The following is a 72089-nucleotide window of genomic DNA, read 5'->3' as shown; positions in this document are numbered from 1 at the left end:
CGCAGAATCTCATTCTGCTGGGCCATCAGCTCCTGCACTGTGGGAGCTGGAGGAGGTGGCGGGGGAGCTTGCTCATTCTGCCCGCGACGCTGCCTCGCTGCCATCTGAAAACAGAGATTGTCGCCAATGTTATCCTAACTCATATTTTCGAACGACAAGATATCTTCTCATATGGAAGGAAAAGGCCATAATCATAATATTAGGTTCAAAAATGAAGATAACATGGTGACAAGGATCCCACAGATATCAAAAGTTTACAGGGTTACATTAATCAGGGGAAAGTACCCATAAGCCTAGTCCAAAATGTGATACTACTAAGCTCGCATAGGTTTCTATCCGCCTAAAAATGTCAAAGCGACTGCTTAACCCTGAGCGGTGGAAGCGACACTGGATACGGGTGAAGGAGGCATCGCGGAGGTAGTCCCATTGGCACCAGGGGCTGGTCCTAGCTCCTCGGGAGCCTCTTCTCCCTCGCTTCCTGCTTCATTGGCCTCCATCTCCAGGTGGTGCATGTCCAAGTGGTCATTGGCTTCCTCGAGTTCCCTCTGCACGTCGTGGAGCTGGTTCTCCAAGACATCAATAGTGTTGTCTCGGATCTCCACTTGCTGCTCCAGGGTGGTAATACGCTGGCTCAGCCTTTCCACCTGCAGATCCTTTTCCACCAACTCTGTGGATAGGTCGACCACAAAATCTTCCCGACTGTCAAGAGTGAGCTTGGCAGCCTGAGCGGTGTTAGCAAGAAGTGTCATAGCATCGCTCTGAAGGGCCTGAAGGCGGTACAGCGCACTCATGCACTGGACAGTGACCCTCCCAACCAAGTCAGGATACATTGCCCACACATCCTTCACATGGCTCACGCGGTTACACCACATGGGATCATCCTTCTTCTCAGCAGGGAAGAGTCCCAAGGGGTGCATCACCATCTCCAGGGGATGGTAGCCATAGAAAGTCGTCAGAGTCTTCATGGCTGCTGCCTCAACGGTGTCGTCCGTCCTGAGTCCAATCGTCTCAGAGTCAAGAGAACGCCAACCCGGCTGAAGGGGATGAGCCTCCAAAGTTAGCCAGACCCGACAACGAGGTACCCGATGCTCCTCATACAACTGCACCGTGTACAAAGGGGGCGTAGGGTAACCGGCGGAGTTAAGCACTTCCCACAAGATGGAAGGAAAGCCATCGCGAGAAAGGAAGTCAGAACTGAAACGAGAGTCTCCTCCACTGGCGGGGGTGGGTGAATTCATCTGCGGAAGGGAATCAAGATAAAGATTATGGTGGAAGGAAAAGAAAAAGAGAGCCCGGATGTTTTTAAAGAAAAGGGGTTAGCTCAAAATTTTAATTCCTCTTTGTGTTTTATAATGCATGCATGCGGAAAGAAACGTTGCCTCTCAAAAGGGAAATAGGGTGCCTTTTTAGGGCATCCTAAAGTATAAGTATTGGCCCACAGGGCCTAATAAATTAGCCACCTATTTCTCCCTCTATGCCTAAGGCCTTTCGTCCTAGGTCTAGCGGTCTAGTCCTGACGATCCGTAGTAGTTTCTAGGCAAGTTTTAGATTTTTGAAATTTGGTATTCATGGTTTATTGTCCTTCTCTGTGGTGGAACCTGGCTCCGATACCAGCTGTGGCGGAACCACCCGAATTATTCCAGCTTAAGTGCCTAAGTCACGCCTCAGGGGCCGTAACACACTTAAATCGGAATAACCCGTCAGTCCCTCAGATCTAGTCTGATAGAGCCACTTAACCAGGATCAAATTCCACAATCTCACTCGAAGGTGAGTCACAGAAGAAATACAATAAAACAGGAAACCTCAAATTAAGTACAGAGTTATTACATAAATCGGAGTTTTTGGAGTAGCAAATAAAGTTCTCAAATTAAGTGCAGCGGATAATCGATGTCGTCGGTAACGAGGAAATGGGCAAGGCCTAGCCCACTACTCCTCATGCTCCTCTCCTGCCGGAGCAATATCCCACTCGACCGTCCAACCCGGTGGCAGGGTGGTAGGCCAAGTCACACCATCAACTACATCCTGCATGGTACCTGCAAAAATGGTGCCACAAGCAAGGCTGAGTATACTAATACTCAGCTAGACTTAACCGGTGTGAGGAGTCTACTCCTCTACCTCTAGACTATGCAGCTGTTTGGCTGAGGGGTTTGGTTTGCCAAAAGCACTAGCTGTTTCTAAAATCAACTTTTAGCTTTTCAAATTCTACCATCATTATCTTAGCTAGATTTGCTCCTTCTAAGCATACATGGTAACAATCAATTAGTTCAATCAACAAGTTATCTCATATAATCCACATTCCACTTCTTACTCGATGCAGTACAAGGAATCAAGCAGTCTCATTAGCTGCGAGAAGCAGACGATTCGAATCGAGTTTTTTTAACCTTGCAAGGTAAACCTAAACACACGGCATGTCAGGGTACTCCGACCCCACACATGGCAACCGTCCCCATCGATTCCCCGTTCGCGTCCAGGCCTCACCGCCTTGGCATACAATGCTCCACTGACCCCGGCTGCCGCCGTGCAGTGACCGCACTTGTACCCACCATAGCTAGCATGGGAGATCCTGTCTCAGGTCGCATGAGGGATAAAGTCCGCGCCCGGCTTCACTCAGGTACTAGGTTTACCGGTTACCATTTTTCCCGGCATGTGCTTAGTACGTTCAAAAGCTTGACTCAGGTATCCACACATTAATCCTTAATTCATTTTTCCCGTCTCATGGACAAGGCATCCTCCCTGGATCCAAGTCCATAGACCAACATATATCCCATTATCAAGATGAATACAATCAATTCCTGACCTCGCGCGAGTGCTAGAAAAATCACTCGACTTCTACCGAGATCCTGATTAGCAAGCAGCTACTCGACCTAGCATACTAGTATTCATCTCAAAAAGGAGTCCTAAGTTCATGCAACTAGAGGTTTCAAGCAACTCCTACACTTAAGTGCACATTACAGTCCTACAAGCATTAAGTGTAGTAAAGTAGCATATAATAACATGGTTATGCATAAAACCGGGGCTTGCCTTCAATTGCTGGGGCTGCGGGGAGATCCTCAATAGCAGCCTCTGAAGCCTGCTCCTGGTCCTCCTCTTGGACAGGTCCTTGCTCGGGGATGAGCACGTACTCTCCGTCGGTAAGATTACAATCTAATGAATGCAATGCGTAAGATATATGCATGATACAATAGGTGCTTTAGAATTTACAACTTTTAAAGATGTAGGGTCCTTTGAATTTAAACAAGTTAACCTTACTTATGTAAAACCCTTTTAGTGGTATACTTAGTAAATTGGGTTAGTTTTAATGGGATGAGGTTTATTCCTTCTTCTCTTTTCTTTTATTCTCTTTAATGTTTTGGAGTAGGTTTGAACTACAAGTTGCTTTTATATAATTCCAAAAATTCTGCAAAAATTACAGTGGCTTGATACTGGTGTATGATTCTCTGTCTCAAAATTTGGGGTTCAGAAAGTGAATGGTTTTCTCTGGATAAAATTACCAAATTTTAGGGCAGAAGGGGTACTTTGAACTACAACTATTATTTAACAGTGGGTAATTCTTTAAAACTTATTTTTGCTGGCTTTTAGGTGTCATAACATGACTTGATACAAATTTCTAGTCATTAATACCTTTTAATTCTTTTCCTATGGTTTTCTTAAGGTTTCTAGCCAAAGGGGTGCTTTCTACTACCACTATGTTTGAAAAACATCAAACAACAGAGTTCTTATTTTTCTTAGCTAGTATTTTGTGCAAGAGCAATCATTCTGGAGTTTGGTTTCTTTTTGCTTAAGGGAAGGGGTGGTTTGCATTATTTAAGTCAAATGGCCTTTCTCACAAATTGCTAGCAAAAGGCATGGGTTCACTTCTTTTTCATGGGTTTGTATTTTTCTCTGGTGGTTTATCTCATCATGGACTTAGCTAATTTTTGGTTGCCCATTATCTCATTATTTGAGGTTGTTTATGATTTATTGGGAAAATGCCTTATAACCACTTTGTATTTATTTTCCTTACTTAAAAAGTTAGGCTGGGGTGCTCTGTATTTTTGTAGTGGGGCTCTGGTGGTTATAAGTTCACTGGATTTTTGTCAACCACTTTGGTTATGGTCTTGCAATTTTAATAATTGATTTTCAGTCTACATAAGGCTGATTAAAGCATCTTAATTAGAAACTGGTCCTAATTAATGGTCTCTGCATTTTTCCTAGGTTCTTGGTTACATAGGTAAACTAGGAAAAATATTACTAATCACTGTTCAACATTTTCTAATGCTTTTCTGATTTTCTCTAAGTTGTGGACAAAATGGCTTTAAATGAATAACTACACCATAATCTCTAATGCTGGGGGTCCTACTATTTTTAAACAATGTCTAATTAGGGTATAAGCATCTACAAATTTTCTTAAGCTCAGTACAGAAGAAAAACTAATTTTCCTTAATTAAACAAGGTTTAGGGGGTTTCTGTTTTAAAATTTAAACTCTAAATTTTAGAACAGAAAGCATATGGTTCAATAATTTTAAATGATAGATCATAATATTCCAGAGCTAGCAAAATTGGTTTGACAGCTTTTCATTAAGATTTCATCAAGTTATGAATTTTCTAAGTTCTCTGGTTATTTTAAAAGAATAACAGAATTGATTAAAGGGAAAAACACTTTGCACTGGGGTCCCTGGCGGTTTTTCTAGGTTTTCCTCGCGAATCAGTCCTTAGGTTACTATTCACATGAGTCGCTGACATTACAGAAAACCCCTCGGGTTTTACAAAACCTAACCCGAGGTCCTTCTTCTACCTCAAACAGTAGCCGCGGCAAAGAAAAGGGCGGAGGGGCTTACCGGCGGCGAGACTGTTCCGGTGAAGTGGTCGAGGGTGAAGGGGAGGTCGCGGGGATCACAACGGTGTGCGGAACGTCGACGGAGATGGCCGGAGTCGGTCGGTCCACGCGCGCAGGCGGGGATGCTCGTCGGCGGCGAGGAGACCGGCCTGGTCACGGTGAGGTAGTTCAATCAAATAGGTCAGAGAGGTCCACGGGATGCCAGAGAAGACATGAGCGAAAGGAATTGGGCGGAGACTCACTGGATAGCTGGGTCCACGCGCGGCGGCGGAAGACCGAAGTCCGGTGAGGTTGATCTCGGGCCTCCGGTGAAGTCCGGTCGGGTCCGAGGGCTTGGCGAGCTTCACGGGCTACTGGCGGAGCTAGCCGAAGCACTGGTTGGGCTGGAGGGCGGCTGGAGTGGGCTGGCCACGGCGGCCGTAGCTCTGGCGGCAATGGCGGGCGGAAATTCGCTCGCCGGAGCTAAGGAACGGTGGCTGGCCGATGAGGGTGAGTGCGGGGCAAAGTGGGGCGCGCCTGGAAAGGCTTTATAGGCGCGGCGCGGTGCACGGGCGGTCGTGGACCGGCGAGTGCGCGCGGGCGTGCACTGGGAAGGCGCGGTGCGCGAACGGGCGTGAACCAGGGGTGTCAGCCGCGGTCGAACACGTGTTCCCGTTGCCTCTGCCCCTGTTCAAGCGCCGATTGGGAGCAAATCTTCACGGATTTGGGCAAGATCACTGCAAGGGATTTGTTCACCAGACCAAGCTTTGTCTTTTGTGTATGGACGACGTGCGGTTTTAGGCTAGGGACAGGGAGTTGTAGCGTCACCAAGGTGCCAGTGTCAGAATGCCTGGTCCCGAGGTTGAGCTGCGCCAAAACCGTGTCAAAAGGATTTGGTTTGAGTTCAAACTTTCCCAGAATGTGTTCAAGGTAATTTGGCACGACTTTGATATTTGGATCTTCTGGCTTTGAGTTTGGAAAAGCAGAGAACACAGATGATCTTTGAGAAGAGGTCTGAAATTCAGAAATTCAGAAATCTGAATTTCTCTAAGGGTTCATTGATCAAGGGCTGATTTGGGGATTTATTTGAGTTATTTTGGCTAAGCCTTCTTAATCTTTCTTGTTACTTAGCAAATGTACTTTAACTTATATAATTGGCTCAACTCACAATTTTAAACTTTTCATCCTCTTTTCACATCTTCTTGAATTTTGTTCATGGGGGTCTACTTAGAGTTCTTAATTAGGGTTGCACATTCTTATCTTTTCAAGGACTCAATTGTTTTGATCATGACACTTTTAACCATATACTTGGTGAATTCTTTATCACTTGAGTTATTTTGATGCTCATGCTTACTTTGGTTCACATAAAATAATGGTTCTTGGTGTGGCTTTTTAAGAGAAACCCTAGGTGACACTAGGGTGTCACATGGGTCGCAACCCTCGTCGTCGAGGCTGTGGCCATCATCAGAGCAGCTGGAGAGGCAGTGGTCACATGCGGACATGAAGTCACACATGGCACCGGGATCACGGAGTCCGGAGAAATTCCAACTGACGTCGGGGTCATCCTCTTCCTCGGAACCCGCGGGTCCGGAGGTTGAGACGGCCGTCAGTCGGTCCCAAGTTGACCACATATGGTACCCCGGAAGGTCAGGATATGCCCTTACAAAAGCGCTTACCGAAGCGGGGTCGCTTGGTGGGTCGAAGCTGAACCTAAAGGGAACAGGATGGAAAACTGAAGGTACCTGCTGGCTGGTAGACGGCGGTGAAGTTGCATCGGAGATGGAATGCGTCGTTATCTCAGGCGCGAGACTGATGCCCGACAAGTCCCTCGCAAAGGTGCCGGCGTCATCGGTCCGCCTGGGGCTGGCGTTTTGCTGGGACGCGACACCCGTCGTTGTCTCAGGCGCGAGGATAACGCCCGACATGTCCCCCGCAGGGGTGCCAGCGTCATCGACTCGCTCTGGTCCGACAGCCGTCGAGGTGCTGCCCCTGCCTGGCCATGGTTGCCCCGTCTCCGTCTCCTCTGACGAGGAGGGTGGAAGGGTTGACTCGGGTGTTCCTCTTCCGCCACGTGGAGATGTCGTCGTCGAGTTCGTCTCCGCCGGACGAGCCGACGACCGTCGTTGTTGTCGTGCTGCGGGGGAAGGAGTACCATGTCATAGCCGCCGTCAGGGGACATTAACTCGAGGCTCCCAAAGCAGAGCACCGTCCCGGGCTGAAGAGTCTGCTGAAGATTGTTCATCTAGAACTCAACGGGAAAGTATTGTCAACACGCAGCGTGCCCCTACCTGGCGCGCCAACTGTCGGCGTTTCGGACCCGGGGACCCTCAACCGGACCGACTAGTGAATTTTGTGTCGCGTGCCCCTGTCCAGATGGGTTGATGCAAGATGGAACACAAGAGGAGGGATGAGGCTTATATTATCTTGCAACGGGGGTGCTTGCAGTAGGGGTTACAAGCTTCACGAGAGAGGGAACGGGCCCTAGGCCTCCTGCGGAGTGGAGCTCGATGTTTGGGTGAGTTCGTCTTCGTTGCTCTTGATGCCCGTGTTGCCCCCTTTCTCTCCCCCTTTCGAAGGCCCTGGGCATCCCCTTTTATAGACACAAGGGGATGGTCCAGCTGTACATATGGGGGTGTAGCAATGTGCTAACGTGTCCAGCGAAGAGGTGCTTGAGCCCTATATGAAGCGTAGCTGGTGGGGCGGCCCTGGGTCCTGCTGACGTTTCTTTGCTTTCGTAGAGAGCTTGTGGACTATTGACGTCATGGACGCATGCGGGGAACCATCATTACCTGTTGCTAGAGTAATCTAGATGTGACTCCGGTCTTGTTCCTTCGTAGCCTGAGGCAGCTAGCTAGAGGTAGGGTAATGATGTATCCCTTGTAGCGTAGTCGGTCCGAGGCCAAGGTCGGGCGAGGCAGTGACTCCTCCCAAGGCCGAGGCCAAGGTCAGGCGAGGCAGAGACCTTCTCCCGAGGCTGAGGCTGAGGTTGATACCTGGGGTCGGACGAGGCGGAGCTCCTTGTTGCGCCCGAGGCTGAACTCGGGAGAGGCCGTGACTTACTGTTGTTAGTCTTACCTTGGTGGTTGGCATAGTAGCCGGAGCGGGGCGAACAGTACTGTTTTCCTATCAGAACGGTCAGTGAAAGGGCGAAGTGACTGCGGTCACTTCGACCTTGCCAACTGAGGCACTCGTGTCAGGATAGGGTGTCAGGCGATCCCCGCATTAAATGCGCATACGATACGGTCGGTTGGTAAGGCGATTTGGCCGAGGTCGCTGCACGACAAGGTTTACCCGAGCTTGGCTTCGGGCGAGCCGAGGGTGCGCCCACTGCCTGTGGAGGCCCTCGGGCGAGGCGTGAATCCACCCGGGACTACTGTTCCTGCCCGAGGCCGGGCTCGGGCGAGGCGAGATCGCGTCCCTTGGCAGACGAGGCATTGACTTGAATTGTGCTTATCAGTCTTTGCGGTTTGTTCTGAAGACGTTTTCCAGCCGTGTTTAGGAGTGCTGGGGGTACCCCTAATTACGGTACCCGACAGGAGAAAATTGAAAGACTCGTGGAGAGTGAGAAAAGTTTAGATCAAAATCTAGTTTTTATTATATTTGGTCCCACCTACTATATAAAAATTTGTTTATTTTGTTGTATATCTAAATTGAGGTATAAGAGATTATAAAAATTAAGGTGGGGCCATTGCCCACCCCTTGGGTCCGCCTCTAATCGTGGCTACTTTTTTTGTTGGACTTTTCCTCTTAGAGTCTTAGATCATCTTAAAGAGACTCTTTATTTTTTGCTCTCTATTTAACTCCCTATTTACTTTTCCATAAAGATTAGACTCTATATGTAGCATCTCGCTCCAACAAACAAACAATCTATCTAGTTTGACTGGTTTGAATGGCTAGCCAATTTGGCTAGCGAGGAAGCCAAATTAGAGAGCCAGATAGCTTAGCGAGCTAGATGACTAGTTTATTGGAAGGTTATTTTGTTGTAGAGTAGCCAAAACTTAGCTTGACGAGCCATTTGGTTAATCTCTTGGAGATGCTCTTAGTTTTCAACTTTATATTTGACCGATAGTCTTGTACTAATTGTGTTATGTGTTGATTTAAATGCTACCTTGCTACGCTACATAAGATGCCTAATCTGACTATGACTTGCGATGCTATTGTTGAGGGGTTTCTGGGTGTTGCCTCACTCGTGGGCGGGAGTGGGTTGTTGTGTTGCTATTGCTATTGTCCCTATTGCTTGTGGTCTAGGCTTTTGATGCCAATGGCCCTCCTCCTGCTATCAAGTAGCATATTTTTGACTACTACCTATGAGCCTACTGTCATGCCACCTGTTGAAAGGGAAATGTGCCCTTGGGCCATTTCTAAGTATTTTGGTGATTGAGTGCCAACACAAGTGCTTTTGTGTTAATCTATGCAAAGTGGTGGACAAAGTGCAAATCAAGTCAAAAGGTATGTTTCTAGACTTAGTACATTGTTTTATGGACTAATGTATTGTGTCTAAGTGCTGGAAACAGGAGAAATGGAATTAGAAAAGAGATGGCCATGTTCAGCCAAAGTCTGCGCAGTCTGGGTGCACCGGACTGTCCGGTGGTGCACCAGACAGTGTCCGGTGCGCCAGGCTGGCTCTGGCGAACTTGCTGCTCTCGGGACTTCGACGGCGGTGTACGGTATAAATCACCGGACTGTCCGGTGGTGCACCGGACTGTCCGGTGAGCCGTTCACAGGCGAAGTCGTCGGTCTCGGGAAGCCATCAAAGGCGTACGACTATAATTCACCGAACTGTCCGGTGAGGCACTGGACTGTCCGGTGAGCCAACGGTCAGCCGGGGCAACGGTCGGCCGAGGATTCCGCGCGTGACGCGTGGCCGAGCCAACGGTCACAAGGGGGCACCAGACTGTCCGGTGTGCACCGGACAGTGTCCGGTGTGCCAACGGCTCTGGATCTGCAACGGTCGACTTCGCCACAGAAGGAAACAAATCCGCATCGGACAGTGTCCGGTGGTGCACCGGACTGTCCGGTGCGCCAGTCGACAGAAGGCAAGAATTGCCTTCCTACAATGCTCTCAACGGCTCCTAGCTGCCTTGGGGCTATAAAAGGGACCCCTTGGTGCATGGAGAAGACATCCAAGCATTCTTTGAGCATAGTTGATCACTCACACTTCGTTCTTGCGCACTTGTTCGACATTCTTAGTGATTTGAGCTCCGTTCTAGTGAGAAACTCGTGATAGTCTCTTGAGCTCAAGTCTAGGTCTTGTGTGTGAGTATTTGCTGTGATCTTTGTGTCTTGTGTGAGTTGCTCATCCCTCCCTTACTCCGTGCTTCTTTGTGAACTTCAAGTGTAAGGGCGAGAGGCTCCAAGTTGTGGAGATTCCTCGCGAACGGGATATAGTAAAGCAAAGCAAAACACAGTGGTATTCAAGTGGGTCTTTGGACCGCTTGAGAGGGGTTGATTGCAACCCTCGTCCGCTGGGACGCCACAACGTGGAGTAGGCAAGCGTTGGACTTGGCCGAACCACGGGATAAACCACTGTGTCTATCTGTGTTGATCTTCTTGTGGTTATCGTGTCTTGCTTGGACTCCTCTCTAGCCACTTGGCATTACTGTGCTAACTCCTAATCAAGTTTTTGTGGCTATAAGTTCTTAAGTTTTACAGGATCACCTATTCACCCCCCCTCTAGGTGTTCTCAATTGGTATCAGAGCCGTTCTCTTCACGAAGGGACTAATCGCCCGAAGAGATGGATCCTAAGGGGAAGGGAATTGTGATCAATGAAAAGGAGGAGTCCTTCGTCAACGAGCCGAAGGAAGACAAGCCTACCGACTCGGGCTCGGGCTACAAACGAAAAGATGGGAAGAAGAAGAAGACGAGGCGCATTAAGGAGATCGTCTACTACGACGACAACGATGAGTCCTCTTCTTCCCAAAAGGACGACTACGACTACGAGAAACGGAAAATGGTCAATTTGAATTTTTCTTTCGATTACTCTCGTATTCCACAAAGTACAAATGCTCATTTGCTCTCCATTCCACTTGGCAAACCTCCTCACTTTGATGGAGAGGACTACGGATTTTGGAGTCACAAAATGCGTAGTCACTTGTTCTCTCTCCATCCGAGCATATGGGAGATAGTAGAGAGTGGAATGAAATTTGATAGTACTGATAGTCCCATGTTCATTAACGAGCAAATCCACAAAAATGCACAAGCGACTACTGTTCTTCTAGCTTCATTGTGCAGGGACGAATACCATAAGGTGAACGGCTTGGACAATGCCAAGCAGATCTGGGACACTCTCAAGATCTCTCATGAGGGGAACGACGTCACCATGCTCACCAAAATGGAGTTGGTGGAAGGCGAACTTGGGAGATTCGTGATGATAAGGGGTGAGGAGCCAACCCAAACGTACAACCGGCTCAAGACCCTTGTCAACAAAATAAGGAGCTACAGAAGCACGCGATGGACGGACCACGACGTCGTTCGTCTAATGCTAAGGTCCTTTACTGTACTTGATCCACATCTGGTGAACAATATTTGTGAAAATCCTAGGTACATCAAGATGTCACCCGAAGAAGTTCTTGGGAAGTTCGTAAGCGGGCGAATGATGATCAAGGAGGCGAGATACGTCGACGATGCACTAAATGGACCAATCCAAGAGCCTCAAACTATTGCTCTCAAGGCAACAAGGAGCAAGGAGGCGCTATCTAGCAAGGTGGCGCAAGTAGAGGCGGCCGGGCTTAATGATGAAGAGATGGCCCTCATCATTAAGCGCTTCAAGAGGGCGCTCAAGGGACGCAAGGAGCATCCCAAAAATACCAAGACGAAGGGGAAGCGCTCATGCTTCAAATGTGGTAAGATTGGTCATTTTATCGCTAACTGTCCTGATAATGATAGTGACCACGAACAAGGGAACAAAAGGGAAAAGAAGAAGAATTACAAGAAGGCCAAGGGCGAGGCACATCTCGGAAAGGAGTGGGATTCGGATTGCTCCTCTTCCGACTCCGACAATGAAGGACTCGCCGCCACCGCCTTCAACAAGTCTTCCCTCTTCCCAAACGAGCATCACACATGCCTCATGGCGAAGGAGAAGAAGGTATGCACTCGGAATACCACTTATACTTCTTCAAGCGATGAGGAGTCTAGTGATGACGATGAAATAGACTATTCTAGTTTATTTAAAGGTTTAGATAGAAATAAAATTGATAAAATCAATGAATTGATTGATGCTTTAAATGATAAGAATAGGTTATTAGAAAAGCAAGAGGATCTTTTGTACGAAGAACATGATAAGTTTGTAGAGGCTCAAAAATCCCTTGCTTTAGAAATTAAAAGGAATGAAATGCTTTCTAGTGAATTGCCTACATGTCATGACTCTATTTCTAGCTTAAAGAGAATAAATGATGATTTGAATGCTAAGTTAGAAATAGCTAGTAAATCAACATCTTGTGTAGAAAATGTTGTAATTTGCAATAGGTGCAAAGATTTTAATATTGATGCTTGTAGCGAACACCTTGCTTCAATTTCTAAGTTGAATGATGAAGTGGCCAGTCTTAATGCCCAACTTAAGACTAGCAAAAGTGTATTTGATAAGCTAAAATTTGCAAGGGATGCCTACACGATTGGTAGACACCCCTCAATTAAGGATGGACTTGGCTTCAAGAGGGAAGCCAAGAACTTAACGAGCCATAAGGCTCCCATCTCCGCCAAGGATAAAGGGAAGGCCCCTATGGCTAGTAGTGCTAAAAAGAACTATGCCTTCATATATCATGATAGGAGACATTCTAGGAATGCCTATAGAAGTTATGATGCTTTTGATTCTCATGCCATGTTTGCTTCTAGTTCTTCCTATATGCATGGTAGAGATATGCCTAGGAGAAATGTTGTTAATGTTCCTAGGAAAATTAATGAACCTTCTACAATATATCATGCTTGCAATGCTTCATTTGCCATTTGTAGAAAGAATAAGAAGGTGATTGCTAGGAAGTTAGGGGCAAGATGCAAGGGAGATAAAACTTGCATTTGGGTCCCTAAGACCATTGTAACTAACCTTGTAGGACCTAACAAGAGTTGGGTACCTAAGACCCAAGCCTAAATTTGCCTTGCAGGTTTATGCATCCGGGGGCTCAAGCTGGATTATCGATAGCGGATGCACAAACCACATGACGGGGGAGAAGAGGATGTTCTCTTCCTACGTCAAGAACAAGGATCCCCAATCAATAATATTCGGTGATGGGAACCAAGGCAAGGTGAAAGGGTTAGGTAAAATTGCTATTTCGTCCGAGCACTCTATTTCTAATGTGTTCTTAGTTGAGTCGCTTGGATATAACTTGTTGTCTGTGAGTCAACTTTGCAATATGGGATATAATTGTTTATTCACAAATGTAGACGTGTCTGTCTTTAGAAGGTGTGATGGTTCACTAGCTTTTAAGGGTGTACTAGACGGCAAACTTTATTTAGTTGATTTTGCAAAAGAGGAGGCCGGTCTAGATGCATGCTTAATTGCTAAGACTTGCTTGGGCTGGCTGTGGCATCGCCGTTTAGCACATGTGGGGATGAAGAACCTTCACAAGCTTCTAAAGGGAGAACATGTGATAGGTCTAACTAATGTGCATTTCGAAAAAGATAGACCTTGTGCAGCTTGTCAAGCAGGCAAACAGGTGGGAAGCTCTCATCACACCAAAAATGTGATGACCGCATCAAGACCTTTGGAGATGCTTCATATGGACCTCTTCCGACCCGTCGCCTATCTAAGTACAGGAGGAAGTAAGTATGGTCTTGTTATAGTTGATGATTTTTCCCGCTTCACTTGGGTATTCTTTTTGCAGGATAAATCTGAAACCCAAGGGACCCTCAAGCGCTTTCTAAGGAGAGCTCAAAATGAGTTTGAGCTCCAGGTGAAAAAGATAAGGAGCGACAACGGGTCCGAGTTCAAGAACCTTCAAGTGGAGGAGTATCTTGAGGAGGAAGGGATCAAGCATGAATTCTCCGCTCCCTACACACCACAACAAAATGGTGTGGTAGAGAGGAAGAACAGGACGCTCATCGATATGGCGAGAACGATGCTTGGAGAGTTCAAGACCCACGAGCGCTTTTGGTCGGAAGACGTGAACACGGCTTGCCACGCCATCAACCAGGTCTACCTTCACCGCCTCCTCAAGAAGACTTCGTATGAGCTTCTAACCGGTAACAAACCCAATGTGTCTTACTTTCGTGTATTTGGGAGTAAATGCTACATTCTAGTGAAGAAGGGTAGGAATTCCAAATTTTCTCCCAAAGTTGTAGAAGGGTTTTTGTTAGGTTATGACTCAAATACAAAGGCGTATAGAGTCTTCAACAAATCATCGGGTTTGGTTGAAGTCTCTAGCAATGTTGTATTTGATGAGACTAATGGCTCTCCAAGAGAGCAAGTTGTTGATCTTGATGATGTAGATGAAGGAGACGTTCCGACGGCCGCAATACGCACCATGGCGATCGGCGATGTGCGACCACAGGAACTCGAGGAGCAAGATCAACCTTCTTCCTCAACAATGGTGCATCCTCCAACCCAAGATGACGAATAGGTACCTCAAGTGGAGGCGTGTGATCAAGGGGGAGCACAGGATGTCCAAGTTGAAGAGGAAGAAGCACCTCCGGCACCTCCAACCCAAGTTCGAGCGACGATTCAAAGGAATCATCCTGTCGACCAATTTTTGGGTGACATTAGCAAGGGAGTAACTACTCGTTCGAGATTAGTTAATTTTTGTGAGCATTACTCCTTTGTCTCTTCTATTGAGCCTTTTAGGGTAGAAGAGTCCTTGCTAGATCCGGACTGGGTGTTGGCCATGCAGGAGGAGCTCAATAATTTCAAGAGGAATGAAGTTTGGACACTGGTGCCTCGTCCCAAGCAAAATGTAGTGGGAACCAAGTGGGTGTTCCGCAACAAACAGGACGAGCACGGGGTGGTGACGAGGAACAAGGCTCGACTTGTGGCAAAAGGTTATGCCCAAGTCGCAGGTTTGGACTTTGAGGAGACTTTTGCTCCTGTGGCTAGGCTAGAGTCCATTCGTATTTTGCTAGCATATGCCGCTCACCATTCTTTCAGGTTGTTCCAAATGGATGTGAAGAGCGCCTTCCTCAACGGGCCAATCAAGGAGGAGGTATACGTAGAGCAACCCCCTGGCTTCAAGGATGAACGGTACCCCGACCACGTGTGTAAGCTCTCTAAGGCGCTCTATGGACTTAAGCAAGCCCCAAGAGCGTGGTATGAATGCCTTAGAGACTTTTTAATTGCTAATGCTTTCAAGGTTGGGAAAGCCGATCCGACCTTATTCACTAAGACTTGTGATGGTGATTTGTTTGTGTGCCAAATTTATATCGATGACATAATATTTGGTTCTACTAACCAAAAGTCTTGTGAAGAGTTTAGCAGGGTGATGACTCAGAAGTTCGAGATGTCGATGATGGGCGAGTTGAACTACTTCCTCGGGTTCCAAGTGAAGCAACTCAAGGACGGCACCTTCATCTCCCAAACGAAGTACACGCAAGACTTGCTAAAGCGGTTTGGGATGAAGGACGCCAAGCCCGCAAAGACTCCGATGGGAACCGACGGACACACTGACCTCAACAAAGGAGGTAAGTCCGTTGATCAAAAGGCATACCGATCTATGATAGGGTCTTTACTTTATTTATGTGCTAGTAGACCGGATATTATGCTTAGCGTATGCATGTGTGCTAGATTTCAATCTGATCCAAGGGAGTGTCACCTAGTGGCCGTGAAGCGAATTCTTAGATATTTAGTCGCTACGCCTTGCTTCGGGATCTGGTATCCAAAGGGGTCTAACTTTGACTTGATTGGATATTTAGATTCCGACTATGCTGGATGTAAGGTCGATAGGAAGAGTACATTGGGGACGTGCCAATTCTTAGGAAGGTCCATGGTGTCATGGAACTCTAAGAAACAAACTTCCGTTGCCCTATCCACCGCTGAGGCCGAGTACGTTGCCGCAGGACAGTGTTGCGCGCAACTACTTTGGATGAGGCAAACCCTCCGAGACTTTGGCTACAATCTGAGCAAAGTCCCACTCCTATGTGACAATGAGAGTGCTATCCGCATAGCGGAAAATCCTGTTGAGCACAGCCGCACAAAGCACATTGACATCCGGCATCACTTTTTGAGAGACCACCAGCAAAAGGGAGATATTGAAGTGTTTTATGTTAGCACCGAGAACCAGCTAGCCGATATCTTCACTAAGCCTTTAGATGAGAAGACCTTTTGCAGGCTGCGTAGTGAGCTAAATGTCTTAGATTCGCGGAACTTGGATTGATTTATAGCATACATGTGTTTATGCCTTGATCATGTTCCTTATGCATTTTGTTGCTTACTTGTGGTGCTCAAGTTGTACAAGCACTCCCCGGACCTCACAAGTCCATTTGCAAGTGATGCACACATTAAGGGGGAGATGTGCTACAACTTGACCCTTTGAGACTAACCGTGTGCTTGAGTTTGCTTGATTTAGTCTCAAAGGAGGTTTGAAAGGAAAAAGGTGGACTTGGACCATGAAAGACTTCCACTGCACTCCGATGAGAGGGTAACTTATTCCAAGTTCATCTCATGTACTCTCCTATTGCCTTTGTATTCTTATTTGAAGATTTTGGTGAGGCAATGGGGTTAAAGGGCCAAGATTGATCCCATTTTGGTGCTTGATGCCAAAGGGGGAGAAAATAAGGCCAAAGCAATAAATGGATCAGCTATCACTTGAGAATTTTGAAAATAATATAATAGAGCATTTGTTTTGTCAAAATACTCCTATTGGCTCTTTTTGTCAATAGTTGGTCTCTTGTGGGGAGAATGGTTGATTATGGGAAATAGGGGGAGTTTTTGATACTGTGATCAATTTCTATTGGAACAACTCTCTTTATGTCTCTACAAGTGTGTTTGACTTAGAGATAGGAAATTGAGGTTGATTTTCAAAAACAAACCAAGTGGTGGCAAAGAGTGATCCATATATGCCAAATTTGAATCAAAACAATTTTGAGTTTTCATTTGCATTGATATTGCACTTGTTCTAGTTGCTTTATGTTGTGTTGGCATAAATCACCAAAAAGGGGGAGACTGAAAGGGAAATGTGCCCTTGGGCCATTTCTAAGTATTTTGGTGATTGAGTGCCAACACAAGTGCTTTTGTGTTAATCTATGCAAAGTGGTGGACAAAGTGCAAATCAAGTCAAAAGGTATGTTTCTAGACTTAGTACATTGTTTTATGGACTAATGTATTGTGTCTAAGTGCTGGAAACAGGAGAAATGGAACTGGAAAAGAGATGGCCCTGTTCAGCCAAAGTCTGCGCAGTCTGGGTGCACCGGACTGTCCGGTGGTGCACCGGACAGTGTCCGGTGCGCCAGGCTGGCTCTGGCGAACTTGCTGCTCTCGGGACTTCGACGACGGTGTACGATATAAATCACCGGACTGTCCGGTGGTGCACCGGACTGTCCGGTGAGCCGTTCATAGGCGAAGTCGTCGGTCTCGGGAAGCCATCAATGGCGTACGGCTATAATTCACCGGACTGTCCGGTGAGGCACCGGACTGTCCGGTGAGCCAACGGTCAGCCGGGGCAACGGTCGGCCGAGGATTCCGCGCGTGACGCGTGGCCGAGCCAACGGTCACAAGGGGGCACCGGACTGTCCGGTGTGCACCGGACAGTGTCCGGTGCGCCAACGGCTCTGGATCTGCAACGATCGACTTCGCCACAGAAGGAAACAAATCCGCACTGGACAGTGTCCGGTGGTGCACCGGACTGTCCAGTGCGCCAGTCGACAGAAGGCAAGAATTGCCTTCCTACAATGCTCTCAACGGCTCCTAGCTGCCTTGGGGCTATAAAAGGGACCCCTTGGTGCATGGAGAAGACATCCAAGCATTCTTTGAGCATAGTTGATCACTCACACTTCGTTCTTGCGCACTTGTTCGACATTCTTAGTGATTTGAGCTCCGTTCTAGTGAGAAACTTGTGATAGTCTCTTGAGCTCAAGTCTGGGTCTTGTGTGTGCGTATTTGCTGTGATATTTGTGTCTTGTGTGAGTTGCTCATCCCTCCCTTACTCCGTGCTTCTTTGTGAACTTCAAGTGTAAGGGCGAGAGGCTCCAAGTTGTGGAGATTCCTCGCGAACGGGATATAGTAAAGCAAAGTAAAACACCGTGGTATTCAAGTGGGTCTTTGGACCGCTTGAGAGGGGTTGATTGCAACCCTCGTCCGTTGGGACGCCACAACGTGGAGTAGGCAAGCGTTGGACTTGGCCGAACCACGGGATAAACCACTTGAAAGGGAAATGTGCCCTTGGGCCATTTCTAAGTATTTTGGTGATTGAGTGCCAACACAAGTGCTTAAAAGTGAATTTATGCTTATGGATGGACAAAGTGCAAATCAAGAGTAAAGGTATGTTTCTAAGCCTTAGTACATTGGTTTTGTGTACTAATATACTTGTCTAAGTGTTAGAAATAGAAAGAAGAAGAAAAGAAAACAGGTGAAAAAGGCTTGGCTGTGTACAGCCAAGACTCAGCTCTGTCTGGCACACCGGACAGTGTCCGATGCGCCAGGTTGCCTCGAGCGAAGTGGCCGCTCTCGGGAATTCGCCGACGGCGTACGGCTAAAATTCACCGGACTGTCCGGTGTGCACCGGACTGTCCGGTGAGCCAACGGTCGGCCGCGCGATCTGCGCGGGACACGTGGCCGAGCCAACGGTCGGAAGGGGGCACCGGACTGTCCGGTGTGCACCGGACATGTCCGGTGCGCCAACGGCTCCCGCATCTGCAACGGTCGGCTTCGCCATTTAAGGAAGGAAATCAGGCACCGGACAGTGTCCGGTGTGCACCGGACTGTCCGGTGCGCCCGACGACAGAAGGCAAGGATGGCCTTCCAGATTTGTTCTCAACGGCTCCTAGCTGCCTTGGGGCTATAAAAGGGACCCCTAGGCGCATGGAGGAGAACACCAAGCAACCTTAGAGCATTCTTGATCATCCACACTCAGTCTTTGCGCATTCGTTTGTCATTCTCAGTGATACGAGCTCCGTTCTAGTGAGAACTTTGAGATAGTCTTTTGAGCTCGATTCTTGGCCGTGTGTGTGCGCATTTTGCTGTGGATTTGTGTGTGTTGCTTCCCTTCCTTACTCCGTGATTCTTGGTGAACATCAAAAGTGTAAGGGCGAGAGGCTCCAAGTTGTGGAGATTCCTCGCGAACGGGATAAGAAAAGAAAAGCATAACACTGTGGTATTCAAGTTGATCATTGGATCACTTGAGAGGAGTTGAGTGCAACTCTCGTCCGTTGGGACGCCACAACGTGGAGTAGGCAAGTTTTGTACTTGGCCGAACCACGGGATAAACCACTGTGTCTTCTCTGTGTTGAACTCTTTGTGGTTATCGTATTGTGCAAGATCTTCTCTCTAGCCACTTGGCATTAACTGTGCTAACGTTTAACCATGTTTTGTGGCTTAAGTTTTTAAGTTTTACAGGATCACCTATTCACCCCCCCTCTAGGTGCTCTCAATTGGTATCGGAGCCGTTCTCTTCAAGAAAGGGACTAACTGCCCGAAGAGATGGATCCTAAAGGGAAGGGAATCGTGATCAACGACAAGGAGAAGGAGTCCTTCGTCAACGAGCCAAAGGATGACAAGTCCAACAACTCGAGCTCGGGCCACAGACGCAAGGATGGGAAGAAGAAGAAGACAAGACGCATCAAGGAGATCGTATACTACGATAGCGATGAGTCTACTTCCTCCCAAAAGGACGACGACCACAACGACTACGAGAGAAAGAAACCGGTCAATTCGAACTTTTCTTTTGATTACTCTCGTATTCCTCAAAGTACTAATGCTCATTTATTATCTATTCCACTTGGTAAACCTCCTCATTTTGATGGAGAGGACTACGGATTTTGGAGTCACAAAATGCGTAGTCACTTGTTCTCTCTCCATCCTAGCATATGGGAGATTGTAGAGAGTGGAATGCACTTTGATAGTACGGATAGTCCCATATTTATTAATGAACAGATTCATAAAAATGCACAAGCTACTACTGTGTAGCTAGCCTCTTTGTGCAGGGACGAGTACCATAAGGTGAGTGGCTTGGACAATGCCAAGCAGATCTGGGACACCCTCAAGATCTCTCATGAGGGGAATGATGTCACCTTGCTCACCAAGATGGAGTTGGTGGAGGGCGAGCTTGGACGGTTCGCAATGATAAGGGGCGAGGAGCCAACTCAAACATACAACCGGCTCAAGACCCTTATCAACAAAATAAGGAGCTACGGAAGCACGCGATGGACGGACCACGACGTCGTCCGCCTAATGCTAAGGTCCTTTACCGTTCTTGATCCTCACTTGGTGAACAATATTCGTGAAAATCCTAGGTACACCAAGATGTCGCCCGAAGAAGTTCTAGGGAAGTTTGTAAGCGAGAGAATGATGATCAAGGAGGCGAGATACGTGGACGACGCGTTGAACGGTCCTACTCATGAGCCTCAACCCATTGCTCTCAAGGCAACGAGGAGTAAGGAGGCACTACCAAGCAAGGTGGCGCAAGTTGAGGCGGCCGGGCTCAATAATGAGGAGATGGCCCTCATCATTAAGCGCTTCAAGACGGCGCTTAAAGGTCGCAAGGGACAGCCAAGCAAGACCAAGACAAAGGAGAAGCGCTCGTGCTTCAAATGTGGTAAGATTGGTCATTTCATTGCTAACTGTCCCGATAATGAAAGTGACCAGGAAAAGGGGAACAAAAGGGAGAAGAAGAAGCATTACAAGAAGGCCAAGGGCGAGGCACATATAGGAAAGGAGTGGGATTCAGATTGCTCCTCCTCCGACTCCGACAATGAAGGACTCGCCGCCACCGCCTTCAACAAGTCATCCCTCTTCCCCAACGAGCATCACACTTGCCTCATGGCAAGGGAGAAGAAAGTAAGCACTCATGATACTAGTACTTATGCTTCTTCAAGTGAGGATGAGTCTAGTGATGATGATGAGATAGATTACTCATGCTTATTCAAGGGATTAGATAGATCTAAAATTAATAAGATTAATGAGTTGATTGATGCTTTGAATGACAAGAATAGATTACTAGAAAAACAAGAGGATCTTTTATATGAGGAGCATGATAAATTTGTTAGTGCACAAAATTCTCTTGCTCTAGAAATTAAAAGGAATGAGATGCTCTCTAGTGAATTATCCACTTGTCATGAATCCATCTCTAAATTAAAAAGTGTTAATACTAATTTGAATGCTAAGTTAGAAGTAGCTAGTAAATCAACATCTTGTGTGGAAATTGTTGAAACTTGTAATAGGTGTAAAGATTTTGACATTGATGCTTGTAGTGAACACCTAGTTTCAATTTCCAAACTTAATGATGAATTGGCTAGTCTTAATGCTCAACTTAAGACTAGCAAAAGTGATTTTGATAAACTAAAATTTGCTAGGGATGCCTACACGATTGGTAGACACCCCTCAATTAAGGATGGGCTTGGCTTCAAGAGGGAAGCCAAGAACTTAACAAGCCATAAGGCTCCCATCTCCGCAAAGGAGAAAGGGAAGGCCCCTATGGCAAGTAGTGCTAAAAAGAACCATGCTTTTATGTACCATGATAGGAGACAAACTAGAAAGGCTTATAGGAGTTATAATGATGATTTTGATTCTCATGCCATGTTTGCTTCTAGTTCTTCCTATATGCATGATAGAAATGTTGGTAGGAGAAATGTTGTTCATAATATGCCTAGAAGAAAGGTTGCTAATGTTCCTAGGAAAGTTAATGAACCTTCTACAATATATCATGCTTTGAATGCTTCCTTTGCAATTTGTAGAAAGGATAGAAAGGTGATTGCTAGGAAATTAGGGGCAAAATGCAAGGGTGATAAAACTTGCATTTGGGTCCCTAAGACAATTGTGACTAACCTTGTAGGACCCAACAAGAGTTGGGTACCTAAGTCCCAAGCCTAAATTTGCCTTGCAGGTTTATGCATCCGGGGGTTCAAGCTGGATTATTGACAGCGGATGCACAAACCATATGACGGGGGAGAAGAAGATGTTCACCTCCTACGTCAAGAATAAGGATTCCCAAGATTCAATTATATTCGGTGATGGGAATCAAGGCAAGGTAAAAGGGTTAGGTAAAATTGCAATTTCTAATGAGCACTCCATCTCTAATGTGTTTTTAGTTGAGTCTCTTGGTTACAATTTGCTATCCGTTAGTCAACTATGCAATATGGGATATAATTGTCTTTTTACAAATGTAGATGTGTCTGTCTTTAGAAGAAGTGATGGGTCACTAGCTTTTAAGGGTGTATTAGACGGCAAACTTTATTTAGTTGATTTTGCAAAAGAGGAGGCCGGTCTAGATGCATGCTTAATAGCTAAGACTAGCATGGGCTGGCTGTGGCATCGCCGCTTAGCACATGTAGGGATGAAGAACCTTCACAAGCTTCTAAAGGGAGAACATGTGGTAGGTTTGTCTAACGTGCAATTCGAAAAAGATAGACCTTGTGCAGCTTGTCAAGCAGGTAAACAAGTGGGAGGAGCGCATCACAACAAGAATGTGATGACCACGTCAAGACCTCAGGAGCTGCTGCACATGGACCTCTTCGGACCCGTCGCCTATCTGAGCATAGGAGGAAGTAAGTATGGTCTAGTTATTGTTGATGACTTTTCCCGCTTCACTTGGGTGTTCTTTTTGCAGGATAAGTCTGAAACCCAAGGGACCCTCAAGCGCTTCCTCAGGAGAGCTCAAAATGAGTTTGAACTCAAGGTGAAGAAGATAAGGAGCGACAACGGGTCCGAGTTCAAGAACCTTCAAGTGGAGGAGTTCCTTGAGGAAGATGGGATCAAGCACGAGTTCTCCGCTCCCTACACACCACAGCAAAATGGTGTGGTAGAGAGGAAGAACAGGACGCTCATCGATATGGCGAGGACGATGCTTGGAGAATTCAAGACCCCCGAGCGATTTTGGTCGGAAGCCGTGAACACGGCCTGCCACGCCATCAACAGGGTCTACCTTCACCGCCTCCTCAAGAAGACGTCGTATGAGCTACTAACCGGTAACAAACCCAATGTATCTTACTCTCGTGTATTTGGGAGCAGGTGCTACATTCTAGTGAAGAAGGGTAGAAATTCTAAATTTGCTCCCAAAGCTGTAGAAGGGTTTTTGTTAGGTTATGACTCAAATACAAAGGCGTATAGAGTCTTCAACAAATCATCGGGTTTGGTTGAAGTCTCTAGCGACGTTGTATTTGATGAGACTAATGGCTCTCCAAGAGAGCAAGTTGTTGATTGTGATGATGTAGATGAAGAAGATGTTCCGACGGCCGCTATACGAACCATGGCGATTGGAGAAGTGCGGCCATAGGAACAAGATGAACGAGATCAACCTTCTTCCTCAACGACGGTGCATCCCCCAACTCAAGACGATGAACAGGTTCATCAAAAGGAGGCGTGTGATCAAGGGGGAGCACAAGATGATCACGTGATGGAGGAAGAAGCGCAACCGGCACCTCCAACCCAAGTTCGAGCGGTGATTCAAAGGGATCATCCCGTCGACCAAATTTTAGGTGACATTAGCAAGGGAGTAACTACTCGATCTCGATTAGTTAATTTTTGTGAGCATTACTCCTTTGTCTCTTCTATTGAGCCTTTCAGGGTAGAGGAGGCCTTGCTGGATCCAGATTGGGTATTGGCCATGCAGGAGGAACTCAACAACTTCAAGCGCAATGAAGTTTGGACACTGGTGCCTCGTCCCAAGCAAAATGTTGTGGGAACCAAGTGGGTGTTCCGCAACAAACAGGACGAGCACGGGGTGGTGACGAGGAACAAGGCTTGACTTGTGGCGAAAGGTTATGCCCAAGTTGCAGGTTTGGACTTTGAGGAGACTTTTGCTCCTGTGGCTAGGCTAGAATCAATTCGTATCTTGCTAGCATATGCCGCTCACCATTCTTTCAGGTTGTACCAAATGGATGTGAAGAGCGCTTTCCTCAATGGGCCGATCAAGGAGGAGGTGTACGTAGAGCAACCCCCTGGCTTCAAGGATGAACGGTATCCCGACCACGTGTGTAAGCTCTCTAAGGCGCTCTATGGACTTAAGCAAGCCCCAAGAGCATGGTATGAATGCCTTAGAGACTTTCTAATTACTAATGCTTTCAAGGTTGGGAAAGCCGACCCAACTCTTTTCACTAAGACTTGCAATGGTGATCTTTTTGTGTGCCAAATTTATGTCGACGACATAATATTTGGTTCTACTAATAAAAAGTCTTGTGAAGAGTTTAGCAGGGTGATGACGCAGAAATTCGAGATGTCTATGATGGGCGAGTTGAACTACTTCCTTGGGTTCCAAGTGAAACAACTCAAGGATGGCACCTTCATCTCTCAAACGAAGTACACACAAGACTTGTTGAAGCGGTTTGGGATGAAGGACGCCAAGCCCGCAAAGACTCCGATGGGAACCGACGGACACACCGACCTCAACAAAGGAGGTAAGTCCGTTGATCAAAAAGCATACCGGTCAATGATAGGGTCTTTACTTTATTTATGTGCTAGTAGACCGGATATTATGCTTAGCGTATGCATGTGTGCTAGATTTCAATCCGATCCTAAGGAATGTCACTTAGCGGCAGTGAAGCGAATTCTTAGATATTTGGTTGCTACGCCTTGCTTCGGGCTCTGGTATCCAAAGGGGTCTACTTTTGACTTGGTTGGATACTCAGACTCCGACTATGCTGGATGTAAGGTCGATAGAAAGAGTACATCGGGGACGTGCCAATTCTTAGGAAGGTCCCTAGTGTCATGGAATTCTAAGAAACAAACCTCCGTTGCCCTATCCACCGCTGAGGCCGAATATGTTGCCGCAGGACAATGCTGCGCGCAACTACTTTGGATGAGGCAAACCCTCTGGGACTTTGGCTACAATCTGAGCAAAGTCCCACTCCTATGTGATAATGAGAGTGCTATCCGAATAGCGGAAAATCCTGTTGAGCACAGCCGCACAAAGCACATTGACATCCGGCATCACTTTTTGAGAGACCACCAGCAAAAGGGAGATATCGAAGTATTTCATGTTAGCACTGAGAACCAGCTAGCCGATATCTTTACAAAGCCTCTAGATGAGAAGACCTTTTGCAGGCTGCGTAGTGAGCTAAATGTCTTATATTCGCGGAACTTGGATTGAATTGTAGCATACATGTATTTATGCTTTTGATCATGTTCCTTTTTGCATTTTGTTGCTTAGTATGGTGCTCAAGTTGTACAAACACTCCCTGGACCTCACAAGTCCATTGCAAAGTGATGCACAGTTTTAGGGGGAGATGTGTTACAACTTGACCCTTTGAGACTAACCATATGCTTGAGTTTGCTTGATTTAGTCTCGAAGGAGAATTAAAAGGGAAAAGGTGGACTTGGACCATGCAAGACTTCCACTGCACTCCGATAAAAAGAGTAACTTCTCCAAGTTCATCTTTTAACTCTTATTGCCTATTTGCTCTTAATTGAAGATTTTGGTGAGGCAATGGGGTTAAAGGGCCAAGATTAATCCCGTTTTGGTGCTTGATGCCAAAGGGGGAGAAAATAAAGGCCAAAGCGATAAATGGATCAGCTACCACTTGAGAGATTTTGAAAATATAGAATAGAGTTTTTTGTTTTATCAGAACTCTTTTATTGTCTCTCTTGTCAAAAGTTGGCTTCTTGTGGGGAGAAGTGTTGAGTATGGGAAATAGGGGGAGTTTTTGAAATTTTTGATCAATCTCTTTTGAAATGACTCTCTTTATGCTTCAACATGTGTGTTTGACTTAGAGATAGAGATTTGAGTTTTATTTGCAAAAACAAACCAAGTGGTGGCAAAGGATGATCCATATATGCCAAAATTGAATCAAAATAAATTTGAGTTTTATTTGAAGTGATATTGCACTTGTTCTAGTTGCTTTATGGTGTGTTGGCATAAATCACCAAAAAGGGGGAGATTGAAAGGGAAATGTGCCCTTGGGCCATTTCTAAGTATTTTGGTGATTGAGTGCCAACACAAGTGCTTAAAAGTGAATTTATGCTTATGGATGGACAAAGTGCAAATCAAGAGTAAAGGTATGTTTCTAAGCCTTAGTACATTGGTTTTGTGTACTAATATACTTGTCTAAGTGTTAGAAACAGAAAGAAGAAGAAAAGAAAACAGGTGAAAAAGGCTTGGCTGTGTACAGCCAAGACTCAGCTCTGTCTGGCACACCGGACTGTCCGGTGGTGCACCGGACAGTGTCCGGTGCGCCAGGTTGCCTCGAGCGAAGTGGCCGCTCTTGGGAATTCGCCGACGGCGTACGGCTAAAATTCACCGGACTGTCCGGTGTGCACCGGACTGTCCGGTGAGCCAACGGTCGGCCGGGCCAACGGTCGGCCGCGCGATCTGCGCGGGACACGTGGCCGAGCCAACAGTCGGAAGGGGGCACCGGACTGTCCGGTGTGCACCGGACATGTCCGGTGCGCCAACGGCTCCCGCATCTGCAACGGTCGGCTTCGCCATTTAAGGAAGGAAATCGGGCACCGGACAGTGTCCGGTGTGCACCGGACTGTCCGGTGCGCCCGACGACAGAAGGCAAGGATGGCCTTCTAGATTTGTTCTCAACGGCTCCTAGCTGCCTTGGGGCTATAAAAGGGACCCCTAGGCGCATGGAGGAGAACACCAAGCAACCTTAGAGCATTCTTGATCATCCACACTCAGTCTTTGCGCATTCGTTTGTCATTCTCAGTGATACGAGCTCCGTTCTAGTGAGAACTTTGAGATAGTCTTTTGAGCTCGATTCTTGGCCGTGTGTGTGCGCATTTTGCTGTGGATTTGTGTGTGTTGCTTCCCTTCCTTACTTCTTGATTCTTGGTGAACATCAAAAGTGTAAGGGCGAGAGGCTCCAAGTTGTGGAGATTCCTCGCGAACGGGATAAGAAAAGAAAAGCATAACACTGTGGTATTCAAGTTGATCATTGGATCACTTGAGAGGAGTTGAGTGCAACTCTCGTCCGTTGGGACGCCACAACGTGGAGTAGGCAAGTTTTGTACTTGGCCGAACCACGGGATAAACCACTGTGTCTTCTCTGTGTTGAACTCTTTGTGGTTATCGTATTGTGCAAGATCTTCTCTCTTAGCCACTTGGCATTAACTGTGCTAACGTTTAACCAAGTTTTGTGGCTTAAGTTTTTAAGTTTTACAGGATCACCTATTCACCCCCCCTCTAGGTGCTCTCACCACTGTGTTTATCTGTGTTGATCTTCTTGTGGTTATCGTGTCTTGCTTGGACTCCTCTCTAGCCACTTGGCATTACTGTGCTAACTCCTAATCAAGTTTTTGTGGCTATAAGTTCTTAAGTTTTACAGGATCACCTATTCACCCCCCTCTAGGTGTTCTCACCTGTGAGGTGGACAAACAACATCAATGGTTATGTGATGTATAGGATTAGTCAACAAATTGATACTATGTCTACGGTTGACAAGAGTTTTAAGGAAAATAATGTTATATAGGTTTATGGGTCTTTGGTAGTACTCTGGTGAGGAGGGTCACTCCACCCAAGTGTACAACCACCTTATGAAGTGCAAAAGGAGGTATGATGCAAATTAGATATCTGATGTGGATGAGATATACCACCATATGTGGATATGTGTTCTCATTTAGAGGTGGCATTGCTTCATAGAAGTCTTGCAAGTAGACCATCTTAATGAGGTCGAATATGGAAGAACTCACAACATTAGATACTGCTTTTGTTGAGTCTGAGTGGCTTCATGAATTTTTTATGGATACCAATTGTTGAAAAACCTATACCAATTAATATTATAAACTATGGCAATCATACTTTGATAATAACGATGAATAGTTCTAATGATAACACGAAGAACAATGAGAGACGATAAAAATTTGTAAAAAAATAGAGAAACTCTAAAGTGATAGCTTTGAATTATATCCATATGTCTAAAATTATAGCAGATTATTTCATTAGGGGGTTATCACGTATTGTTATAGATAGTGCATTGATCGAAATGGGCTTGAGACCCATATGAAATCTATAACAATGGTAACATGTCCTAGGTGATTAGAGATCGTTTAAAGTAGGATAGTGAAACAATTAAGTTGGCCCTTACCAAGTGTATCTCGGGTGCATATCTTTTTTACTATCTAAGACAAGTTGGGTTTGACCACGACGTATTCCAAAGCGGCTTGTCAAAGTAAAAGATATTGTCCTACAAGGCACATTCTGAGGAACATACCTATAGGAGTTCAATTGTTAGTCACAATATATGATATTTGGATGATTTCTATATACTCATGAAATATGATAGAGTTTGACTTATATGCTCTAATTAGAGGGGATGCTTTTGACAATTTAGTGCCATTAAAGAGCTTTGTTGAAACCTGTTTCACGTAAAATTGTCGATTAAAGGCATAGTCTATTGTAAAACGTGAAGAAGTGTAACATATGTTCTAGATAGATGTTCAAGTAAAAATCTCTATCGAAATATTAGCACAACAAATCATTGGGATATGATAATATTTATTATATGACATAGTATCCCGTGAGAATTTTAAGATCTAACAAGGGCATGACTCATATTTTATTTTATTGAACTAAATAAATCTTAGATTCATCTTAAATGCATTGAGGCCCTATGGGGCATCAATGTCCTCTATGGCTATTTGCAAATGTTAATGTCCTCCGGAGTTGTCCGAGGGCGTCAGGGACGTATAGGGCTTTGGGACCATCAAGATCTTTATAGTTGTCGGGTGTGCCATGGTCGTAAACCCCGTATATTACTAATGGGTGGGTGACTATGCGAGCCATCTGAATCAGTTAATGAAGGAGGAAAAAGATGGATTGATAGAGGCATCATGGACCTGTAATGCACATTATAATGGATCTACGTTACCATAATTACTCTATCCTTCTATCTTCTCGAAACTCCTGTCACTATCCTCAGTTTTAACGCATGGGCAGTTACAAATCCCAGTGAAAAAATAATGATCACTTCTCGATTGCATAGCAAGAAAGAGTTTTAATATCTTAATCCCCTGCGCGCATATAAAGATGGGAGAGTAGTCCTCTAGAATCATCGTCCATATCAAATGCACATGTTCGTGTGTGTGGACGATCAAGTTTTTTGGGTGTTTTTTTGCGACCGCTCTCTAGTCTCTAACCATCCTCTCTTCGAACGACACTGCGAAGATCTGTCTACACCTACTGTGATCTATGACTTCGAGCAACACACGATGTCGACTTATGGGAATGGAGTCACAAGTGCTTTGGACATGTGCCACTCCATTGCATATACTTCATCTGACCCCAAAAAAATCATTTTATGAAAATAGTGGATTCATGCAGTAGTTAATGTATGTGTGTTACATACTTCGTCATTTTTTATCTGTCACATTTTAGTTTAAAAATAAACTAGCAGACAACAAATATTCAAGAACGAATGTAGTATTATTTATTTAAATATCGACATAAAAACTAAGAGCTAAAACAACTACTATTTTAAAACAGAGGAGTATTATTATATACTCTAAATTTGTGAAGTTTAGTGTATCCTTAATTACAATGAGTATATTACATATCTGATAAGATCGAGAGTTGTAATATCATATATATGTATATATATCGTGTAATTTTTAAACTAAACTAAACATAAAGTAGTGCTACTTCCATACCTTATAAAGAACTCTGTAGATATCTCATCATATTTATAATACCTGAAAGACATATATAAGAAACCACATTTGAAACAAGTACTACAGCCAAAAATATTCTGTTTTCATAGGTTACTAGGTCAGTGCCCGTGCGTTGCAACGGGAAAATATAATATCTCGATAACTTATATATACAAATATGTGTTATGCAGTTATGAGATAGAGGATGACATCCGCGAGCTGTCCGGGATGTCATCAAAGAGAAACTCGGTCCTGTGACGCACGGGCACTCACCTAGTAGTGCATTATATAAGATAGTCAGTGCTCGTGCATTGCATCTGGAACATATAATATCTCGATAACTTATATATACAAATATGTGTTATATGATTATGCAGTTATGCTATAGATCACGTGGAAGCAAGAGCGTGGCCTGCAGATCGACGCAGCGCAAATACGGCCTGCAACGCAAACGACAAGCGCGTGGCCTACAGATCGACGCAACGCAAACACGGCCTGCAACGCAAACGGCAAGCGCGGCCGCACGCACTGCCCATAGAAAACGTTACCATATCTATCCAAACAATTAGCGCTTTTCATTCCCATGGTAATAGATACCAATTTTATTTATTTACATTAATGTTACCATTACATGTGCTCAACCAAACGCCACCTGAGTTCGACGCGTTTCGTGGCTCACATCTACATGACAAAGTTTTCACTTACATCTGCATGACGAAATTTCGTGGCCCATGCGCAGTGACCAAGTGACCACCCTATCGTTAATTATGACATCAGCATAACAAAAAGCTTAGTGCCAGTATTAGTGGGAAGAACACAACAAATGCATTACTGAACGCGGATAAGTCTGTTCTCCAGTGAACTAACTTATGTAAAACTGTAGTCACACTTAGATTAGACCAATGACCTATCGTTTGATAGTGTCATTTTAGTTAAATACATAGCGCTATTTCCCCAAGTTTCTGAAAAGAAGATTAGTAGATTACTGGTTTACTGATCTTCCCATTTCTCTTAACCTCTTAATACATTAGCATTAGCGACACATTAGGTAGTGAGGATGTACATGAATTAAAGAAGAATAATTCCAACCTCAAATATCCCAACAGCAAGGCAAACACAATGATCGTCTTCGCCAAAAGCAAGAGCACAATGGACAACACTCGTTCGACCATCAATCGTGACATAGTTATCCGCAATAACTTTAAACGCACTCTCTTGAAGTTCAATGAAAAAAAATCAAATAGAGCAGTATATCTGTAACCAAAAAAGGTAGCAGTCCTAAGCAATTATAAGAACCAAAAAGCTACAGGTACATACTTCAGTAATTCTTTGCTTTAGATGATAAATCTGAGCCCTCAGCACCCCACAGGGCTACCAACAGCATATTATAAGTATAATTGCAGCTACAAAAAATGTAAAAATAAAAATAAACCATAACATAAACCGAATAGCACAGTAATTATTTGCTTTAGATGATAAATCTAAGCCCCCAACACCCCACATGGCTACCAACAACATATTATAAGTATAATTTCAGCTACAAAAAATGTAGCTTATAGAGTAGTAGAGATACATGACAGTTGACAGGCAGTGTTTTGTACATATCAATGGGGCAAAATCAATCCAATTTATTCCTCATCGAGATAGGTGGAGGATTGAGGATGTCTCGAGCTCCATCGGTACAGTATGTTCCCGAAAACGTCGTAAAAGATGAAGTGAGCCTGGTCTTGGTTCAGCTGGAGGGACATGAACCCTTGCCCGTTGTAGAAGAACCGGAGCTTGTCCTTGTTTGGATGGAAGACTCCTCTCCATGCCTTGGAACCGCCTCCGCTTGTGAAATACTGGAGTGGACTAAAAAAGAAGAAGCAATTTCACAAGGTTCAGTAGGTTGGAAACGGACTGAAAGTTACTTGAATTCATCTCTGTATCGTATGGTGCTTGTACCTGTCTCTGCTGCTAATGTGCTCCAGGTAGTGATCGTGTCCATTGATGTAGAAGTCGACGTCATTGTCCTGAATGGTGTGGATTTCCCCCCACAGAAACAATGTTATTATTATGGATCTTTCTTAAAGTTGAAACCGATTGAGATTGCTTCTGAAATGTAACCTTGAGGACTGAAAGTAGTAATTCCAGAAGCTCCTCGGTGTCCCCGTGCTCACTCACACTCCTCATGGTGTGATGCCCAACCACAATCTTCCACCTTGCAGTTGATCTCTTCATAGCCACATCCATATCCTGCAATGCAGAACAAAAAAAAGTTCTATAAAACGAGCTTCCTTTCACCCGCACTAATATGACTGTGTTCGGAGTGCGCACCTTCAGATAATTGGCTATGTACTTGCCTCGAGGCGCCACCCCTCTCCAGTCATAACGATGCTTGCCAGGGTGAGTCCAATACTCCAGTTGGAACGGAGTGGTGTCGACAAAGAAGAAGTCCACAAGTTCTGGCAAAGATTAGGAACGAAAATGCCACACACATTTCAGCCTTGCTTGCCTTGTTGCAGTTTTAATTAGGACATCAGTAATCCTCTCCAGGTTCAAATGAATTACGTTTTTCTGTTATACTTGCGTTAACGATGAACGATCTCATGCAAATGAATCGGTCGTCGATCTTCCTCAAGACTGGGCTAAGCTGTGCGAGCGCATTGCCCCTGTAATCATGATTTCCTAGAACTGAAAAAAGGATAGCTGCAGTTTTAGTTCGCACAGATTTCGTCACCGGCTGTTCATGCCAAATGGTAATAACCAAGGGCAAATGCGTGGTGGAAGAACGTGGGCGATTACACCTGAGTACCATGGTTTCTGTAAGCTTTGAGCTGTGTAGATATCCATGAATGATTCTTTAAATGCCTGGTCGTGCACGCCCTTGAGGCCGTTCTTGTAGAAGTTGTCCCCGGTGGATATAACAAAGTCGATATCGAGCTTCTCCCCGACCCTTCCCATCTACATAAAAATTGATTGCAAATTTCTCAGGCCAAACATATTAGTTAGATCCTAAGTCAAATATTCTGAACTTCAACATTATAGGTCAGTGCCCGTGCGTTGCAACGGGGACATATAATATCTCGATAACTTATATATGCACATATGAAGCATCTGCATTCCCAATTCGATAAATTGTGTCATGAGAATTCAGAAGAACTATATTAGTCAGAGAGAAGTGAACAGTGGTACCTGTAAAATGGACATATCATCACTAACTTCTCCGGGTCGAGAGTCATCAACTCCTCTACAAAAGGCCACATGAATTAAGTAATGCCCATAAACCACCAATTACAGATACAGACATTGAGAATAATTACTTCCAACGGATGTTGTTCTTAAGCTTCTTTTCTATCAGTCCTATCCCTTCAAGAACATTAGTGATGTCATATATACGCCTTTTCTGTACCTAAAAAAAAGCTATATATGCATATGTTTAACAAAAGAAACCATGACTGGATCAAGGTACCAAAAGGAAAGCACCAACCTCTAGTCAACATCAATATCATCTGAACAGCTGTGATCGACCAAGCCAGCCAGCAGACCAACCTGGATATATATATATCGTTGAGCTAAAACAACATGGTACGGTGGGGCTAACCTAGCTACAGCTAGCAACCAATACGAATTGAAATAAGCTACGAGCGAGCGAGAAGGGGCATAGCGTGGCGCCATGGACGACCCGCCTTGTGCTATAGGTCGCTTAGCTGTGTGGTAGTAGATGAACAGCTGTGATCAACATTTCAGCTGTGATCAGCTCTAGAGTTTCTGCAGCATTATTCAGATCAACAATGCCACCAGGTGCACCTTTTAGCAAGTTCAGGAACTTTGTCAAGAGCCCTAAAAGGCAACAATACCCCGCAATTAAAAAAAGGAAAACTCATCAAGATGCCATGGAGATGTGAACAAAAGAACAGGAAAACCATAGCTGATTCTTCTCACTGAGGGAGCTATCATAGCGGCAGCCACCAACAGGAGTAGAAGGATTGCCTGGAGAGCACAAATCAATATACATGATAAAAACGAATTCCACAAGCAGAAATTATATTACCTTGGAGCACCCAACAGTTTGCAACCAGTCAGCCAGCAGTGACCATCAAGCTGGAGATAAAATGCTTAGTCTGAAAAAGCAAATGCATAATAAGTTAATCACTTGGACAGAATTGCAGATGCTCAGCATTAAAAATCGGTTTCCCAAGATATTAGGATATACTGGGATACAATGCATTCGAACATGGAATTTTGACAATGTATTACTAACTGATGGATTGTCTGAGCCTAAAATCAACTTAGTTAAACTGCATCTTCCTGTTTTCTTCCTAAAATGTGGCCTAAAATCAACTTAGTTAAACTAACATTGCAATCTCACATCAAAACTTGATAACTTGATATATTGCAGCTGCACAAGACTCCACTCAATTAGTAATGATAATTAAGTTTAGTGGTTTCACGGAAACAAACAGTGGTAGGAGTATGCATACGAAGCAACTTCACTGAAGCAAAACATGTGGCCTAATGTAACTTGCTAAGATACGTAGTAGAGCATATGAGCACAGATATAAAGTGGTCTAGATATACAGGAGCAGTATAATTTAACACGTGAAGTCTGAAGCTATCTGAATATGGCTATGGCTAGAACCTAAAAACATGTGGATGTATAAACCAGATAGGTGCAGGCCCAAAATTCATCCCCACCCATACAGACAAAGAGATAAAAAGCATCCAAGTATTGATCTATAAGTCCAAATGGGAGCATTATGATGAGCATTCCTTATCTTGCTTGATCAGCAAAAACCGATGTATGTTATTTATTGTTGAGATAGATTAAAAATTGTTTAAATTAATATAGCAAGTGCATTGTAGATCGAATAGTGTGATATACATGGTAAAATGAATTCCACGAGCAGAAACTATATTACCTGATCAGGATTGAGAAGTTGCCTTATGTCTATCCAGTCCCACACTTTATAGACAAAACCTATTGCTACCTTGGAGCACCCAACAGTTTGCAACCAGTGAGCCAGTAGTGACCATCAAGCTGGAAATAAAAAGAATTGGGACATGAACTGTCAATGCAACAGAGATAAAAACAAAATGAATAAATTCGATAAACGGCATGAACATAATCATGTGTCATTAACTTTGTGCACAATAATTAAAACACTCTTCGACACCAAATTTCCAGTAACGGTCGATATACATGATTAATTGGTCAAAAAAGACGACATACAAGACGCCTCTGTTTCGTGCTCCGGATGCACACCAAATTAATGCCAAGCAGCTGATGTATTTCTTAGTGAGCAAGTGAGGAATTTCTTTAACGCAGTTTCTTTTTCCTGCTTGGTACGGTGGTTGCTCTCTTGCTGGCTGGCTTTGGCTAAAGCATGCTGAGTGAGACGTGCAACTATTACTGCGTAGTTGACAGAAGGAGGCCATTTCCCTTGCGCTGCTTGCATTGCCATTGGGTTCAGATCACAGTACGTAGCAGTAACCAATGAATTGCCCATGGTGGCAAACAGTTTGGCCCTTAATGTCCATTAAACCATCCGGCGTCCTTGCCTACGCTGTTCTTGTCGTAAACTGCACAGTCTGCGCTGCGCGGTGCCCCAGCGGGCGAGATCCATGATCCATCCCATAGGCGAAATCTCCCAGTAGATGAGCTGTGCGTTCAATGTTGGCATTAATAGGTACCACTGTGCTCTTTTTTTACTTATTGGTCAGAGCTACATAAGTCGGAGCTGGAGAAGCAGGTTCTTCAAGATGCAGAGACCATCAAGATGATTGCTCTTCTCTTCCATCAGCAAGATATGAAGACTCAGGCGCAAGAGTAAAGACAGATCGTGTCGTATGCTGGTCAAGCCTAGGAGACGTCAGTTAGTTCAGCCTGTGTGCTGTTAAGGCCGAGAGCCATCTAATTGGAACCCTCGTTTGCATTTTTGTCTTGTTAGCGTGGAATATTCTGCTCTTGGGTAGGCTGTAACACCGTGATGGCTGTTGCCTAGGCGAGCAGTATCAGGGTGGGCCATTTAGTTTTGTGTTTCATTCTGAATGTTACGTACTAAACTCTAATTTTGTTACTATCAATGAAATTCAGTTTTGACAGTGTGGGAAAAAAAGGAAGCTACCATATATGAGAAGTCGCAAAAAAATGCAGCTTAAACTACTGAAAGCACAATGTGCACTAACATAAACCAAGATAGTACAATTTGACAGTGCACAATATGCAAAGACAACAGAATCACATTTTAAATACACTGTCACATTTGAAGACCCTGCAGACATATCATCAATCCATTATTAAGCCAATTAAGAGATAAAGCAATCAGAAAAAAGAACAATTCTAGGAGATCAGTTTGCACAAAAGAAAAATGAACATAGGTATTTCATTCACTTAAGTATAAGTCCACATTTCTTGTCAAAACAAAATAGTATTTGGGGAACAGAAAAGGGGAGCAAAGCAAATAATCGATTGAACATATGAAATTTGACAGACACAAATAAAGCTTTTCCATTAAAAATGAATAGAAAATGCTATAAAAGATACTGAATCTAAATAAACTGCTTGATTGATAACATGTGTGACAATAAAAAATAATGTATTAATACCTGCTCAAATAATCCTTTAGGTAGGAAAGTCAGGATGCTGTACTTTGTAGTCGACACAGAATTTCCCTGAGACGTACGAATAAAGCATGAAAAAGAATGTTAGACGTGGAACTAATATTAGATGGCAACAGTGAAAAGGAAAAGTAATATCCTGCCGATTTACTCTGCAGAATTGACAACTTTCTTGGAGATTGCATCATATCATAAAATATAAAATAAAAAGAAACTGATCAGTCATCATTCATCATTGTCAAACAAACTACTACCTCCATTCAAAATTATAAGATGTTTAAACTTTTCTAGATACATTGTTTTTACTGTGTAACTACTAACTGGACATAGTACAAATCTAAGTGCATAGCATCAAATAACAAAGTTTGATGTTTCGACTATCAGCATCAAATAACTCTATAATCAATAACTGGTACAAACCAAAAATAGAAGGGGGCTGTCATTAGTGTGATGCACTCATGCACCAAAGTTCTTGCAAATACACTTAAATATACTACAGCTACAACACTTGCATAGCAAGAGAAGGGGGGAAATAATGTTAGTACCAATAGGACCCATTCAAATACAAACTGCAATGGCAAAGGGGTGAGATCAAAAAAGTTTCAGAACAACTTCATGTGTTTGTGTTCCACTGACATTAAACTACAGTTACCAGACCATAGTATGATCCGCAAAGATACAATTAAAGCATGAAAAGCCTTCAGGAAATCCTGTGGAGGTCTAAACTTCACTGCTCCCTGGCAATATAGCAGGGTACCACTTATGCCGCAATAGCATATCAAGCATCTGCCATTACATCTCCCAAAACCAACTGTATAAGCTGCAGGCAAAGCTCCAATCAACTCAGGGCAATCGCGGCTGGGCGGCAACACAATCCTCGTGAAGCGAAATCCTAAACACTCAAGGCGAAGGACAGACCAGCTAGCTTATCGCGCCGGACCACCAAGCTCGAACACAACACAACCACACGATACAAGACATCACCGAGATCCAACCGGCGGGCCGACCAGACCAAATGTCAAAGAATCGGGGGAGGGGGTGGGGTCTGAAACTTCAGATTTTTGTGCAAAAATCTGAGGGTAGGGGGTGGTATGACTCTGGACTAATTCATGATGAATACACGAGTACCCCAGATCCAAATTAATGTAACAAAATCGACACATCTGCTAGTCTACGCGTATATGAACCCTAAATCTATCTGTGTACAAATGAAACAGATCTAAGCGAAGAGGGCAGTGAGGAGAGGTATTTCACCTTCCTCGATGACGAGGGACCGAATCGATGAAGAGGACGACGACGGAGATGGGCTGTACTTCCTTTTCTCTGCACTGACCTTCGAGGAGGGAACACAGAGATGGAGGCATTTACAGACGGCGGTTGCGTGCGCCTGCACCTGCACGGCTGGGCCCCAACCCTGGCAGCATAGGCGCCCTCCTCAATGTCCACGACAGGCAGCAGTGGTGAGCACGGATCGAACGTCGAGGCGGGAGAGGATGGTGGCGACGATGACGGCTAGCAACGCCGCGTCAATCACCGGCACCGCCACGCACGGCGCGACGGGGTCCGATGGGAGCATGGTGGTGAGGTCGAGGGGGAGCCAACAGATCGGGCTCCAGTACGGCGACGGTTGTCGGCAGTCGCAGACTCAGTCGATGGGGGCGTCGTGGGACGGTGGGAGGTGGCGTCACGGGGGAGGGTGGTGGGGGGCGGACAGCGGTTGTCTCGCGGAGTCGCGGGCATCGCGTGGGGGATGGACGACATGCGGGGCGAGGCGGGACAGAGCCGGGAATGGGAATAGGAATGAGAACGGTAGAAACAGGAATGGAAATGGCAGAACCAGGAATGGGGCAGCCTACCCCTTAGAGTCTTAATAGGTAGTATAGATTAGCCAAAAATGTTACTTCTGGAATTTGAATCGAACTCGGAGAAAATAGACTTGTTTATTTCTTTCCATAAATGGCATGTCTGATTTTTTTTGCCGAACAGCAGATCTCAGCTGTTGAATGAACACAGTGCTGACATAAGGGACCCAGCAGCAGGGGCTTTCTCTGGCGTCCTGGTCGAAACAACCCCACCACCTCCGGCACAAGCACACGAAGCCTTCGCATTCCTGTCCGGCGGAACCGCTGAAGGAAGGGAGCCGAACGAGCAAGCAAGCCACCAACGAAGGTTGCTAGGGCCGGAGTGGATGGGGTTCATGCTGCGGGTGAGGCTCGCCTCCTTCTTCGTCGGCGCGGCTGCCGCCGCCGCGGGCGGGGGCTACTTCCTCTACAAGGACTACAAGCTCGCCAACGACTCTCTGGCCCTCAAGGTACGCACTCCGCCCCTCTTCCTCCTCGCTTCGCATCAGATCTTAGATTGTTGCGCTCGTATCGCTACTGGTGCTCTCGGTGGTGGTGATTCTGAAGCAGTAATGCTTGAAGCGCATCGGCATGTTGCGTGCGGGATGGGGGGATCGAGGGTAAACCCTCGACAGGAGGGCGTGCCTTTGAGCTTTAGCCCTGGCCGTCATGCCACACACATCTTGTTTGATGATCCGATGACGGTCGTATGGTTTGGTTTTACTAAGAATACCAGTTTTGGTAGATTGATGCAAGGTTGGGTAGCATTTCTGTCTATCATGTAGACATGTACTTGTCATATCATTGGGAAGGGGATTGGCATAATTGTTTTGTTGAGACGTTGGATGCTTGCGTTGCGTCTAGGGCGTGATCTGTATTGTTTTCTGGAAAAAAATTTGGTGCAGGACTGCTGCAAACCAGACTGTTTGCAGCCCTGTTTTCTGGCAAGTTGGGGATACATGAGGTTTCTATGGACCTTTCAGTTTCAATTCAATTCATGCTTATATTTATTTGTTTGTTTTTTTGCTCTGTATACTATATACCAAATTGAACTAGCATTCTTTTTAAGATCTATGGTTGTAGTTCCACCACTGCATCATATGATGTCACTTGTCAAATTGAAGGTTTTTTTTTGTTATCAGTTTCTTACTCAACCGTTCAGCATTTTCTGTTAAGGGTGTCTTCATATGTTCCGTTCTGGGCAACCGACATACATTTCTCATATTGTTAAATCTGTAATTGACTTCTAAATTACCTGAAAGCAGAACCAGCAAACTATTCTTGATCAAATTTCCAAGTTGTATTTGTATATATATGCGGCTCATGTTGTTTACCATTGGTTTGCTGCAACTTAAGATTCTGTAAATAGAAATGGCTGATCATATTTTTTTGCAGAACTATTTAGAACCCATAGCTCTTATTGAATTGTACATTAATTTTGTGACTGGAAGCAGTGTGTTTGCAGTCAATTGCAGACACATGATGATCATGTGCTGGTGTTCTAAACAAGTGAACTGTTGAAGTGATCCTGAATTTTAAAATAGCAGTCCATTTTAAAACTCAACAGTGTTGATGGATTATAGCTGTATTAAAATGAGTTTTCTACATGTGACTCGAGCATTGAGAAGTAGACATAGACAGAGGCATTGGTATGCGTTAGTGCAATACAACGCCGACAACAACAACAAAGCCTTTTATCCCAAGCAAGTTGGGGTAGGATAGAGTTAAAAACCCAATAGAAACCACAAGCCATGGTGCAGGCTAGATCTAGATGTTTTCCATGCACTCCTATTCAAGGCTAAATCTTTGGGTATATGCCATCCTTTCAAGTCTCCTGTTATTATTGACTCTTCCCATCATCCCATGTCAACTTCGGTGTTCCTCTTTCTCTCTTCTCATTTGCCCTTAGGATTCCACTATGCACCGGCGTCTCTGAAGGTCTCCATTGGACATGTTCAAACCATCTCAACAGATGTTGTACAAGCTTTCCTTCAATTGTTGCTACCCTTAGCCTATCAGGCTATCACACATATCATCATTCTGGACCTGATCTCTTGTTGTATGGCCACAGACCCAATACAACGTACACATTTCCACAACACTTATATGCTGAACATGTCATCTTTTTTAGGTCAACATTCTGCATACAATATAGCAGGTTTAATCACAGTCCTATAAAACTTGTCTTTTAGCTTCTATGGTATCCTCTTCTCATATAGAACGGCAGATGCTTGATGCCATTTCATCCACCCTACCTGAATTCTATGGTTAACATCTTCATCAATATCCCGGTCTCTATATAACATTGGTATGCGTTAGTGCAATGCAACTATGATCTTCAGTTTCATCCATCTGTTCCTGTATGCATTTTGCAAAGTATATATGTATGTTTAATTTAGAGTAATAAGTGTGCATGTTTGTGAACTTCGGGACTATCCTGCTTCTAATTCTCAAACTCTGATATATTCAGGCATTCATGGCAATGTGATAACTCATAGAAATGAGTGCATTTATGTACAGAAAAACGTGTTGGATTTTTGCTGACTTTCTGTTTCATGGCACTGTGATAGCTATATAAATGGGTGGAGTCATGTAGAGAATCTCTATAGCTTTTCTTGACTTTCCATTTCTTAGGTTCAAAACCAGATACATTCAATATGAGTCAACGAAAGAAGTGACGAGTTCTAAAATTTAGTGAAGTTGTGTAGAGAAGACCTGGGAAATTGTTCGGTTTTGGGCAAATAAAAGCCTGATGTATGGTTATTGTTTTGCAGTTATTTTCTCTCTGACAGTTATGTTTTGACGTTGCATGAATCTCTCAAGAAGATAATCCTTGCTTGACATTTAGGTTTCTATTTCTGTAGCTCAAATCCTGCTCTAGTTGCCAAACAAAAGGGCATCAGATTCCTCTTGGCTTAAGGCTTCCGAGAAATCCATAGCTATTGTTATTGTTTCACATTTCACAAGTGTCTCAAGACCGCTGTTACGGAAATATGTATGTTGCGTTGGATTTATGTCCATATAAATAAGGGATCAAGTCTGCAACGATGATATACGTAGGTGTATCATTAATTGAAGAAAAATTTGTCCAACACAAATCGAGATGGTTTGGACTTGTCCCACAAATCGAGATGGTTTGGACTTGTCCAATCGAGATGGTTATTCTAAAGCACAATAGTAAGGGGAATAGAGGAAGACCAAAGTTGATATAGAAAGAAACAATAAAAAGAGACTTAAAAGAATAGAATATATTCGAAGATTTAACCTTGAGTAGAAGTGAATGGAAAACAACTACCCCACGCCTGAATCATTTAGCCTCGAACAGGGGCAAATGGAAAAATAACTATCCACGTACCTGAACTTGATTTCTGAACGTGGCTTCTATTGGGTTCCAACTCAGAAAGAAACAATAAAAAGAGACTTAAAAGAATAGAATATATTCGAAGATTTAACCTTGAGTAGAAGTGAATGGAAAACAACTACCCCACGCCTGAATCATTTAGCCTCGAACAGGGGCAAATGGAAAAATAACTATCCACGTACCTGAACTTGATTTCTGAACGTGGCTTCTATTGGGTTCCAACTCTAGCCATCCCAACTTGCTTGGACTAAAAGTCGTCGTCTCCTTCTTGTCCGCAATGTCTGTCAATCTCACCAAATTCTTGTCTTACTGTGATATTAAGTTTTCTTTATCAATATTTCATACCCTGTTTCTTGTAGCTAAAACTTCCAGTCTTTGTTAAATTCCTCTCCGCACTGCATGATTCTAGCTGCGTTCAAGGACAAGCACCTGATCTTAACAATGTATATCCTCAGGTGAAATGTCTCCAAGACTCAACTGACACTCGCTACGAAGCCCTTGAAAAGCGACTCGCTGCTTTGGAAGGTCTGCAAAGCCCTGAGGCTGCACCGGATGTGGATACGCCATCTGATTAGTCTGTTCGCTACGAGACTTTGATTTACGTCTGTTTTCGTTTGCCCCAGTTGTCTTCTCCTTTGAAAGCAAGTACCTGACCAACAACAAAATAATCTAGGATGCTTCTTTTGTACTGCAAATGTCTGAGGCTGAGATTCTCCCCTACATTTCATGCCAGAAAAGCACATGAACATCAGAACTCTGATTACTCAGGCATACTGAGAATGGCCAAATGGGCGTGAACCCAAAACCCAGTTTGAGACAATAATGCTGCAATGGTTTTTGCCGCGCCATCTGCCCTCTCAGTTTTTCCGAACTTGTCCATGCTGTATATGTATGACAATGGCCCAAATGGGCAAACATACTACGTGTTATTTATGCGGTGGCTAGGCCTAGGCATGCTACTCCCTCCACGTTTAAATATAAAATGTTGAGGGAAGCTAATTGGCTCAAACATAAATTAATTAGTTTATCTTAAACTTCGTATACTTTTAGAGCTGATTTGGTTATTAGGGATCCCGAGGGGATCTATGGGGAGGAATCCCCTTCCAATTCAATTTTGAATAGTAAGAGGATTTCTTTCCCTGTGGATCACCGATCACCAAATCAGCTCTTAAGACTTATGGAGTTACGCAAACAAAGCTGAAGGCGAGAGAGGCTGCTTGTTTAAGAAATTGGCCAAGGATGGTTCAGGTCTGTCAGACTATCACCAGCAAAGTCTCTATTTCACTCTATATTTCAAACTACATAATGCAAACAGTGCAATCTGTGGAGAAACCTAATCCTGTCTTAGGGATGGGTGTTGTATTAATAGACTAGAATTAACTAGGCCTCACCCATACACAGGGGTGAGAGAGTAATTACACGGGGAGAAACCTAAACCCTAAACGAGATTCTAACACCACTCGCAGTCGTAACTCTATCTTGTACAAATGTTGAGACTTGATCAAAAGTCTAAAAACACACTCGACGGTAACTCCTTGGTGAAGATGTCAGCGAACTACAACATGCTAGGGACGTTGACAACCCGAACGTCACCGGCAGTGACACGCTCGCGGACGAAGGGCAGGTCGATCTCCACGTGCTTCGTGCGCTGATGTTGCACGAGATTGGTGGATAGGTAGACCGCGCTGACATTGTCGCAATAGACGGGGGTGGCGCGCTGAAGGGGGCTGTGGAGTTTGTGAAGCAGCTGGCGCAGCCAGGAGGTCTCTGCCATGCTATTAGCCACGACGCGGTACTCGGCCTCGACGTTAGAGTGGGAGACGATGGGCTATCGCTTGGCGGCACAAGAGACGAAGTTGGCGCCCAGGAACACAACATAACCGGATGTGGACTGACGCGTGTCGGGGCAGCCAGCCCAGTCAGCGTCTGTGTAGATGACAAGCTCTGACGTCGGAGATGGCCGAGTAGGAGTCTGTAGTTGAGAGAGCCGCGGAGGTAGTGCAGGATCTGCTTGAGAGCGGTGAAGCGGGGCTCCTACGGGGTGTGCATATGCAGACACACTCGCTGGACGGCATAGGCGATGTCGGGCCTGAAGAAGGTGAGGTACTGGAGCGCGCCGGTGAGGCTCCGGTAGGACGTTGCATCAGCGAGTGAGGCCCCGTCGTCCCAAGAGAGCTTCGTCTGTGTGTTGACAAGTGTGAAGCAGGGCTTGCAGTCGGACATAGGGGTGGATATGGAGCCAGCTCGGCTCGACCGAGCTAGAGCTGGCCCGTTAAGATAACGAGCTGGCTCGACTCGACTCGTTAAGCAACCGAGCTCGAGAACTAGCTCGGTTCAGCTCGTTTGTGAGCTCGAGTTGGCTCGTTTAGCTCGCGAGGCACAACAAAAAATAATATACATGTATATGTACAACAATATAATCAATTGCTAGTTAATTTCATACTAATTTGATACTAGAAAAGACTAATAATACTCATAATTTCATATATCTCATCATTTAAACCATAAATTAACATAGTTCATTACTTATTAATTCATCCAATACATATATAGGCTTTATTTTGCTAATAAATGCTAGCTCATTCGAGCTAACGAGCTGGCTCGTTAACAAATTGAGCTGAGATGTTAGCTCAGCTCGTGACAAAATTGAAACAAGCCGAGTCGAGTCAAGCCGAACTGACCACGAGTCGAGCGAGCTCACGAGCCACGAGTATTTTGTCTAGCCCTAGTCGAACATGTCATCCCGCTCTAGGATGTCGATGGCGTACTGGCGCTGGTGGAGGAAGAGACCCTAATGCCGGCGCTCGGTGGTGATGCTGAGGAAGTGGTGGAGGGGCTCCACGTCCTTCATCGCGAACTCCCGTTGAAGGGCGACGATCGTGCACTATAGGAGATCGACGGTGGATGCCGTAAGCACAATGTCATCGACATAGAACTGGAGGTAGATGGTGTCATCGCCTCGTCGGTAGATGAATAGGGACTTGTCCGACTTGACCTCGACAAAGCCGACAGAGGCCAAGTACGAGGCGAAGTGACTGTACCATGCTCGCGGGGTATGCTTAAGGTCATATAGTGAGCGGATCAGTCGACAGACAGGATCCGGGCGAGTGGCATCGATGAAGCCGGTGGGCGGGCTGCAGTAGACAGTCTCCGTCAGAGTGCCGTGGAGGAAGGCATTCTTGACGTCGAGCCGATAGATCGCCCAGTTCTAGGAGAGAGCGAGGGAGAGGACGATGTGGACGGTGGTGAACTTGACGATGGGGCTGAAAGTCTAGTCGTAGTCCACTCTAGGGCGCTGGGTGAAGCCCCCGAAGGACCCAATGGGCCTTGTAGCACTCGAGGGAGCTGTTCGAGGTCAGTTTGTGGCGAAAGAGCCACTTGTTGGTGACCATGTTGGTGCCTGGTGGACATGGCACCATGTCCCAGGTGTGGTTGGCCAGCAGAGCCACGTACTCCTCCATAACACAACACCAGTGTGGGTTGGCGAGGGCGGTACGAACGGAGGTGGGCACCGAGGAGGCGTCCGGAGGAGAGGTAATCGTATCAGCTGCCAGGATGAGCCTGTCGACGGGGTGGAGAACGCAGGCGCGCCGAGTCACCATCAGGTGGACGTGCCCAGGATCATGGTGGATGGCGACTGGGTGGTACACAGACGGCTCGGAGCGGATCGCCGAGACGTCGAAAACCGCGGGCATGGCCTGCTCGCGACGGTGATAGACGAGGGCATGGTCGGCGAAGCGAGTCGCGCTCGTCGACGGGCCCGGTGAAAGTCGCCTAGAGGGGGGTGAATAGGCGAAACCTGAAATTTATAAACTTAAACACACACTAAAGGCCAGGGGTTAGCGTTAGAATTAAATTCATGTCCGAAAGATTGTTTCTCTTGCTAGAAGTTGCTCAAAGGATGCAGATGACGTATGAGAGCAAAATCAAATCAATACTACCAAGGAAATGTTAGAGAGAGGAAAGAGTGCAAAATAAATCAAGTGAGAATCAAATCGAGTGGACACGGTGATTTGTTTTACCGAGGTTCAGTTCTAAAGAACCTAATCCCCGTTGAGGAGGCTACAAAGGTCAGGTCTATTCCAACCCTTTTGAAAGTCGCCTAGAGGGGGGGTGAATAGGGCGAAACTGAAATTCTCAAAAATAATCACAACTACAAGCCGGGTTAGCGTTAGAAATATAAATGAGTCCGCGAGAGAGGGAGCAAAACAAATCGCAAGCAAATGAAGAGTGTGACACGCGGATTTGTTTTACCGAGGTTCGGTTCTTGCAAACCTACTCCCCGTTGAGGAGGCCACAAAGGCCGGGTCTCTTTCAACCCTTCCCTCTCTCAATCGGTCCCTCGGACCGAGTGAGCTTCTCTTCTCAAATCACTTGGGAATCAAACTTCCCGCAAGGGCCACCACACAATTGGTGCCTCTTGCCTCAATTACAAGTGAGTGTTTGATCACAAGAAAGAATCAAGAAAGAAAAGAAGCGATCCAAGCGCAAGAGCTCAAATGAACACTACAAATCACTCTCTCTAGTCACTAATGCTTTGTGTGGAGTTGGGAGAGGATTTGATCTCTTTTGGTGTGCTTTGCAATAAATGCTAGCTCTTGTATAGTGGTTGGAAGCTGGAAAACTTGGATGTTATGAATGGTGGGGTGGTTGGGGTATTTATAGCCCCAACCACCAAACATGACCGTTGGCTGGGCTGTCTGCTCGATGGCGCACCGGACAGTCCGGTGCACACCGGACAGTCCGGTGCCCCCTGCCACGTCATCACTGCCGTTGGATTCTGACCGTTGGAGCTTCTGACTTGTGGGCCCGCCTAGGTGTCCGGTGCACACCGGACAGGTACTGTTTGCTGTCCGGTGTGCCAGCATGGGCGATACTGACTCCTGCGCGCACTGCGCGCGCATTAAATGCCGTTGCAGGTAGCCGTTGGCGCGAAGAGCCGTTGCTCCGAGGTTGCACCGGACAGTCCGGTGCACACCGGACAGTCCGGTGAATTATAGCGGAGCGGCGAGGGAGAAAACCCGAGGCTGGCGAGTTCCTGAGGCCGACCTTCCTTGGAGCACCGGACATGTCCGGTGTACACCGGACAGTCCGGTGAATTATAGCCGAGTCGCCTCTGGAAATTCCCGAAGGTGGCGAGTTTGAGTCTGAGTCCCTCTGGTGCACCGGACATGTCCGGTGGCACACCGGACAGTCCGGTGCGCCAGACCAGGGGTGCCTTCGGTTGCCCCCTTTGCTCCTTTGTTGAATCCAAAACTTGGTCTTTTTATTGGCTGAGTGTGAACCTTTTACACCAGTATAATCTATACACTTGGGCAAACTAGTTAGTCCAAAGATTTGTGTTGGGCAATTCAACCACCAAAATTATATAGGAACTAGGTGTAAGCCTAATTCCCTTTCAATCTCCCCCTTTTTGGTGATTGATGCCAACACAAACCAAAGCAAATGAAGAAGTGCATAATTGAACTAGTTTGCATAATATGAGTGTAAAGGTTGCTTGGAATTGAGCCAATATAAATACTTATAAGATATGCATGGATTGTTTCTTTCTTAGATAACATTTTGGACCACGATTGCACCACATGTTTTGTTTTTGCAAATTCTTTTTGTAAATCCATTTTAAAGTTCTTTTGCAAATGGTCAAAGGTAAATGAATAGGATTTTGCAAAGTATTTTCAAGATTTGAATTTTTCTCCCCCTGTTTCAAATGCTCTTCCTTTGACTAAACAAAAACTTCCCCTAAAGGAGATCCTCCTCTTAGTGTTCAAGAGGGTTTTGATATATCATTTTTGAAATACTACTTTCTCCCCCTTTTGAACACAATAGGATACCAATTGATAAATATTTTTTGGAAAACACTAAGTTTTTGAAATTGGTGGTGGTGCGGTCCTTTTGCTTTGGGCTCATTTCTCCCCCTTTTTGGCATGAATCGCCAAAAAAAACGGAATCATTAGAGCCCTCGAAGTGCTATCTTCCCCTTTGGTCATAAATAAATGAGTTAAGATTATACCAAAGGCGAAATCCGGTCCTTTAGCTTTGGGCTCTTACTCTCTCCCAAAGACGAAGTCCTTTTCTTTGATGCTTATTTCTCCCCAAAGAATAGAGAGTTGCTTGGAGTGATGGCGAAGTATGAGTTACGGAGTGGAAGCCTTTGTCTTCGCCGAAGACTCCAATTCCCTTTCAATATACCTATGACTTGGTTTGAAATACTCTTGAAAACACATTAGTCATAGCATATACAAAAGAGATATGATCAAAGGTATACTTGTGAGCTATGTGTGCAAGTTAGCAAAAGAAGTTGCGGGAATCAAGAATATTGAGCTCATGCCTAAGTTTGGTAAAAGTTTGTTCATCAAGGGGCTTGGTAAAGATATCGGCTAATTGATCTTTAGTATTAATGTAGGCAATCTCGATATCTCCCTTTTGTTGGTGATCCCTAAGAAAATGATACCGAATGGCTATGTGCTTAGTGCGGCTATGCTCGACGGGATTGTCGGCCATTTTAATTGCACTCTCATTATCACATAGCAAAGGGACTTTGGTTAATTTGTAACCGTAGTCCCGCAGGGTTTGCCTCATCCAAAGTAGTTGCGCGCAACAATGGCCTGCGGCAATGTACTCGGCTTCGGCGGTAGAAAGAGCGACCGAATTTTGTTTCTTTGAAGCCCATGACACCAAGGATCTTCCCAAGAACTGGCAAGTCCCTGATGTGCTCTTCCTGTTTATCTTACACCCCGCCCAATCGGCATCCGAATAACCAATCAAATCAAATGTGGATCCCCGAGGGTACCAAAGCCCAAACTTAGGAGTATAAGCCAAATATCTCAAGATTCGTTTTACGACCGTAAGGTGGGATTCCTTAGGGTCGGATTGGAATCTTGCACACATGCAAACGGAAAGCATAATGTCCGGTCGAGATGCACATAAATAAAGCAATGAACCAATCATCGACCGGTATACCTTTTGATCCACGGACTTACCTCCCGTGTCGAGGTCGAGATGCCCATTGGTTCCCATGGGTGTCTTGATGGGCTTGGCATCCTTCATTCCAAACTTGCTTAGGATGTCTTGAGTGTACTTCGTTTGGCTAATGAAGGTGCCCTCTTGGAGTTGCTTTACTTGGAATCCTAAGAAATACTTCAACTCCCCCATCATAGACATCTCGAATTTCTGTGTCATAATCCTACTAAACTCTTCACATGTAGACTCGTTAGTAGACCCAAATATAATATCATCAACATAAATTTGGCATACAAACAAGTCATTTTCAAGAGTTTTAGTAAAGAGTGTAGGATCGGCTTTTCCGACTTTGAAGCCATTAGCAATAAGGAAATCTCTAAGGCATTCATACCATGCTCTTGGGGCTTGCTTGAGCCCATAAAGCGCCTTAGAGAGCCTATAGACATGGTTAGGATACTCACTGTCTTCAAAGCCGGGAGGTTGCTCAACATAGACCTCTTCCTTGATTGGTCCATTGAGGAAGGCACTTTTCACGTCCATTTGATAAAGCTTAAAGCCATGGTAAGTAGCATAGGCTAATAATATGCGAATTGACTCAAGCCTAGCTACGGGTGCATAGGTTTCACCGAAATCCAAACCTTCGACTTGGGAGTATCCCTTGGCCACAAGTCGAGCTTTGTTCCTTGTCACCACACCATGCTCGTCTTGCTTGTTGCGGAAGACCCATTTGGTTCCTACAACATTTTGGTTAGGACGTGGAACTAAGTGCCATACCCCGTTCCTTGTGAAATTGTTGAGCTCCTCTTGCATCGCCATCACCCAATCCGCATCTTGGAGTGCTTCCTCTACCCTGTGTGGCTCAATAGAGGAAACAAAAGAGTAATGTTCACAAAAATGTGCAACCCGAGATCGAGTAGTTACCCCCTTATGAATGTCGCCGAGGATGGTGTCGACGGGGTGATCTCGTTGGATTGCTTGGTGGACTCTTGGGTGTGGCGGCCTTGGTTCTTGTTCATCCTCCTTTTCTTGATCATTTGCATCTCCCCCTTGATCGTTGCCGTCAATTTGAGGTGGCTCATCTTCTTGATCTTCTTGTTCAACATCTTGAGCCTCATCCTCAATTCGAGTCGGTGGAGATGCTAGCGTGGAGGAGGATGGTTGATCTTGTGCATGTGGAGGCTCTTCGAATTCCTTAGGACACACATCCCCAATGGACATGTTCCTTAGCGCTATGCATGGAGCCTGTTCTTCACCTATCTCATCAAGATCAACTTGCTCTACTTGAGAGCCGTTAGTCTCGTCAAACACAAAGACTCTATATGCCCTTGTGTTTGAGTCATATCCTAGTAAAAAGCCTTCTACAGTTTTAGGAGCAAATTTAGATTTTCTACCTCTTAACAAGAATAAAGCATTTGCTACCAAAAACTCTAAAATATGAAATATTTGGCTTTTTACCGGTTAGGAGTTCATAGGATGTCTTCTTGAGGATTCGGTGTAGATACAACCGGTTGATGGCGTAGCAAGCGGTGTTGACCGCCTCGGCCCAAAACCGATCCGAAGTCTTGTACTCATCAAGCATGGTTCTTGCCATGTCCAATAGAGTTCGATTCTTCCTCTCTACTACACCATTTTGTTGTGGGGTGTAGGGAGAAGAGAACTCATGCTTGATGCCCTCCTCCTCAAGGAAGCCTTCAATTTGAGAGTTCTTGAACTCCGTCCCGTTGTCGCTTCTAATTTTCTTGATCCTTAAGCCGAACTCATTTTGAGCCCGTCTCAAGAATCCCTTTAAGGTCTCTTGGGTATGAGATTTTTCCTGCAAAAAGAACACCCAAGTGAAGCGAGAATAATCATCCACTATTACAAGACAATACTTACTCCCGCCGACGCTTATGTAAGCAATCGGGCCGAATAGATCCATGTGGAGCAGCTCAAGCGGCCTGTCGGTCGTCATGATGTTCTTGTGTGGATGATGGGCTCCAACTTGCTTTCCCGCCTGGCATGCGCTACAAACCCTGTCTTTCTCAAAATGAACATTTGTTAATCCTAAAATGTGTTCTCCCTTTAGAAGCTTGTGAAGATTCTTCATCCCAACATGGGCTAGTCGGCGGTGCCAGAGCCAACCCATGTTAGTCTTAGCAATTAAGCAAGTGTCGAGTTCAGCTCTATCAAAATCTACCAAGTATAGCTGACCCTCTAACATTCCCTTAAATGCTATTGAATCATCACTTCTTCTAAAGACAGTGACACCTACATCAGTGAATAGACAGTTGTAGCCCATTTGACATAATTGGGATACGGAAAGCAAATTGTAATCTAATGAATCAACAAGAAAAACATTTGAAATGGAATGTTCAGGAGATATAGCAATTTTACCAAGACCTTTGACCAAACCTTGATTTCCATCCCCGAATGTGATAGCTCGTTGGGGATCTTGGTTTTTCTCATATGAGGAGAACATCCTTTTCTCCCCTGTCATGTGGTTTGTGCACCCGCTGTCGAGTATCCAGCTTGAGCCCCCGGATGCATAAACCTACAAAACAAGTTTAGTTCTTGACTTTAGGTACCCAAATGGTTTTGGGTCCTTTGGCATTAGACACAAGAACTTTGGGTACCCAAACACAAGTCTTTGACCCCTTGTGCTTGCCCCCAACATATTTGGCAACTACCTTGCCGGATTTGTTAGTTAAAACATAGGATGCATCAAAAGTCTTAAATGAAATGCTATGTTCATTTGATGCATTAGGAATTTTCTTCTTAGGCAACTTAGCACGAGTTGGTTGCCTAGAACTAGATGTCTCACCCTTATACATAAAAGCATGATTAGGGCCAGAGTGAGACTTCCTAGAATGAATTTTCCTAATTTTGTCCTCGGGATAACCGGCAGGGTATAAAATGTAACCCTCGTTATCCTGAGGCATGGGAGCCTTTCCCTTAACAAAATTTGACAATCTTTTAGGAGGGGCACTAAGTTTGACATTGTCTCCCCTTTGGTAGCCAATGCCATCCTTAATGCCAGGGCGTCTCCCATTATAAAGCATGCTACGAGCAAATTTAAATTTCTCATTTTCTAAGTTGTGCTCGGCAATTTTAGCATCTAGTTTTGCTATATGATCATTTTGTTGTTTAATTAAAGCCATATGATCATGAATAGCATCAATATCAACATTTCTACATCTAGCACAAACAGTGACATGCTCAATGGTAGATGTAGATGGTTTGCAAGAATTAAGTTCAACAATCTTAGCACGAAGTATATCATTCTTATCTCTAAGATCGGCAATTGTAACTTTGCAAACATCAAAATCTTTAGCCTTAGCAATCAAGTTTTCATTCTCTAATTTAAGGCTAGCAAGAGAAATGTTTAATTTTTCAATCCTAGCAAGCAAATCATCATTATTATCTCTAGGATTGAGAATTGAAACATTACAAACATGAGAATCAACCTTAGCATTTAAACTGGCATTATCATTTCTAAGGTTGTCAATCATCTCACGGCAAGTGCTTAGCTCACTAGACAATTTTTCACATTTTTCAACTTGTAGAGCGTAAGCATTTTTAACCTTAACATGTTTTTTATTTTCCTTGATTAGGAAGTCCTCTTGGGAGTTCAAGAGATCATCCTTCTCATGGATGGCACTAATTAGTTCATTTAATTTCTCCTTTTGTTCCATGTTAAGGTTGGCAAAAAGAGTACGCAAGTTTTCTTCCTCACCACTAGCATTATCATCACTGGACGACTCATATTTAGTGGAGGAGTTGGATTTAACCTTCTTCTTTTTGCCGTCCTTTGCCATGAGGCACTTGTGGCCGACGTTGGGGAAGAGGAGTCCCTTTGTGACGGCGATGTTGGCGGCGTCCTCGTCGTCGGAGGAGTCGCTTGAGCTTTCGTCGGAGTCCCACTCCCGACAAACATGGGCATCACCGCCCTTCTTCTTGTAGTACCTCTTCTTCTCCTTTCGCCTCCCCTTCTTGTCGTTACCTCGGTCACTGTCACTAGATATAGGACATTTAGCAATAAAATGACTGGGCTTACCACACTTGTAGCAAACCTTCTTGGAGCGGGACTTGTAATCCTTCCCCCTCCTTTGCTTGAGGATTTGGCGGAAGCTCTTGATGACGAGCGCCATTTCCTCATTGTCGAGCTTGGAGGCGTCTATTGGTTGCCGACTTGGTGTAGACTCCTCCTTCTTCTCCTCCGTTGCCTTGAATGCAACGGGTTGAGCTTCGGATGTGGTGGCATCATCAAGCTCGTTGATCTTCCTCGAGCCTTCGATCATGCACTCAAAACTCACAAAATTCCCGATAACTTCCTCGGGGGTCATTTTAGTATATCTAGGATTACCATGGATTAATTGAACTTGAGTAGGGTTAAGGAAAATAAGAGATCTTAGAATAACCTTAACCATCTCGTGGTCATCCCACTTTACGCTCCCGAGGTTGCGCACTTGATTCACCAAGGTCTTGAGCCGGTTGTACATGTGTTGTGGCTCCTCCCCTTTGCGAAGCCGGAACCGACCGAGCTCCCCCTCGATCGTTTCCCGCTTGGTGATCTTGGTGAGCTCGTCTCCTTCGTGCGCGGTTTTGAGCACATCCCAAATCTCTTTGGCGCTCTTCAACCCTTGTACTTTGTTATACTCCTCTCTACTTAGAGAGGCGAGGAGTATTGTTGTTGCTTGAGAGTTGAAGTGCTCGATTTGGGCCACCTCATCCTCATCATAGTTCTCATCCTCTACCGACGGTACCTGTGCACCAAACTCAACAACATCCCATATACTTTTGTGGAGCGAGGTTAGATGAAATCGCATTAAATCGCTCCACCTAGCGTAATCTTCACCATCAAAAGTTGGTGGTTTGCCTAATGGGACGGAAAGTAAAGGTGTATGTTTGGAAATGCGAGGGTAGTGTAGGGGGATCTTACTATACTTCTTGCGCTCTTGGCGCTTAGAAGTGATGGAGGGCGCATCGGAGTCGGAGGTTGATGTTGATGAAGTGTCGGTCTCGTAGTAGACCACTTTCCTCATCCTCTTGTGCTTGTTGCCTTTCCGATGCGGCTTGTGGGAAGAAGATTTTTCCTTCTTCTCTTTGTGGTGAGAAGAGGAAGACTTTTTCTCCTTCCGTTTGGAGGAGTCCTTCTTCTTCTCCTTCCTCTTGGTGCGGGACTCTTCCGATGAAGTGCTCCCGTGGCTTGTAGTAGGCTTTTCGCCGGTCTCCATCTCCTTCTTGGCGTGATCTCCCGACATCACTTCAAGCGGTTAGGCTCTAATGAAGCACCGGCTCTGATACCAATTGAAAGTCGCCTAGAGGGGGGTGAATAGGGCGAAACTGAAATTCTCAAAAATAATCACAACTACAAGCCGGGTTAGCGTTAGAAATATAAATGAGTCCGCGAGAGAGGGAGCAAAACAAATCGCAAGCAAATGAAGAGTGTGACACGCGGATTTGTTTTACCGAGGTTCGGTTCTTGCAAACCTACTCCCCGTTGAGGAGGCCACAAAGGCCGGGTCTCTTTCAACCCTTCCCTCTCTCAATCGGTCCCTCGGACCGAGTGAGCTTCTCTTCTCAAATCACTTGGGAATCAAACTTCCCGCAAGGGCCACCACACAATTGGTGCCTCTTGCCTCAATTACAAGTGAGTGTTTGATCACAAGAAAGAATCAAGAAAGAAAAGAAGCGATCCAAGCGCAAGAGCTCAAATGAACACTACAAATCACTCTCTCTAGTCACTAATGCTTTGTGTGGAGTTGGGAGAGGATTTGATCTCTTTTGGTGTGCTTTGCAATAAATGCTAGCTCTTGTATAGTGGTTGGAAGCTGGAAAACTTGGATGTTATGAATGGTGGGGTGGTTGGGGTATTTATAGCCCCAACCACCAAACATGACCGTTGGCTGGGCTGTCTGCTCGATGGCGCACCGGACAGTCCGGTGCACACCGGACAGTCCGGTGCCCCCTGCCACGTCATCACTGCCGTTGGATTCTGACCGTTGGAGCTTCTGACTTGTGGGCCCGCCTAGGTGTCCGGTGCACACCGGACAGGTACTGTTTGCTGTCCGGTGTGCCAGCATGGGCGATACTGACTCCTGCGCGCACTGCGCGCGCATTAAATGCCGTTGCAGGTAGCCGTTGGCGCGAAGAGCCGTTGCTCCGAGGTTGCACCGGACAGTCCGGTGCACACCGGACAGTCCGGTGAATTATAGCGGAGCGGCGAGGGAGAAAACCCGAGGCTGGCGAGTTCCTGAGGCCGACCTTCCTTGGAGCACCGGACATGTCCGGTGTACACCGGACAGTCCGGTGAATTATAGCCGAGTCGCCTCTGGAAATTCCCGAAGGTGGCGAGTTTGAGTCTGAGTCCCTCTGGTGCACCGGACATGTCCGGTGGCACACCGGACAGTCCGGTGCGCCAGACCAGGGGTGCCTTCGGTTGCCCCCTTTGCTCCTTTGTTGAATCCAAAACTTGGTCTTTTTATTGGCTGAGTGTGAACCTTTTACACCAGTATAATCTATACACTTGGGCAAACTAGTTAGTTCAAAGATTTGTGTTGGGCAATTCAACCACCAAAATTATATAGGAACTAGGTGTAAGCCTAATTCCCTTTCACCTTTCTCTCTCTCAATCGGTCACTTAGATCGAGTGAGCCTCCTCTTAATCACACGGGTCACTTAGACCCCGCAAAGACCACCACACACTTGCTTAGCTTACAAAGCACTTGTGAATAAGAATGAGAAGAAAGAAAAGGCCAATCCAAGCGACAAGAGCAACAAAAGTACACAAAACACCCTCTCTCAAGTCTATAATGGAATTGAGTTGATTTGGAGGCTTGGAGGGGATTTGATCTTTTAGATGTGTCTTGGAGTGAAGTCTTTTGCTCTTGCAATGGATGTGATGTTCAGAACACTTGGATAGAAGTGGATGAGGTGGTTGGGGGTATTTATAGCCCCCAACCACTTTCTAGCTGTTGGCTTAGCTTGCTGGCGATCGACGCACCGGACAGTCTGGTGCGCCACCAGACAGTCACTGTGCACTGTCCGGTGCATGCCACGTCAGCGCGTCCGTTAGGGTTTGGAACAGTTGACCATTAGAACGTCTTGTCGTCTTGTTGCACCGGACAGTCCGGTGCCACACCGGACCGTCCGTGTCACACCCGGTTTTAGAAGGCAAACCGAATGCGAACTATGTACGTGCCAGGATCAGAACTCACGTACATAGCGATTACATAAATGAACATCATCACACAATGCTCGAATAATAACATAAAAGGGTACTTATTACATCATAGAGTCATAGACATCCACATATTCATTGTCTTAACAAGTAAATCAAAGTGCTAAACGAAACGCAGTAAAGATAAAGCCTCCACAGGCAGCTGACTGGGGGTTGCCGCCAACCCACTCCTAGAATTCATCGTAGTCTTGGAACTCCTGGAAGTCTCCTTCCACGGCTTCGCCTTCTCCCGAGCAGTGGTTACAATGCGGACAACCTGGTGTTTTGTGGTAAAGCAAGGATGAGTACACATCAACGTACTCAGCAAATGTCCCGTTTGGCTGAGGTGGACTAGCTTTATGTGGGGTTAGGCTCCAGCAGTTGCTTTTAGTTGGTCAAGTATTTATCATTAGTAGAAGCCAGATTTTAGCATTAACCAATCCGTAAACCATTTCCTCATCGAGGAACATCATCATCATAGTCGAACCAAAACCATATCATAACCATTGTATCTCGAACCATCTGTATCCCTAATCAAAGAGGATCCCAAGGCTGCTCTTAACCGTGAGCACGGCTGATATATCAGTTTCACTACCCTCTGCAGAGGTCGCACACTTTACCCATGAGTCATGATTCCCTTTCTACCCGGGGAGAGCTAATCCCCATTGACCACTACCTAGGTGGTCCGGCAGGGCCTCACTACGTAGCTTTTACAAAGATTCCCCAGAGATCGTAGCTGCCCGTTAGGTTTCTCCAGTTTGATAAACACAGTACCCCTCCCCGCAGGAGAGTGACTAACAAAGAGCAAAACGAAAGAACCTCGGCACTCAGCCTCGGCAGAGCAAGCACTGTGCCTGGACCCCATTGACGGCACGACGGCTAAGCAGCTACACCCCTAGTTCATCTAATTAATCAGCTAAGGGCATCCCATTTCACCCTCATGGTTGCACTGTTATCCCGGGTGGTCTCTCAACGAACCAGTCCTTACGGAGAGGTACTCAGGAAACAGCCTGAGCCCCCTAGAGTATCACAAGATCATCAACATCAACAGGATAACAGTATCATAAATAGCCACATCATGTTCATTGATTATGTTAAAGCAATAGCAAAGTGCTAACCATAATAGCCCCTAAGGTCATCAAGGATAAGTAAAATGTAAAGCTAGTCAATCCTTAGGTTTCAAGTAAGTAGTGCGGGGTAGTAAGTTATAAATGAATAGGACATAATGGGACAGAGGACACTTGCCTTCACCAAACTGCTGATCAGGGACTTCCTCTGCAACTGCCTCGGGAAACACAGACTGCTCGTTGTCTACGCAAAGCAATCATTCACACTATGCACTTGGGAAAATAACAAACAAAAACAATATACCAAACATATGCAGCAGAGAGGGGTCACAAGTTCATAACAGAAAAGGGATAGGCACTCTAAAGTTCCCTAGGTCTGGGGGTAGAGGACTACACAAAGTGATTCACTATCCACTAATCAGGTCTAAGTTAGTGGTGGGATTAAATAATTATCTGGTTTAAGTTCCTAAACTTAAGTGTTTAAGTCCATAAACTTAAGTAATCCAACTTTTATTAAAGTCTACTCATTTCCAATTATCTTAAATAAGGTTTCAATAGTCTTAATCCTATCCTAGTGATTAGCTATTAATTAATACATGGAAACAGCAGGGAAACATTGCATAAACAGATAGATAATAATATTATGAACATTTTGCAATTTGAAGCACCCAATTTGGAGTTCATATGACAAAGTTATGAATTTTACAAGTTTAGGGGTTAAAATTATACCCTAAGGACTTATTTTTAAATAAATAAAAGGGCCAGGGACTTAACTGCGAGAAACCAGGGACGACGGGCGCAATTTCCAGAAAACAGGGGGGCTCTTTAAGAAAATGCGCGGGCGAAGGGGTATCGGGCGCCTACAGCCGTTGGATCTCAGATCGACGGCTAGGATTAGATCCCGCGGCGGGCGCGCGGGCGCGCGGCGGCGTGAGCGGCTGACAGACGGGGCCGGGCGGACAGCGCGGGCGCGGGGCTGACAGGCGGGGCCGGGCGGACAGCGCGGGCGCGGGCGACTGGCAGGCGGGGCCGGGCGGACAGCGCGGGCGCGGGCGACTGGCAGGTGGGGCCTAGCGGGCAGAGAGACGGGGTGAGGGGGTAGTGGGCCTGGGCCGCTGGATCGCTGGCGGACGACCAGGATTAGGTCCGGGCGAGTTGAATCAGGACCGCCCGATCTGGGTTGAACGGCGGAGATCGGATGGGCGGCCTGGGTCTTCCCTACGGCTAGCTGGGGCGGCGGCGCTCGTCCCCGCGGCGGAGGGCTCGCCGGAGACGAGGGGCACGGGCGACTGGCGGGGCTCTGGGGCAATCCGAGTGGTCGGGGAGGTCGGGGAGGGCACGGGGACTCCATTGGTGGGGTCTGGGTCGGGGCAGAGGCACCGGGGGGGGCGGTTCACGGCGGGGCGGCTCGGCGGCGGGGTTATTCTACTCCGGCGAGCAATCAAACGCAACAGAGAGCAAAACAAGGGGCGATAGGGGCGGGAGAGGTCCCTTACCTCAAGGCGGGCTCCGGGGACTCCTCGGCGGCGACAGAGACGCGACGGGGACCCGGGTCGACGGTGGCGGCTGCACGGCGGACGACGGGTGAGCGCGGGCAGAGAGAAATAGGGAGGGGGAGAGGGAATTGGGGCGCGTTCCGGGTTGCGGACGTCGGGGCGGAGCTCACCGGGGCTAAGGGCGCGGCGGAGCTCCAACGGCGACGAGAAACCGAGCTCGGGACGGCGGGGTTATGGCGGCGGCGCTCTGCGTGCGCGCAGCGAGGGGGAAAGAGGGTCTACTGGGCGCAAATGGGGGGAGAGGGTGAGGGCGAGTGGGGCTCGGGGCACAAGTGGCCGAGGGCGAGGTGGGGCGAGTCCCACGCGCGACGTGGGCGCGAGCAGCTCGGCGGCGGTTACGCGGGGACGACGGGGCTGACAAGCCGGGCCCGCAACGCAGAGAGAGAGAAGAAAGCGGGTGCGGGCGCGAGAGAAGCGGGGCTGACGGGTTGGGCCCACGGGCAGAGAGAGAGCGAGGGAGCGGGCGCGCGGGGGGAAGCGGCAGCGCCGACAGGTGGGGCCGGGCGAGCAGTGAGAGAGGGAGGCGGGTACGCGGAAGGCGACCGCGCCGACAGGCCGGGCCCGCTGCGCAGAGAGAGGAGGGGAGAGAGGCGCGCGCGCGGGAATGGGCCGGCTGGGCCGAAAGGCCGAGGGGGCGGCTGGGTTGGGCCTCTTTGCCTTTTTCTTTTATTCTGAATTGTTTTTCCCTTTTCTTTTTACCTATTCTATTTGATTCAAATTCAAATGAGCCCCAAAATCCAAATTAGACTTTTTGAGAATTATGCACCAAACAAAAGTGAAATCTAGGGTTCAACATGATGCAACAATTCATACTCCCTTAGGGTTTAACATAATAGACTATAATTACAAGTAAAATAAGCACTTAGCTCCTATAGAAATGAGAGAGAAAAGAATTAGGAAGGATGAGAAAAGGAAGTAACACCTGAATTTGTGAATATGAGCAAAGAAATTTTATACCCCCAAATTCAGGGTGTTACAAACCTATCCCCCTTAAAAGAATCTCGCCCCGAGATTCAAGGTTGGTCAGCAAAGAGTTCAGGGTATTTGGCCTTCAGGTCATCTTCTCGTTCCCAGGTTGCTTCTTCTTCGGAGTGGTGACCCCATCTGACTTTGCACATTCTGATGGTGTTCCTCCGGGTGACTCTGTCTGCAAACTCCAGAATCTGCGTTGGCTTCTCTATGTATGTCAGATCCTCCTGGACTTCCAAACCCTCCACTGGCAACTGTTCTTCTGGTACCCGCAGACACTTCTTCAATTGCGATACATGGAACACATTGTGCACTGCTGACAAACTCTCTGGTAGGTCGAGCTGGTAGGCCACTTCTCCACGCTTGGCTTGAATCTGATATGGTCCGACGTACCGGGGTGCTAGCTTGCCTTTGACTCCGAACCTTCTGACTCCCCTGATAGGTGACACCTTCAGATAGACGTAGTCTCCCACTTCAAAACTCAGTTCTCTTCTCCTTCGGTCCGCATAGCTTCGCTGCCTTGACTGGGCTGTCTTCAGGTTCTCCCGAACCATTTTGATATTCTCTTCGGCTTCAAGCAAGATGTCGGGGCCAAACACCTGTCTCTCTCCAGGCTGGTCCCAGTGCAGCGGAGTCCTACAACTCCGTCCATAGAGTGCCTGAAACGGTGACATCTTCAAGCTGGCCTGGTAACTATTGTTGTAGGAGAATTCTGCATAAGGTAACCTTTTGTCCCATCCTGACTTGTCTTGCAACGCACAGGCTCTCAACATATCTTCTAAGATCTGGTTAGTTCTTTCAGTCGGGCCGTCTGTCTGCGGGTGATAAGCTGAGCTGAAGTTCAAATGGGTGCCCAAAGCTTCTTGTAACTGCTGCCAAAAATGAGATGTGAACTGCGTTCCTCGATCTGACACTATCTTCTTCGGCACACCATGAAGGCAGACTATTCGTGACATGTATAACTCAGCTAACGTTGCTCCGGTGTATGTCGTCTTCACAGGTATGAAGTGGGCCACCTTTGTTAAGCGGTCCACAACCACCCAGATGGAATCGTAGCCGGCCCGGGTACGAGGTAGGCCAACTATAAAATCCATCCCGATTTCATCCCACTTCCACTGAGGAATCCGCAATGGCTGCAACAATCCGGCAGGCCTCTGATGCTCTGCTTTGGTTCTCTGACAGCTATCACAGATGGCGACATATTCTGCGATCTCCCTTTTCATGCCATACCACCAAAACCTCCTTTTTAAATCCTGGTACATCTTCTCACTCCCTGGGTGTATGGAGTAGGCTGTCTCATGAGCTTCCTTGAGGATCAATTCCCGAATAGGTTTGAGGTCGGGAACACACAATCGGTCCTTGAACCAGATTACTCCTTCTTCATCCTCTCGAAAGTCTTTGCCTCTTCCTTCTAGGATCAGCTGCCGGATCTTGTTGATGTTTTCATCATCCTTCTGCCCTTCTTTGATCTCCCGCTCTAGGGTGGGCTCTAATTCCACTGTCACTCCTTGCGTACTATTCAGGAAACCGAGGCTCAGTCTGTCAAACTCCTTGGCTAACTCATACGGCATTGGGTGCGAGGCCAACATATTGACTTGACTTTTCCTGCTCAGAGCATCTGCAACAACATTGGCTTTGCCCGGATGGTAATGTATCTCCAACTCATAGTCTTTGATCAATTCCAACCATCTTCGCTGCCTCATGTTTAACTCTGACTGGGTGAATATGTACTTCAGACTTTTATGATCTGTGTAGATGTCGCACTTCTGCCCATACAGGTAGTGTCTCCAGGTCTTTAAAGCATGAATCACTGCTGCCAATTCCAGGTCATGTGTGGGGTAATTCTTCTCATGGATCTTCAGCTGTCGAGATGAGTATGCTACAACTCTCCCTTCTTGCATCAGTACACATCCCAATCCGGTGTACGAAGTGTCGCAATACACTGAGAATGACTTGTGAACATCAGGCAGGACTAACACAGGAGCTGTAGTCAATCTATTCTTCAGTTCTTCAAATGCTTCCTGACACTTTTGGGTCCACTTAAACTCAACTTTCTTCGCTAGCAACGCTGTCATTGGTCTAGCAATCTTCGAGAAACCTTCAATGAAACGCCTATAATATCCGGCCATTCCAATAAAGCTCTTGATCCCACGAACGTCCTTCGGTGCTTTCCAGTTCAGGATATCTGCTACTTTCTTTGGATCCACTGCTAACCCATCTTGGTTTATGATGTGACCTAGAAATAAGACTTCATGAATCCAGAACTCGCATTTGCCCAGCTTGGCATACAACTGATGCTCTCGAAGTCTTTGCAATACCATTTTCAAATGCTCTACATGATCTTCTTCACTTTGAGAGTATATGAGAATGTCATCGATGAACACTACCACAAACTTGTCTAGATAATCCATGAACACACTGTTCATCAGGTACATAAAGAAGGCTGGCGCATTTGTCAATCCAAAGGACATAACTGTGAACTCATATAACCCGTACTTGGTGATGAATGCTGTTTTCGGTATATCCGAGGGTCGGATTCTGAGTTGATGGTAACCTGATCTCAGATCTATCTTCAAGAATACGCTGGCACCTCTGAGCTGGTCGAACAAATCTTCTATCCTTGGCAGGGGGTACTTGTTCTTGACAGTGACTTCATTCAAGGCTCTGTAATCTATGCACATCCTTTTGGTACCATCTTTCTTCTCTACAAACAACACTGGAGCGGCCCAAGGCGAGGTACTTGGCCTGATGTAACCCTTCTCTAGCATCTCATCTATCTGCTTCTTGAGTTCCACCAATTCTGGTCCAGACACTCGATAGGCTCTCTTTGAAATGGGGGCGGTACCAGGGATAAGCTCTATGGCAAATTCGACTTTCCTTTCGGGTGGCATGCCCGTTAGCTCCTCGGGAAACACATCCGGAAAGTCCGACACAACCTTGATAGCCTCGAGCGGGTTGGGCTCCTTACTATCAACTGAAATCTGGTGACAGACTCCTTCTGACTTAGGCATCCTTAGCTCGGCCACTACCTCTTCTCCTGACGGGGATTTCAATGTTATGGTCCTCTTGTCACAACTAACATTTGCTTCATACTTCATCAACCAGTTCATCCCTAGTATGACATCTATCCCAGGGGTGCCTATTACTATTAAGTCACTGGGGAATCCTATCCCCCTTATTTCCACCATTATGTTTGAACATATTTTATCTGTTTGCACCCTGCCACCAACCGAATTAATCCTCATGGGTGGCATCATTGCCTCTACTGAGATGTTATGCAATTCTACCCATGTTGCAGTGACAAAAGAATGAGTTGCACCAGTATCAAATAGCACTTTCGCGGGATGAGATTCGACTGAGAACATACCTACTGCCACATCTGGTGCATCCTGGATCGCTTCGGCCTCCAAGTGGTTCACCTTTCCGCGGTTGTACGCTTGGTTACGATTGCCTGCTGCCGGCTGCAGTACACCTTGCCTTGCTGGAGCATTGGGGTTGGTCTGCTGCTGCGCCAATTTCTTCGGGCACTGCATCGCCCAGTGGCCTTGTTCTCCACAGTGGAAACATCCTCTGCCTCCTCCTTGTGCTGGGGCTGCTTGGTTGCTCTGATTCGCTGCTGGGGCAGGAAGGCGAGGTGCCTGGTTGTTCTGCTTCTGATACTGATTACCTCCCTGCTGGTTGTGCTGACGATACTGTTGCTGCTGCTGCGGGTACTGCCTCTGAAACTGCTGCTGATGCGGACGCTGATTCTGATTCTGATATCCCTGTGGGTGACCAGGTCTGCCTTGCTGAGATGAACTGCCTGAGAAACGTGGACGGCTGATGCCTCCGGACTGGGGTCCACTCATCTTGCGCTTCCGATCTTCCATATCTTTACGCTTCTTCTCAGTCATGACTGCCCTATCGATCAGGTGCTGGAAGGTGGGGAAGGTATGATTCATCAGTTGGTAATGCAGGGGATCCACCAAACCTCTCATGAACCTGTACTGCCTCTTGGCATCAGTGTTGACGTCTTCAGGTGCATAACGAGACAGCTGCAGAAACTTGTCTCTGTACTCACTAACAGACAGGGGTCCCTGCTTCAGAGCCAGAAACTCCTCCTTCTTCACGATCATCAGTCCCTTTGGCACATGGTACCGACGGAAACTCTCGCTGAATTCCTCCCAGGTGATGGCTTCGGGGTCAGCATGGGTGGCGAGGTAGGACTCCCACCAGGACTGGGCTGCTCCCCTCAGCTGGCGAGGACCATACAGAACCTTCTCCCTGTCGTCGCATTGGGCGGTGCGCAGTTCCCTCTCCACTGCATGCAACCAGTCTTCTGCATCCATGGGGTCAGCAGAATGGGCGAAGGTAGGAGGGTGCCCTCTCATGAACTCACCACGCTTATCTCGTGGCATCTGGGGCATTTGCACTTGCAACTGGGGTTGGGGCTGCTGTTGAGCCTGCTGCATGGCTGCCAGAGTCTGCCCAATGGCCTGCACTGCCTGGGTCTACATCAAGAACATCTGCTCCACTGACATCGGGGGTGGCGGGGGAGGCTGCCTCTGATTTTCCTCCTGCTGGTCATGCTGCTCTAGCTGAGCACGCCTGTTGCATCGGCGCCTGTTGTCAGACATCTGTGGAAGACATTCACACATCAGCATCGATCTTACAACCCTTCAGCATAAGAAAAGAGAATACAGAATTCTTCATGACACTGAGTGAACAAAGAGCTTCACTGATCCTCATTCATGATTCAACACAGCTTCTCAGATAAGAAAGGAAAGTAAGAGTAAATGGCTTCCCAACTAAACAACTGACTTCATTAATATTACTAGCTAAGCCAAACTGCAGGGGAAACCCACATGTTGGCTACAGTCATTACAAAGATTCAAATCCAGTACAAGTTCATCATAACAAGCATGAAAGCGACTGATAAGCAAACTAAACTAAATGGAAGCAACTGATAAGCAAACTAAACTGACTACCTAAGACTGAGACATCTGACTTAAGAATTATTACAAACTCCGACGCTAACGATCTAAGGATCCAGATCTATCCTGGTCTTACAGACAGGGGAACCATAAGTGTGGTGACCACGTGGCGGTGAGCGGTATGGGTGCTGAGTCCCGACAGGTGCGGGAGAACCACCCTCCTGGTGATGGCGCTCTGCCAGCTCAGCACGCAACTCCGCAATCTCCGTTCGAGCCCTGCTTAGCTCGTCCAGAGAGTGATCCAGCTCCGTGTTAAGCACTGCGACTAGGTTGACTGTGCTGCTCAACCTAGGGTTAGCCTCACCAACAGGTGAAACAACCACACTCTCTGTGCTGCCAGTAGGGCGGCGGGGGTAGTACCGAAGGTTAAGACCGTCGGCCACGCCACCGAACAAAGAACAGTACTGAGAGAGTGCACGTCGTGCTGCATCCTGCATAGCCGCCTCTGCAGTGTCCCTCTCGGAGATGGAATAGTGCTCCGAAACGGCCTCCGCACCCCGGAGGTCATCCTCCGGACGGCGAACTAGGCAGGTAGCCTCCCAGCGGTCCGGGTACCTCCCGCGACTGTGCTGGTAGACCACACAACGATACTCGATCGACCAGGTGTGCCGGTCGAAAGCCTGGCGCAGCAAGGTGTCGAGTGCGTCGTGGAAGTGACAACCGCGAGCGGCGTCCCGGGTGATGGGTCGGGCGACCCATCCTTCCGCCTCCTGCGGCTCAGAAGACTCCGTGCTGTGGTCTGAGTCGTCGTCGTCGGGGTCTCCTCCAGGATCTCCACCAGTAGCTCCCCCAACAGCCGGGACGTCCTGCGGTGGAACAAGGGGCGCCTCCAGCTGGGCGACAGAGGAACGGGGCCTCACGGTCTCCACCTCCTGCTGGGGTGAGGAGGAAGAGCCCTGCTGCTCTCCGTTCTGGCGCCGGCGTTCCTGCTCCTCACGCAGGCGGTGGTGCAGCCTCTCCAGGTGACTCGACTGACCGGACACGGTGCGGTGGAGAGGACGCTCCGCAAGTCGAGACGGCAGGAAAGGAATCACCGACTTACGTGCAGTGTGTCTAAGACGAGCCATCTACAAAAGACACCGTAAGCATAAGAGTAAGAGCAGAACTAATATGACAAGTGAATAAACCAAAGACAGAATAAGATAAAAATTTTAACAAGGTATTGTATAGATAGATAGTAAAATATAGGGTTGGTCGAGGTGACCGACTTTTTGAAGTAACATCAGATGTCAAGGTGAGGGGAAGGGTCAATAGTCCTTAGTACGACCAGTGCTACTCTAGGTCAGCGGTCCTACAGTCAACATGGGCTTTGATACCACTTATGTCACATCCGGTTTTAGAAGGCAAACCGAATGCGAACTATGTACGTGCCAGGATCAGAACTCACGTACATAGCGATTACATAAATGAACATCATCACACAATGCTCGAATAATAACATAAAAGGGTACTTATTACATCATAGAGTCATAGACATCCACATATTCATTGTCTTAACAAGTAAATCAAAGTGCTAAACGAAACGCAGTAAAGATAAAGCCTCCACAGGCAGCTGACTGGGGGTTGCCGCCAACCCACTCCTAGAATTCATCGTAGTCTTGGAACTCCTGGAAGTCTCCTTCCACGGCTTCGCCTTCTCCCGAGCAGTGGTTACAATGCGGACAACCTGGTGTTTTGTGGTAAAGCAAGGATGAGTACACATCAACGTACTCAGCAAATGTCCCGTTTGGCTGAGGTGGACTAGCTTTATGTGGGGTTAGGCTCCAGCAGTTGCTTTTAGTTGGTCAAGTATTTATCATTAGTAGAAGCCAGATTTTAGCATTAACCAATCCGTAAACCATTTCCTCATCGAGGAACATCATCATCATAGTCGAACCAAAACCATATCATAACCATTGTATCTCGAACCATCTGTATCCCTAATCAAAGAGGATCCCAAGGCTGCTCTTAACCGTGAGCACGGCTGATATATCAGTTTCACTACCCTCTGCAGAGGTCGCACACTTTACCCATGAGTCATGATTCCCTTTCTACCCGGGGAGAGCTAATCCCCATTGACCACTACCTAGGTGGTCCGGCAGGGCCTCACTACGTAGCTTTTACAAAGATTCCCCAGAGATCGTAGCTGCCCGTTAGGTTTCTCCAGTTTGATAAACACAGTACCCCTCCCCGCAGGAGAGTGACTAACAAAGAGCAAAACGAAAGAACCTCGGCACTCAGCCTCGGCAGAGCAAGCACTGTGCCTGGACCCCATTGACGGCACGACGGCTAAGCAGCTACACCCCTAGTTCATCTAATTAATCAGCTAAGGGCATCCCATTTCACCCTCATGGTTGCACTGTTATCCCGGGTGGTCTCTCAACGAACCAGTCCTTACGGAGAGGTACTCAGGAAACAGCCTGAGCCCCCTAGAGTATCACAAGATCATCAACATCAACAGGATAACAGTATCATAAATAGCCACATCATGTTCATTGATTATGTTAAAGCAATAGCAAAGTGCTAACCATAATAGCCCCTAAGGTCATCAAGGATAAGTAAAATGTAAAGCTAGTCAATCCTTAGGTTTCAAGTAAGTAGTGCGGGGTAGTAAGTTATAAATGAATAGGACATAATGGGACAGAGGACACTTGCCTTCACCAAACTGCTGATCAGGGACTTCCTCTGCAACTGCCTCGGGAAACACAGACTGCTCGTTGTCTACGCAAAGCAATCATTCACACTATGCACTTGGGAAAATAACAAACAAAAACAATATACCAAACATATGCAGCAGAGAGGGGTCACAAGTTCATAACAGAAAAGGGATAGGCACTCTAAAGTTCCCTAGGTCTGGGGGTAGAGGACTACACAAAGTGATTCACTATCCACTAATCAGGTCTAAGTTAGTGGTGGGATTAAATAATTATCTGGTTTAAGTTCCTAAACTTAAGTGTTTAAGTCCATAAACTTAAGTAATCCAACTTTTATTAAAGTCTACTCATTTCCAATTATCTTAAATAAGGTTTCAATAGTCTTAATCCTATCCTAGTGATTAGCTATTAATTAATACATGGAAACAGCAGGGAAACATTGCATAAACAGATAGATAATAATATTATGAACATTTTGCAATTTGAAGCACCCAATTTGGAGTTCATATGACAAAGTTATGAATTTTACAAGTTTAGGGGTTAAAATTATACCCTAAGGACTTATTTTTAAATAAATAAAAGGGCCAGGGACTTAACTGCGAGAAACCAGGGACGGCGGGCGCAATTTCCAGAAAACAGGGGGCTCTTTAAGAAAATGCGCGGGCGAAGGGGTATCGGGCGCCTACAGCCGTTGGATCTCAGATCGACGGCTAGGATTAGATCCCGCGGCGGGCGCGCGGGCGCGCGGCGGCGTGAGCGGCTGACAGGCGGGGCCGGGCGGACAGCGCGGGCGCGGGGCTGACAGGCGGGGCCGGGCGGACAGCGCGGGCGACTGGCAGGCGGGGCCGGGCGGACAGCACGGGCGCGGGCGACTGGCAGGTGGGGCCTAGCGGGCAGAGAGACGGGGTGAGGGGGTAGTGGGCCTGGGCCGCTGGATCGCTGGCGGACGGCCAGGATTAGGTCCGGGCGAGTTGAATCAGGACCGCCCGATCTGGGTTAAACGGCGGAGATCGGATGGGCGGCCTGGGTCTTCCCTACGGCTAGCTGGGGCGGCGGCGCTCGTCCCCGCGGCGGAGGGCTCGCCGGAGACGAGGGGCACGGGCGACTGGCGGGGCTCTGGGGCAATCCGAGTGGTCGGGGAGGTCGGGGAGGGCACGGGGACTCCATTGGTGGGGTCTGGGTCGGGGCAGAGGCACCGGGGGGGGCGGTTCACGGCGGGGCGGCTCGGCGGCGGGGTTATTCTACTCCGGCGAGCAATCAAACGCAACAGAGAGCAAAACAAGGGGCGATAGGGGCGGGAGAGGTCCCTTACCTCAAGGCGGGCTCCGGGGACTCCTCGGCGGCGACAGAGACGCGACGGGGACCCGGGTCGACGGTGGCGGCTGCACGGCGGACGACGGGTGAGCGCGGGCAGAGAGAAATAGGGAGGGGGAGAGGGAATTGGGGCGCGTTCCGGGTTGCGGACGTCGGGGCGGAGCTCACCGGGGCTAAGGGCGCGGCGGAGCTCCAACGGCGACGAGAAACCGAGCTCGGGACGGCGGGGTTATGGCGGCGGCGCTCTGCGTGCGCGCAGCGAGGGGGAAAGAGGGTCTACTGGGCGCAAATGGGGGGAGAGGGTGAGGGCGAGTGGGGCTCGGGGCACAAGTGGCCGAGGGCGAGGTGGGGCGAGTCCCACGCGCGACGTGGGCGCGGGGAAGGCGGGCGCGAGCAGCTCGGCGGCGGTTACGCGGGGACGACGGGGCTGACAAGCCGGGCCCGCAACGCAGAGAGAGAGAAGAAAGCGGGTGCGGGCGCGAGAGAAGCGGGGCTGACGGGTTGGGCCCACGGGCAGAGAGAGAGCGAGGGAGCGGGCGCGCGGGGGGAAGCGGCAGCGCCGACAGGTGGGGCCGGGCGAGCAGTGAGAGAGGGAGGCGGGTACGCGGAAGGCGACCGCGCCGACAGGCCGGGCCCGCTGCGCAGAGAGAGGAGGGGAGAGAGGCGCGCGCGCGGGAATGGGCCGGCTGGGCCGAAAGGCCGAGGGGGCGGCTGGGTTGGGCCTCTTTGCCTTTTTCTTTTATTCTGAATTGTTTTTCCCTTTTCTTTTTACCTATTCTATTTGATTCAAATTCAAATGAGCCCCAAAATCCAAATTAGACTTTTTGAGAATTATGCACCAAACAAAAGTGAAATCTAGGGTTCAACATGATGCAACAATTCATACTCCCTTAGGGTTTAACATAATAGACTATAATTACAAGTAAAATAAGCACTTAGCTCCTATAGAAATGAGAGAGAAAAGAATTAGGAAGGATGAGAAAAGGAAGTAACACCTGAATTTGTGAATATGAGCAAAGAAATTTTATACCCCCAAATTCAGGGTGTTACAGTCCGGTGCCCTCTGACTTCTGCGCTCTGACTTCTACCGCGGCACTGTTCAGCACTGCAGCTCTACGCAGTCAACCGTTGGCGCGCAGGGAGCCGTTGCTCCACTGGTTCACCGGACAGTCCGGTGCACACCGGACAGTCTGGTGAATTATAGTGGAGCGCGCCTATGGAATTCCCGAGAGTGGCATGTTTGGAAATGTACGGACCTGGTGCACCGGACAGTGTCTGGTGCGCCAAGTTTCAGCACTCTCTAAGTCTTGCTCCAATTTTTGATTGTGTCCCTAATTGGATTTCTTTTTTGGTTTGTGTTGAACCTTATGCACCTGTAATAGATGATATCTAGACAAACTAGTTAGCCCTCGTGATTTGTGTTGGATGTCAACCACCAAAATTAATTATAGAAAATGGTTAACCCGATTTCCCTTTCACCCGGGTCAGGGGGCACCGAGGGAGCGGCTTGCCCATGGCGGTGGTAGACGAGGGTGGGGTCGGCAAAGCGGCCCGCACTCGACGACAGGGGGCGCATGGGTGGTCGTCGGGGCCGCGCGTGGCGCAGGTGGTGTCAACAGGGTCGCGCGTGTCGCAGGCGGGGTCGACGGGGCCCCACGGCCCAAGAACTATGCGGTGGGGGAGAAACCCTAATCTAATACTATGTGGGAAACCCTAACGCAGTCTTAGGATGAGTGTTGTATTAATAGACTTGAGTTAACTGGTTCTAGCCCATTACACATGAGTGAGAGAGTAATTACACGGGGAGAACTCCAAACCCTAAACGAGATTCTAACACAATCTATATTGTAAAACATCTGTACTAACTATTAAGGCTCCATTGTTGTCGGCGTTCCGAGACCGGGGGGTCCCTGAGCCGACGGGTGAATGTCGCTGCGTGCCCCAGCCTAGATGGGTCGAGCGCGAGGGCGAGCGCGAAGGGGGGAGAGCGAGGCGACCGGAGACCGGCGTGAGAGAGGTGGGAATCCCGCGGCCTTCGTGTTCGTCCCGCGCCCAGGTCGGGTGCGCTTGCAGTAGGGGGTTACAAGCGTCCACGCGGGAGAGGGAGCGAGCGGCTCCGGGCGAGCGCGTGTCTCGTCCTCGTCCCCGCGCGGCCAACCCTCTCTAAGAGGGCCCTGGTCCTCCCTTTTATAGGCGCAAGGAGAGGATCCAGGTGTACAATGGGGGTGTAGCAGAGTGCTACGTGTCTAGCGGAGGAGAGCTAGCGCCCTAAGTACATGCCGTTGTGGCAGCCGGAGAGATCTTGGCACCCAGCTGGTGTGATGTCGTGGCCGTCGGAGGAGCGATGGAGCCTGGCGGAGGGACAGCTGTCGGAGCGGTTGAATCCTTGCTGACATCCTCTTGCTTCCGTAAGGGGGCTGAGAGCTGCCGTCGTCATAGAGTATGTAGGGCGCCATCATTGCCTATCTGGCGGAGCGAGCCAGATGGGACGCCGGTCTTGTTCCCTGCGGCCCGAGTCAGCTCGGGGTAGGGTGATGATGGCGCCTCCTGTTGACGTGGCTGGTCTGCGCCCTAGGTTGGGCGATGTGGAAGCTCCTCCGAAGCCGAGGTCGAGTCTGTCTTCCGTGGCCGAGGTCGGGTCCGAGCCCCAGGTTCGGGCGAGGCGGAGATCGCCGGCTGATGCCGGGGCGGAGTCCGAGCCCTGGGGTCGGGCGAAGCGGAGTTCGTCGTCTTCTGGGGCCGAGCCCAAGTCCGAGCCCTGGGTCGGGCGAGGCGGAGATCGTCGTCTTCCGGGACTTAGCCCGAGTCCGAGCCCTGGGTCGGGCGAGGCGGAGATCATCGTCTTCCGGGACTTAGCCCGAGTCCGAGCCCTGGGTCGGGCGAGGCGGAGATCGTCGTCTTCCGGGACTTAGCCCGAGTCTGAGCCCTGGGTCGGGCGGAGTTCGCCGTCTTCCGGGACTTAGCCCGAGTCCGAGCCCTAGGTCGGGCGGAGTTCGCCGTCTTCCGGGACTTAGCCCGAGTCCGAGCCCTGGGTCGGGCGAAGCGGAGCTTCCTACGATGCCTTCGACAGGGCCTGACTGCCTGTCAGTCTCACTCTGTCAAGTGGCGCCGCAGTCGGAGTGGCGCAGGCGGCGCTGTCCTTCTGTCAGGCCGGTCAGTGGAGCGGCAAAGTGACGGCGGTCACTTCAGCTCTGCCGGCTGGGGGGGGGGGGGCGCGTCAGGATAAGGGTGTCAGGCCACCTTTGCATTAAATGCTCCTGCGACTTGGTCAGTCGGTGCGGCGATTTGGTCAGGGTTGCTTCTTAGCGAAGGCAGGGCCTCGGGCGAGCCGGGAATATGTTCGCCACTGAAGGGGGGCCTCGGGCGAGACGGAAATCCTTCGGGGTCGGCTGCCCTTGTCCGAGGCTAGGCTCGGGCGAGGCGTGATCGTGTCCCTCGAATGGACCGATCCCTGACTTAATCGCACCCATCAGGCCTTTGCAGCTTTGTGCTGATGGGGGTTACCAGCTGAGAATTAGGAGCCTTGAGGGTACCCCTAATTATGGTCCCGACAGTAGCCCCCGAGCCTCGAAGGGAGTGTTTGCACTCGCTTGGAGGCTTTCGTCGCACTTTTTTTGCAAGGGGACCAACCTTTCTCGGTTGCGTTTTGTTCCGGTGGGTGCGCGCGAGCGCACCCGCCGGGTGTAGCCCCCGAGGCCTCGGAGGAGTGGTTTCACTCCTTCGAGGTCTTAATGCCTCGCGTAATGCTTCGGCTGGTCTGATCGTTCCCTCATGCGAGCTGGCCGTAGCCCAGGTGTACGGTCGGGTCCCAAGTTCTCGGGCTGGTATGTTGACGCTGTCAACGGTTCGGCCGGAGCCGAGTTTGCGAGAGCAGCCCCCGAGCCTCTGCACAGGGCGAGAGGGCGATCAGGGAAAGACTCGGCTTTTTTACATACGCCCCTGCGTCGCCTTTCCGCAAGGAGGAGGGGGGGAAAGCGCCATGTCACCCTCGATGGGCGCCGAACATGGTGTCTCCGGTGAGCTGCAAGCGGGTGATCCGAGTGGACGTCCGTGCCCCATTCGTTGGGGTCGGCTAGGGGCCCAGAGGCATGCCCAAAAGTACCTGCGGGTGATCTGCCGGACCTGGTCCCCTAGCGACGGGGTCCGAGGGCTTGATGCCTCCCTCT

The 72089-nt window shown here is 47.3% G+C and overlaps 1 protein-coding gene across 1 annotated transcript; it reads left to right on the top strand.

Annotated features, from left to right (window-relative positions):
- Window positions 1-38144: 38144 nt before the first annotated feature.
- On the top strand, window positions 38145-42073 carry LOC100278117 (uncharacterized). The gene is made up of 2 exons (NM_001328396.1): window positions 38145-38362; window positions 41709-42073. Exons 1-2 carry the CDS (start codon window positions 38240-38242, stop codon window positions 41826-41828), a joined length of 243 nt encoding a protein of 80 aa, NP_001315325.1. The 5' UTR covers window positions 38145-38239; the 3' UTR covers window positions 41829-42073.
- Window positions 42074-72089: the final 30016 nt, after the last annotated feature.

The sequence above is a fragment of the Zea mays genome, chromosome 6, assembly GCF_902167145.1.
Source record: "Zea mays cultivar B73 chromosome 6, Zm-B73-REFERENCE-NAM-5.0, whole genome shotgun sequence".
NCBI lineage: Eukaryota > Viridiplantae > Streptophyta > Magnoliopsida > Poales > Poaceae > Zea > Zea mays.
This window is presented reverse-complemented; position numbering and strand designations above follow the sequence as displayed.

Coding starts and splice junctions, on each gene's coding strand:
- LOC100278117 (NM_001328396.1), top strand. CDS start 38,240: ATGGGGTTCATGCTGCGGGTGAGGCTCGCCTCCTTCTTCGTCGGCGCG. Junction 38,363..41,708: donor ACGACTCTCTGGCCCTCAAG/GTACGCACTCCG, acceptor GTATATCCTCAG/GTGAAATGTCTCCAAGACTC.